This window comes from Neopsephotus bourkii, unplaced genomic scaffold (assembly GCF_033783945.1).
Source record: "Neopsephotus bourkii isolate Nb327-2 ecotype Australia unplaced genomic scaffold, CSIRO-AGI_Nbou_v1 NB_780, whole genome shotgun sequence".
Taxonomy (NCBI): domain Eukaryota; kingdom Metazoa; phylum Chordata; class Aves; order Psittaciformes; family Psittacidae; genus Neopsephotus; species Neopsephotus bourkii.
In genome coordinates this window covers 3309346-3381434 of record NW_026901276.1, presented here as the reverse complement: position 1 = coordinate 3381434, position 72089 = coordinate 3309346, and the positions used below count along the sequence as shown (strand labels likewise).

Below are 72089 nucleotides of genomic sequence, written 5' to 3'. Positions count from 1 at the left end.
TGTTTTGGGTAAAGAAAGCAGCATGGCAAAACTGTCAGGAGAGGTAACTTTCTGCTGTTTGAAGATTCCAAAATTCATAAATCATCTGACAGGAATAAAACAAAATGTTACATAGCAGTGCTTAAAAAACAGGGATAAAAACCACTTTACACTTATCACCTTGAAGCAGACAGGGGTCCCATTCTCCGATATGATTCTCACATTTAAGAGCTGACTTGAACTCAGTACACTCACTCACAAAATCCTCATTGACATCAGTCTTCAGCTGTGGGAATGAATAATTCCCCCTCTTTTCCTCAATTTCATGTGCCAACCAAAGGAGCTTATGAAAGAGAATAAATACATGAACATTCAAGCATACGAAAGAGAATAGAAGATTAATTATCACAGCCATAGCTTCATATGGCTCAGGCGGCAGAAGTCCTCAGATGAAACCCAGTGCGTCCGCTGCCAGATTCTTGTGTACGTTAAAGAGTTGCAGTGGGGTTTCCAGGCTCAGCCCAAGGGTGATCACCTAGCACACGTACCATTTCTTCCCATGCCTGCTTAAAGATGATACCCAGGCCTTTCAGCCTTCAAGGCCCAAATATGTGTGTCTCATCACTACAAAGAGAAACAAGCACAAACATATGAAAGATTCATGTAGGAAACCTGAACAGCTGGAGGGCATACTCCTTGGTATGTAAGTGACATTTCTGGTAATCCCACTGGCAGTGTTTTTTATTTCTGATATAAATGATATACCATCCACCCAGAATGTTTTGATGGAAGGAGGTGCAGTATCTCTATGTTTCCCTCAGGGGCATCACTTTATCACCATATAGAAAACAATTTTTCTTGTCTCAGGTCTGAGGCCATTTGCACCAAATTTAAGAAAAGCTTGGAGCGACAGAATTTGAGATATTAAAAATGTAAAATAGAGGACAACCTCTCACACAGAAGTGTGAGGAGCACATAGTAATGTCAGGGCCTCTGTAATGTCAGGGGATGTTGATTATATCTGTAATTGCTCCAGATCTGCTTATATCTGGTCAGCTTCATGGGTTTACTGTTCAGTGGGTTCTGCACAGCCTGTCATGTTAAGATATGGGATGAGTAGATCTCAGCTGTGGGGCAGGCATGCAGCTGTCTCATACAGGGTCTGGGCAAAACCTCTGCAGGCATAACAAATTACGAGCCAAAGCTCTTTTTTGTGACATCCTCCCTGCAGATTTCCCCTGTCCTTCTAACAGAGACAGTGAGACATGCTGCAGGGGGATGAAACCCCAGAGAATAGTCCTCAGGGTTGCAGTTTCCTCAAGAGCCACATAACGTAGTGGCCTCTGGAAATGAGTCCCCTTCCTCCAGTTTAACATGGAAATAGATCCATGGATCTCCCATCAGGGAAGGCACTCATTTCAGAAGGAGGCCCTGCAGAGGAGTTGGTTAATACAGCTCCTGGCATCTGTCAGAATTTATGAGCGTGGTGCTTTCTGTTGCAGCTGAACCAAAACTTTACCTGTAATTTACTTAGCTGTCCCAGAATGGCTGTTGATGGACAGCAAAGAAGATAGGCCTGGAGGCAGTTGAGATGGGCAGCAAAAAGGAAAGGATAATTCTAATAAATGTCTCCTGTTTTTAAACACATAACTCAGACCTGAAGCTTGTTTCCAGGTCTCCCGTAATTCAGACAAATCCCCAGACTGGAGCTTTAGAGCTAAGACAAGTCTCATGCACTTACATATTTTTAGTATACAAGGTAAAGGGTGCTCTACAGATAAAGCATTTCAGCTGAAAAACAGGGCATTCGAGAAGGCACAAATGCAACAGAAGTATCTGTAACCACCTTGCTAAAGCAAGAAAAGAACTACAGTCTAATTTCCATCCAATTTGTTTTAATTCAAAGACTCAATAAACCCCACTGGTTTATGGTTCATGTAGACTACTTGTTCTTCCTTAAATCACCCACTTTAGAGAGCAGTTTTATAAAAAAATCTAATCATTACAACTTTCTAAACCCTTGTAGCCTTTGATTTATTAGTAATCTTGGCTGTGCAATAGGAAGTATATTCTGTCTGTATTTAATGACCTTAGGTGTCTGCTGTGATCAAAACTACAGCCAAAAACACAGTGCCCCCCTTTCACCCCTAAAATTTGCACAAATCTCTTTTGCCTAAAAAGAAAATGCTCTTTTATTTTGTCTTATGTTTCTCTAACCTCTTCGGGAAATGGGGAGCATTGGTTGTTCTGGCAGCACCGATTAAATAAACAGGCTTGTGGAAAATTACACAGCATCCTATATTTTAATCCAGTTGTATGAAGCTATAGTCCTGTGGTGATTCCCAGCATGGTCTGCTGTGTTGTAAGAGAGGAAAGTGGCAGAGCTGATCTGCTACAGGCACTATATATGATAATTGTGTGCAGGTTAAGTGTTCTGCAAATTAGCAATGCTTCATCATCCACTTTCTTTTCTCCACCATTCAGGTTAGCATGCAGAGTGTGATGAAGGTGACTTGTCTAATCTGCAGCAGCTGTAACATCCTGTCATCCACAAAAAATCATTTTCTGTCATTTTCAAATGAAGCTTATGGAGACGTTTGTTATTCTGTCAGAAGTGACACAGCACCATGGATTTTGTCAAGTAGCAACTTAATTTCTGCTGATGTGCTTTTTATGTAATAAGACCCCAAGGAAGTCGTGTTTCCAAAGCAAAGTACATTTTTTCACCCATGGAAAACAGAACATGAAATTGCAAGGACAAAACAGCCAGATGTTATTCTGGTCCTCCCTGCACCCCATTTGGCTCTGGATTCACACAAGATCTGAGGTCTATTGAGAGCTAATACTGCCTTGTATGCCATTGGTTCAACTATTTGTAAGTGGACTCTAAATTCATGATGATATTTAGCCATGAGACTTCATGTAGGTTGTTTAGAAACAACTAAATACACCAGCATAGATAGGGGTGCACATCCATTTCAACAAGTACAACGACTTTGCACACCCAGTCCCTTGTTTCCTATTGACCAGCATTTGTTTTGTAAACATTTCTTACTCGTGGTACATCCCATCATGACAACATTCTAGTAAATTTATTCATTACTTACTCATCGAGTTCTATGGGGATTTTTTTTTTAATTATTTGTTTGTTTTCTCCACCTCAAAATTAAAATAGCGAGTCTTTCTATGCATGCTCACAATTTAATAACAGAGACTCCAGAGAGAACAGGACTGAAAAGTGTTGGGAGCATTCTCAGTATGCCATCTCTGAACTTCAGGATAAAGGATCCTGATGAAGGAAGTGCTGCTTGTTGATGTCAGTATGACGTCCACCCCCAGCTCTGTATCTGGTTTCTGTGGTAGAAACATGGCCACCTGAGCCAAAGGGGTCTTGCAGCATGAGCAGGCCTTAGGCTGGACAAGCAGAACTTACTGCTTACCTCTGGCCTACAATTCAGATATCACCTAAAAAGTGTAATTTTTCCAATAGGGATTTTACTTTTTCTTCCCATTTTTCTTACATCTGGATCTGATTTCATATTTTTACTTTCCATAATTATTTTTTAATTTTAGAAAATGCAAAATGAGAGGAAGAATTCTCCAGGAATACCTAAGAAAGCCTAACATTAATTCCTAACACAGAAATTAGCACCCAATTGTTTGAGTTCTATTGATCACAGGTGAAGTATTTTAGAGTACTTTAATTTTGATTTTACTTCTATTTATCTGTATATTACAGAAATTTCAAAAGTCTTTGGCACTTTTATGTGGGGTCAGAATCTGAAAATCACGTAGTGTGTCAGGTTACAAGAAAGTGCAGATGATCCAGTTCCCCACAGATTACCAAGGGATCAAACAGCTGTCAGAACAGTTGTTTCTTACAGCACTAGCTCTATGATATTGAATAATTTGCATTTTTAGCTAATTGGTTGCCCCCCATGGAAAGGAGTCACAGCAGTGATTTTGAAGGATGCTTCCTGTTGATGTACTCTTCTTATTAGCATCATAACTTTTCAGCTGACTGTCTCCCTCCCCATGTCTTTTGCCGTTGCAGAATCATGTGAAGATCAAGTCATAGCAAAGGTACATAGTGAAATTCAGGCTCTGATTCAAAGCAAGTGATAGGTATAAACTCAGGAACATGGGCTCAATGAGCTCTTGATTCTAGATGCCTTTAGAAAGCAAGGGAAAAGCTTTCCTGTACTTTTTTTCTGTGGTGTGATAAGAACGAAATGGCCACAGTGAGCTGGAAAATGTAATCTGATGAACTGAAACACAGAAACAGGCTTCATGGGTCTGTCTCTGTACCCCTTTCTTTCTTCCTTCCAGACGGCTACACTGATTTAGCAGAGAAATTCTACGCTAACAAAACTCCCCTCCACCAGCTGACTTTTAGCTATTCATAAGAAGGCATAGCACACATGGCAGGGCTGTACCCAAGCTAGTGCAGACACATCTAGCTTGGGTCCTGCCAACAGTCATGCTTTTTCAGCCAGACCCCTGGTCTGCTGGGGTTGCTGAAGAAGCACTGTAGCACTGCTGCAGCTTGCACCCTGCTGAGAGATATAAAATTGACATCGATGGCTGCACTGCACTGCATTGCACTGCACTGCACTGCACTGCGTATCATAAACACTTCTGGCCCTAGAAGCCATAACTTCTGTATAGCCTTGAAACACAGCCCAATACAAAGAATATTGTTGTCTGTGCTCCAGGGAAACATTAGAGCAGCTTTTAGTACCTAAAGGGGCTACAAGAAACCTGAAGACTGGCTTTGGACAAGGGCCTGTAAGGACTGGACAAGGGGAATGGCTTTAACCTGACAGAAGGAAGATTGACATGAGCTTTTAGCAAGAAGTTCTTCCCTGTGAGGATGGTGAGGTGCTGGCATAGGTTGCCCAGAGAAGCTGTGGCTGCCCTATCCCTGGCAGTGTTCAAAGCCAGGTTGGACGGGGCTTGGAGCAACCTGGTTTAGCAGAAGGTGTCCCTGCCCATGGCAAGGGGTTGGAACTGTGTGAGTTTTAAGTTCCCTTCCAACCCAAACCATTCCAGGATTCTGTGAATGTCTCAGCTCCCCAGCTCCCACTCCTCCATCAAACATAAGAGCTGAAAGCCCTTGGGAAGTTCACAGCAGAATGGCTGCCAGGGTGAGATATGCCAGTTCTGCAAACACATTCCCACCCCAAGAGACACAAGGGGAAGCCGTATCACCCAGTGAAGTACCAGCAACTTTTCAACTTAGCCCGAAAAATAGCCCTGAGGATCTGAAGCACTTAATGTGATTAATTCCCACTTCCAAAGGCACCTTCCCAGATGCTGCAGACGCTTCCCTTGTGCTCCTACTCACAAGGTGTCAGACTCCGTTCCATGTGTGGCAGGAGTAGGGAAAAGCCAGAGCAAATTTAGTTGAGTAAATGAGGACAGGGCCCAGGCTGAGTGACTTCACCGTGTCCAGGTAGTGGGAGAACTGCTGGGGCAGAACCAGCACAGCAAACTAAAGGGAATCATATAGTCATGATTTCTACCTGCAAACATTAACGTACCAGTCTTACTCAGGTGAACAGGTCACCTTATCTATCCCAAAAAAAGGAAACGTTTATAAATTATACGCATTTGATATAAAAGAATGAACCAAGATTCTATACAGGCGAGAGCTGTAACCAAAACTTATCCGAGATATTTGAATAATCATCTATTTAAGTCAAACAGACTTCCGCAGGTGAGCAAAATCTTATTTGTCTCAGCAGCCTTTTGGGGGGCTTTATGCGAATCAAGCACTGAAAGAGGACCTGGGCTGAGGAGCCACAGTCTGGGTTCTGAGAAGCACTTTGAAATGTTTCTCTCCTGACTTCTGAAATCAACCTCCATTCTTTCCCAGGTTTCTCTACTGTGCTGAGAATTGGCTCTACACACTGGTAAGAAAACCCGTACAGTGGTCCTTTTATCTAACATTTTCCTGAACCTTTAGAGTGTACTTCAGTAAGCCAGTGCAGGATATGTGCTCTCTGTAGGTGTCTGAGGTAACAGAAAGAGATTATGTTAAGTACTTAGTAAGAAGCATTTTCCATTTGCAACATTCAGCTTCATTTAGCTGTAATGCATGAAAGAATTGACCCACGTGGGTCTTAATCTAGCCATTTAATTGTACCCCTGAAGTGTCAATGTAATGAGCATCACAGATTTTGGCACTGTTGACATTTCTTTTAAGCAGATGACAGTTTGAAAGGATGGTAGAGTATCCTTTTATCATTGCATCAGATAAATACATTACTGAGTGATGGAAACAGCTTTGTACAGTGGCAAGTGATGGAAAAGAAAGTGGTGGGGAAAGGGCACAAAAGGCAAGACAATTAGAAATAAACAAAGAATCATAACGCATACAAGTATTTCTAAAGCCTCTCTGATGAATTCACACTGTGAATAACTGGTGCAGTTAACCAACAAGCATCAATGAGGAAATACAAACATCCTTAAAGCTTCCTCAGAGATGTCTTTAAAACAGTGTATCTTAGACATGTACAGCGGTAAAGCTGAAGGGAGACAAGGACCTTTGGTAAAGCACAAGAAGGATGGCTGTGACAGCACAGGCTCTGATATTCCAAATGAAGTCCTCTCCCACACCAATTGTTTTAATAAAGCAGTTTTATTTATTTTGTTGGCCTGAGATTCTGAGCCCTTTTGGCAACCCAGTGCAGTGCTTTCTGGGATAGCAAGGCCCAGGAATTTTCTGGAAATTTTCCTTTTCAATGGTCAGAAACAATGTTTTCCAAAAGTGGCCTGTGGAAGAAGAGGACAGGAATGGGTAAAGAAAAGCTGTAGATCAGGATCACAGGGCTGTAGAAAACATGAAACCTGTGATTTTTCAGAATCCTGGGTTGCTATGAGGAATTGCCAAATGAACATTCATCTGAATATCCTCTTAAGATTTTCAGCAACACATTGTGACCTTGACAATATGTTTTCTCATGCCCTAAAATTGTCTGAATAGCTAGCACCTAGTGAGAAACTCAGTCGAGGATGCAAGTCATGGAAGACACAGACACCTATTGAGTCAGCTGAAATCAGGCAGCTGAATTTCTATATTTATCAACCTAGATAACCAAAATATGCTGCCAGCTCAGGAAGATCTTTGTCCTGAGAGTCCCTTGTAGCATTTCATATCTCAGGCTCTGTAATTGCTCATTGCTTCCTCATTGTGTACTTTCAGGGTGCAGTTTAAACACAGATAGCACTAATTCAATCACATGTAGGCACCTATCTAGCATATATGTATTTAACTTAACACTGGCTACCAGCTAGCTGTCAGATAACTTGACAGAGTGAGAAAATCCATTACCAATGTAGCATTAGGCTTCCAAACAGCATTAAAATGGGACTCTAGAAACAGTTCATGTGAAAAACACTGTCTGTATCTGAGAGAGCTTTTGGTCTCTTCCTAGGAAATTGGTTTGAGAAAGTGATAAATCTAAGGACACACTGAAAAAACAAAACCATTTCCTCACCCAATTTGTGAATATTCTATTTCTCCTACCCCACCAAAAAGACCCAAATACTCATTTCGGAGAGAAACAGGAATACAAACATTGATCGATCAGACACTTAATGGGAGTGGATCTTTCTCCTCTCTTGACACAAAGGATGAGTCATAGAAGTTTTAGGGAACCTAATTATGTCACTAAGGAAACACTGAGATGATGATACAAATGTTTTCTTCAAGCTAACACGATTTTTGTGAGAGCATTCTTTCATTTAAAAGCACTGCAGAACTCAACTCTGGTCTATTTTTAAAATGATAGATTAAACAGAAAAAATGTAATTAAATATTATTGTGGTTGCTTTGCCACAAAGAGACAAAAGGCCCAATGTCAATTTGAAATTAAACTCGGATAGAAGATGAGCAAACAATAAAGGGATGTATCACTAAGTAAATTATAGCAGTTTGAGATATCCTGATTATCTTTTGCTTATTGTTATTAAACCACAAGGCAAATGCAACACTCAGTCATACTGTGTTTCATTATAATGCATTTGAAGAACCTGAGTCAATAAAAGCATGTAAGTTTATGCTCAGTATGTACCCATGAAGACTTAATGGCTGCTTAATACAGCTTTAAAACAGCTGCAAACAGGACCACAACATTGTGATATTCATTGCTGAAAAGCCTTAAACTTACAGTACTCCAGATCAGGAGCTGGTGATGCTCAGTCAGTGTATGCTTACTGAATACTTTAATGCTTGCAGTTAAGAAGCTTCTCATGGGATCCACAACACCTAGCTTATCAAGCAAGGAGATGTTTACACCAGTCCAAAGAGAAAACTAAGAGGAGGGTACTGCCAACAACTGAGAGACTGATTTTTAAATGTGGGAACTGTCTTGAGTACTGTCTCATGCTAATATAAGCAAACAGGTTCAGGACCACCACCACAACAGGAGGACATACTCCTGCCTGCCAAATACAGGTGCTTCTGACAGGCTGGGACCAAAGGCCAGAAATTCCTAAGCATATAAGACCACACCTGCTCTGTTTTCTTGGTCCTCTGCTGCATAGCTTTCATCCTTTTCACATGAGAAAGAGAGAGTGGCCCTTTCTTTCCACCATAGGAGCGTATCCATACCTGCAGCAAATTAGATGCCACACATGTAGGTTTCAATTCTTTTCAGAGCCAGGATAAATGAGATTTTTTTACCACCTACTTTCTAAGAAAGTGTCTTTGCGGCAAACCTAGTACAAAATTAGTATCTACTTGCCTCTGCTGTCTCTCCTCCTTCCTCTGAGTGAATGGAGGGCTGTTGGTGCTATTTAGGTGTTATTTGAGCATGCCAAACAGGCCAGGTTCTTCAGGAAACTGTGGTGGAAGCACCTGCCAAATAGGTAGGTGCGGTATGATTTCAGTGCACCTAAGATGGTGATACTTGTAGGCGTAGGTCATAGTAAACCTCCAGTTAAATGAGCTTGTTACGGAAAATTAGGAGACTACCATCTCTTAAATGCCTTAACAAGAGCGAACAGGGTTTTAATTTGGATCATGCTGTTGGAGTTAGGTGTTTTACCTCTAAGTCACACTTGATGTCATGATAGCTATTTTGGATCTCACCCTAAAAGTTTTGCTGTAGCAAGAAGACCTATACTGAAGAACGTCTGTAGTTGGTAAGGTCTGAATCTTCTTCAAACAGGAACAAAACCCCTTTGCCAATTACTATGACCTCCGTTTTTGTGTTAGGAGCTAAGCCATGGGCAGAATACATAGGGACATACACTTTTGCATGAAATTTAGGAGCAATAAGGAAAAAGATTTGAAGTTCATGTTGAAATAAAGTCTTGAGTACTCATGGGGTTTAATTTGCTCTCTCTTTTTTAATCAATTTTTGTGTTCTGTTAAAAGCCCTAAAGTGGAGATACAATTCTCTGAACAGTGTGTTTAAGCCTGTTAATGCCATGTGTGATTCTCTCTGTTTCCTTCCAGAGATATATAGTTCTCCGTCTCCCAGGGCTCAACAGACCACCAGTACCAACCCTTCCAAGAAGATCCCTTTAGCCTTTCTCTTCAATTTTTCCAGATTCTTTTAGCCACAGACGCATTGTTTCCTGTAGTTTTTGTGGCAGATACATTCAGATGCATTTTTCATTTTCTTTTAAATGGAACTATAGTCTAAGACCCCAAGGGCTTCTAAGAAAAATGCAAAAATAGCATGAATAAGAAGCTTCCAGACAATTTTCTCCAGTCTGGGTAGAAGCAACAAGATTTTCAGCTTGCCCTTCTGCTCTTTCAAAGTCATATTTTTTTTGTCAGGAGTGTTGTAGGAACAGAATCTGGATTTTCAAATTGATTTTTCACTCGTGCCTTTGAGCATATAGTGTCCATCACTGGGTTCAGGTGTAAAGAGTGGACTTTATTTGAGGGTGAGGGGAACAAAAAACTTCTGAAGTTTTGATGTAATTAATGCCTGCTCCACTGCCTGCTGGTGGGGCAGAGAACTGGACCCATGGCCCAACTTCGTCCATGGTCTCAACTCCTCCCTGCTAATTACAGACACTGACTTCACTGCCTCCATTTCTCCTCATCGCTTCTACAGGTTTCTTGATATTGCAAGGGCCAGGGCTCGCCTTTAACACCTTTCTATCAGATACTGCATTGTCCAGTTTAATCCTTCCTTACTATTTATTCTGGCATCTTTTTTACCAAATACTCAAACCCTCCTAACTTCAGGTTTTGTCTCCCTGGGTCTCCTACCCTTAGCCACCCTGAACACCTTCCCAGAACACCTTGCTAGCATACAAAGAACTTTCAGGCTTGAATTAATCCTTTTCTCTGGTTGGGGTTGCACTGCACACTCTCCTCACATTGTGCCTTAGGAAGCTTTTTATTTCTGCCTTGATTCACTACTGGGAGATGTAATGTTTAGAGAGGAAGAAGGAGGCCTGTAAAAAAGTACCAGTGATCTAAATATGTTTTTAAGCATGGGTCAAAGCATTTAATGAAGGCAAATCGTGAGAGACAGAAAGAGCAGGAATCATTAGTCAAACAAACTGAAAAAGCTAAAGAAAGTATTTTGTAAAGGCATACATATCTGCCTTTCTCTTTAAGCCCTTTCTTCTACATAGAACAGATGGCCCAATCTCAAAAATAAACAAAAAAGAAAAAAAGAGAATTGGAAGAGCTGTGAAGACAAATCCCCTTCTTTACAAATGCATAAAGAGCTGGAGGTCGGAGAGGGTGAGGCAAAAGGAGCTCTGGGGGCAGCACAGCACAATGGGGTCCTTGCTTGATTCCAAAACGATTCCCCTGCTACAGTGTTTGCGAGGGATTGTGACGCAAATGTGCCTGAAACAGTTGTTTACTGCAGACAGAAAACAAAACATTCATGAATGCATTGGAAATACCTGAACATCACCTGAACAACCTCTTCTGGAGGGGACTGGGGAGGTTAAACAGAAACTGCTCCCGTGCTGAATTTCCTTCAGCAACTCAAACTCTGACAGAGACTGTGATAGCAGTGTGGTTTCTACGTGCTTTGCACACACACAGAAAGCATGCAAGGGTTTGTGCTCCAACTTGAACACAGGGAAAACCAAGTCATTTTTCATTCTTATAATACCACTACAAGTATTGCTATTACTAATAAAATAATTATCAAACAGGTAAATTCCACTCTCATGATCACCAGATGTTTTTTGAAATGAGCCATTTTTAAACCAGATCAGTCTTATGCATATATAAGGGAATAAACCCACTCAATAATAAAAGATATGGGACAATCTCACTTACTATCTGCTGCTGAGAAAAGTGCAAATGTGATCATTACCTTGAATTCCAATCTGGAAAACTCCTAAAATGTTAAAAAAAGAAATGGGACTTTACCTAATATCTGAAAGTTTTATGAAAGTTTTGCTTCTTCCTCCAAGTAATGTGTCTGGCAGTATTAGTGTGATATGCTTCATATCCTTGGAAAAATATAACATTTCTGGTTTAGATACAATCTAAATGAGCTTGGAAATTAAAATAATTCTTCTTTGGCTTCAAGTTAGATAGATTGCCCATGTCTGAGCATTACTGCTGCTTAATTTAAGATGACATATCAGCCTGGCATTTTCATTTTTAATGTGGGAAGCTGCATTTATGAATAAGACCTTTCATCTCAGGGACAGCAGTTTCAATTTTTTGAAAAATAGTAAAGGTTTATTTAAATGGTGTCATGCACACTGCTCAGGCTGGGTACTCTGAGAACATGTAAATTCATCCTACTTATGATAAATGGACCCATGAATAGTAATACTTCCATTTTTTTTCCTTCCTGCAGCTCTTCATGGCAGGATACGTAATGAAGTATTTAAGATGAAGTATTTCTTGGATGTTTCAGTGACAGTGAAGAAGTTGTGCATTTGATTGAAATCTTTCTAAATAATTCTGGCCTGACATTTTAACCTCATAGCCTCTAAAGGAGGTACATCAGACAAAAGCATCCTACATTTTACACACTGGTGCAGAAGTTACGAGTACTACCTGAGAAAACAAAGTACCTTGATCCCAAACCCTTCCCAGGCTGAGGGTATCTCCCAGAGGATGCTCTGCACTACCAAGCTACAGGCCAAGCTGTGGTGAGGAGAGAGGCAATTTCTATTTTATTGAATGGTAGTTGAATCTAATGGAAAGAAACAACCCTAGGCCCATCTAGTCCTGGACAAGAGGACTTAACATTAGGGATAAAGCTGTACAAGGGATGCTACATGGGCTGCCATGTGCCCAAAGCCAGGCTGTGCTACAAGCTGCAAGCATGTGGAAGGCTTTGCTCATGAAGCAAAAGTGAACTTACTTATTTCGGGAGACTCTCACCAACACTGACTTCAGTAACATACCATTACCCAGCACCGATATAAGAAGCCAATTAATTGCTTTTTCCTGTGGCCTCCGAAGACCCCCCGTCCGCTTGAAACAGGTGCAGGAGTGATTGACCAACAATTCAAAAGTGCATTCAAAAAACACTACTGCCGTGTAGATACATTAGGAGAGTGGACTACAAAATAATCTTAGGCAGAAACCAATTATTCTTTTAGCTTGGTAAGCCCTTTCCTAGCAGCTGGTCAGCAGAGGTAAGCAGGCATTATATCGAAATCACAGCTGAAACAAATCCATCACCACACACTGGATATTGTCAGTGTTTGCTGGTGAGACTTTTGCTACTTGGGAACCTCCTTGTAAAAGGTAGTACTCCGATTATTTAACATGCTGGAAATACAACTGAATGGGAACACATGGAATGCAAGTACTTTGTTGCCGGGCTGTAAAACAGAAGATGACTGGTCAGAGGATATAATTTTATCCCTTATACTATGCCGTGTCAGAGCATACTGAAGGGCTTCTTTAGATCTGGAGTGAGTACTTCTTTGAAAATCTGAGAATCAACAGGCAGCTTTGTGACTGGGAAAAACTGACTGGAATGTCTGAAGTATGTTCTCTCCAAGGCTGAGGAAAACCTCTTGCAAGGAAGCAGTATCCAGGGTTATTCTTATTTTAGTGAGGACGACAATCTCCCATTTTTCTTCTGTGCTCATATCAGGCCGCTACATGTAAAATATTTAAGTGTGGCTCCACTGCAAAGTATCTGCAAAGTTGCTAGAGATTTTAGCCTCTTTCAGCGATGCCTGTAAAAGAAGCATACAAAGCTCAGCTAAAGCTGAGCTGCCATAAAACTTACAATAAAGACTTCTCTTTCTGTAATGCAGAAGAAGTAGTGATGAGATACTAGTCCAAGGGACTCTATATCAAGTTAGGGCTGTGCTGAGAAATGAAATTGCTGTTGTCAGTTATTTGCAGTTAAAGCAAAAGTGCAGCAGGGGGAAATATCAAACACTTTTATAGTGCTTTAATGACCGTGATTCAAGGGCATTATTTATGTTTGGCAAAAAACCCAACGTGTAAATCTAGTGAAGTAAAGCACAGCTACTGACACCAGACACCTCAGGTTTCCACCAGCTGACCTGATTGCCATTCAGGAGGCCTGAAAGCGAAGCTCAGAACATAATGGTCTTCATGCCTGTGAGCAAACCCAAGCTCCCCTATTAAGCTCTCTACTGCGCTGGTGCCTTTTCATTTCAGCTGTACCAGCATTGAGCCACCATCGGCTGGTCCTCTCCTGTCTCCTTCCTAAGTGGCACTACTTTGTCACTGCCTGGCCAGGTGGAGGGTGTAGGGAAGGAAACCTGTGGGTAAGCTCGCCTTCAAGTCTTGCCTGACATAGAGAATAGGCTCCTTTGCAGACAGTCCTATGGAAGCATTTGCACATGTAACACTGAAAAAGGCATGGAAACCTCTACTACCATCTCTTAGATAAATACTGTCATAGTCCTGTGCATTGTAAGATTGTACTATTTATTAGAAAGTGTTATAAGCCTCTAAAAGAAGCTAAATAAGCTTTTTCACCATCAAGATACAGACTTTGCCTCTCTTTCAATGACTGGTTTATTATAACCTCATGTATTTAGTTGCCAGTAGCTGCAAGTGCTCCAGCAGAAAATGGAAAATGGATGTAAAAAACTAAACCAAACAATTTTACATTATTTTTAGTTTCCACAGACAGGAAGTGACTATATTAGACTGTTAGATTTTGCCTCTAGCAGCTAAACAATGTCATAATGGGTGGAGAACTATTGAAATGTACTTTGGTTACTGAACTGGTATATTATTTCATTTTCCCATACATTCAAAACCTATATAACCATTAGGAGTTCTTAAAGAGATTTGGAAGACTGCTGATGCATTTAAGAATGTCTATTCTCCTAGTCTTCTGTTGCTTGTTCAGTTTGATTATTTTTTTTTTCCTTTCTAATATGGATGAAGATTCCTTTTTACCTTCTGAATTGTAAATTTGTATGTCTATAGATCATGCTAATTTGAATTCTAATAATTTAGATAGAGCTCATTTAATTCTGCAGTTAATGTCTGCAATTTATGAGTTACATTCACAGTGTACAGGAAGATGGCAATTTTCTTTAATTTTTTTCAGTATCCTAAAATGTGGAAGAATTATAAGAATCCACCAGGCTTGGACAGGGGATAAGAATCCCTTCAGGCTTGATATTCAGATTCGCCTTCTACCAATGTTACATTCATAATGTAGAGTTTTGTTATTATACTCAATGAGATATTCAGAAGATTTTAACTTTTATGGAGCTGCTAAAACTGCAGTTACAGTTAATTAGCAGTACAATAATCAACTAGTCCTTATGTCTGGGTCAGAGTGCTCTTATAAAAATGTAGTCCTGCATAATCCATATGTGAACTGTCTTCATAGCTACTAGGAGGAGAGAAGGTGATTAATCTGCCCTCAGATAGACTCCGAAGCTAGGAACTCCCTGGCTAGGCAGAGAGCGGAGCAATCTGATTTAGTCAAGGTGCCTCAACTTGAGGTACCTGAAGTTAGGTCAGAGGACTTACACCTCCATCTCTTTGAACCAATGTAGCCATTTTGCAGGGTACAGGCTATTCTCTACATTTTCCTCATTTCTAGACATGCTAAGACTCATGAGAATGATACGTACATAGCCAAACTTTCAGATAAGAGCATCGATCACATGACACAAATTTAATTCAGGAGACTTCAAAGTAAAGCACACAATTCTGATTTATGCTTTTTACATTTTCTTGCACTATGCTTTATTTCCTTGTGGAAGACTGCTTAAAGATATTGCTTTTACAGATTACACACCTGTAATGACATGAATATGCACATTAGTAGGGGTACCATTCCTAGTGATAACACATCCCATCTAAACTCTTCATTGAGAAAGGGTATCCTAAACTGGTGCTATAACTTTTTTCAAGGTTCATGTCATACAGTTAAAGTGTATTTGAAGAGATTCATAAATGACATACATTCCCAGTATGTGCATGGTATATCATTCCGTTGGATTCTTAGTTTACTTGTCTTTATTAGACGTGATATCTTGGTAATTCTGTAATCCAAATTTTTGATTCACAAACGGTGATATATTAGAAGTACCTATCACTTCTTGAGGCTACAAAATAGTGACACCCAAAAAAGGAGTCAGGACTAGGTTCTATACAGAAAGTTAATTTAATCACAGTGCTTTCTAAGTATTTCAAATGGTTATGTCAAATAAATGTTTCAGGGAGACATTTTGAGTGTAGGATCCCATGAGGCCTGTAGCAGTAAGACCATTAAGTATCTGTGTACAATTTGTGAAAAGATCAAAGGGTAAGATGAAAAGAGTAAAAGTATGGCCGTGTTTGGTGCTTATGCAGTCTGGCAAATATTACAAATTGAAACTGAGGATTGATCTGAAATATAATGCTTGAGGAGTACCAACAATGATTGTAGAGCCCTGTGAGTGATGGCAAGGGACTCTGAAGCACAGCTAGTTTTCATCAGTTCTACGAGTCGAAGAGAAGGGGTTTGAAAAGGCCAGTCAATTCTGGCAAATCAACCAATGATTGCAGGACTGGTGCCAGGGTTACTTAGATCATGGGACTCACTTTGAGAAACCTGGTGTATTGGTGGCTGATGAGGTCCACCTGTCAGAGAAGGGGAAGAGAATCTTCGGTCACAGATTTGCCAAGCTGGTAAAGAGAGCTTTAAACTAAAGTTGCTTGGGGAGGGGAACCTTAATCCATCCCTCTACTACAAGTTTGATGCCAGCAGCAGCAATAGATGCTCTGAGCCTAGAGAAGAATGACAGATTAGGAGGACAGCACCTGAAGAGCAGCACAAAGGAATTCTTGCCACTCCAGCCAGTAAATTGGCTTAATTGAGGGCCCAACTTAAACACCTCTAGGCAAATGCACATAGCATGGGGAATAAACAAGATGAGGTAGAGATGTGCAAGCATTTGTAGAGCTGTGATCTTAGTGGCATCACAGAAACCCAGTGGGATGGCTCCTATGACTGGAGTGTTGGAATAGAAAGACTCTTGGCAGGAGAAGGGGTGTCACCCTCTATGTCAGTGACCGGCACATGGAGCTCCAGCTGGGGATAGATGAGGAGCCAACAAAATGCTTAGGGATCAGGATTAAAGCGAGGGGAAGGACAGGTGACATTGTAGTGTGGGTCTGCTACAGGCCACCCATTCAGGTAAACCAAGCGGATGAGGCCCTCTATAGACAGGAGCAGCCTCATATTCATATACCCTGGTCCTTAGTGGGGACTTCACTCACCCCTGTATCTATTGGAGGGACCACACAGGAGGGCATAAGGAATCCAGGAGCTGCCTGGAAAGTGGTGATGATCACTTTCTTCTCTAAATGATAAAGGAGCCAATGAGGAGAGGTGCATAGTTTCCTGATTCTGTAATTCTATGATTCCTACACATTAGAAAGAATCTACCTTTTGATTAATTAGATATGCAGTTTCATGGTATTTTATGTTCACTGCTAGTTTTCCTTTGATTTCAAGACACTTAGGACATGTTCTTCATGTCTAAGTAATCAAAAAAATAGGAATTATTTTTTACTTCAAACAACCACCTACTATACAACTGCAGACCTATTATTCAGTTTCTCATTTCTGTTCTGTAGCAGAATCATTTTGCCTTATCTTTAAACACAGCTCTATTCAGAGGATATAGACTAGGAAAATTGTGCCTTATTTGTGAAAATGTTGTTATTATCTAATCAATTAAGATCTTAATGTGTAGGCTTTTTAGCTGGTGTTGATAGAAAAAAAAAACATTTAGAATTCATACTGTGGTTTTGGTAACTGTAGCATCAACTGTGAAATTAAAATCAGGGTCTTTTTAATAATTCAGTTGGTTTTTTTATGAATGAAAGAAATTGTAGTCCTAAAAAGTCAAGGCATGTAATCAGAACTTGTAAAATATTCCATTCTGTTTTATGACATCTCAACTCCAATCAAACAAACAGAGCCAGAAAAAACTGGAGACTTGATTGACTGTTTAAAGGAAAAGCTGTCAGTTTGATTACAGGCAAGTGAACAGACACATTACTAAATGTAAACTGCATTTAATTTTATTATGCAAGCTGCTTTAATAACAAGTCACAAATAAGTTATGCAAACAGAAATATTGGGTGAGAGTGCATACAGATTTCTGACATTGAGTGGGGGCTGTGGGTCACAGCTGTTTTCAGTTGAAGTTTTCTAAATATATTAGGAAGCAAAAGGTAATTGAAATGAGAGAACATCCAAGAAAAAAAAAAAAAACAACACCCCACAGTACATCATTTGAAAGAAAAATGCTAGAGCCTTCAAGTGAGTTGGTAACAGTGGATTCTTGCAGTGCTCAGAAGAGATGCCCTTACAGTGCTTCTACTAGAATATTTTCAGCATTTTTCTGCTACTTGTTTGCTTGTTTCCTTTCCCATATCTAGATTTTTTTAGATGTTTTTGAAATTTAAAAAGGCTCATTAAATATGGTGGATGTTTAATGCTAACATTGTGCAAGTTTCTTGGAGCTGTACTCAAAGGAGAAAAAACCCATGTATTGTTTCTTCTGACCTTGCTGCCCAGGGCAGATATTTCAAACCAGACTCAGTTGAAGGTTTAAGCTTGGTATTATGCCACCCCAGAAAATGCCAGGGTGTCCAACCAGTCCAATGATGGACTTTGCAACAGTGGCAGTAGTTTTGCATTGCTATGTTTTGAATGGTGGTCAGACTTGAGCTGTGTCCTCCCAAGCCCTGTGCAACGTTGGTCTGCTAAGCTGGAGACCCCATCTTTCACTGCCTATTTCTGCCTCCCAACTAGCAATGCAGATAGTTATAGATGTGGAGCTGTCTAGTACAGCATAACTGAGAGAAATGCAAAATTATAACACCTGATGCATGTCAGATGAAAGGCAGGAGGGAAACAAAGCTCACAGAATCATAGAATTACACATTGGTTTGGGTTGGAAGGGGCCTTAAAATCGCATACTTCTAACCTCCCTGCCATAGGCAGGCACACCTTCCACTAGACGTGGTTGCTCAAAGTCCCATCAAACCTGGCCTTAAATACTGTCAACAGCAGCCACATCTTCTCTGGGCAAACTGTGCCAGTTGCCAACCCTCTAACCACCCTCATAGGAAAGAATTTTTTACTTATCTCTAATCTAAATTTACCGTCTGTCAGTTTAAAGCCATTCCCCCTTGTCCTGTCACTACCTGCCCTTGTAAAAAGTTCCTCCAGATATCCTGTAAGCCTCCTTTAGATATGGGGAAGCTGCTATAAGGTTTCTCCAAGTCCTCCTCCTCAGGGCTGCTCTCAATCCTCTGGGAGTCTGGCAGTTTCTGCCTAGCCTATATTTGTGCTTAAAATTGCCCCAGCACAGGTTCAGGGCCTTGCACTTGGCCTTGTTGAACTTCATGAGGTTCATACAGGCCCACTCTCTAGCCTGTCAAGGTCCCTCTGGATGGCATCTCTTCCCTCCAGTGTGTGTTGACTGCACCACACAGCTGAGTCAAACTTGCTGAGGGTGTACTCAGTCCTACTGTCCATGTCACTGACAAAGATGTTATGGGGAAGATGGCCAGGGGTGGCTGCTACACGACATGGAATTAATCAAGGAGGAGAGCAGTATGGTTGTCTTTCTGAGCACTTTTCCCCAGTGCAGAGAAGAAGAAAACAATGTTGGAGGGATTGTATGTTTCAGCAAGGGAGTCTGTAGTAGAACAACCACAATCCCAAATCAGTAGATGGTACATTCTCACAGCAATGATACTGTGTCCAACACAAAGCAATTCTGTTGCAGGCTTTGTTGTGTTGGCTTTAAAAAAAAATTAGGTGCTGGATGGAAAGCTGGCAAAGCCTGAAGATTAGCAATCACAATGTGATTACATCCAGTGTAGAAAAACACAGAATAAGGGTTAGTTTTCTCAAGCTGAGGGAAATTGTGAGAAGAAGTGATTATTTTCTGCCTGGTAGTCTCATTTTTCTGGCTTCTCAGAGGATTTTGAAGAAACTTATATTAGATTATTAAAAAAACATGGATGTACAGTTGAAAAGATGCCATGTTTTGCAAAAAGCTCATTTTAGTTCAGTAGCAAAATGAAGACGAAGATGGTAAGTTAAGCAACCAGTGTTGCAAAAAGGAAAGAGAGGAATAGACAGCAGTCAGTGCAAACCCAGTGTAAGTTTTTGGAGCTTCAAAAAATGAGCATGGAAGTCAAAAGGGAAGGGCTTTGGGAAAAAAATATGATTGGGTGGGTCTGTGAATGGTGATATATAATTGAAACAACTATATTAGGAGCAAAAAAATAATCTTAGTGATATTAAATATACCTGTTATAAAACAGAAAAGTGATAGCACAGCTAGTAATGGAGGAAAATAGTAGAGTTTAAATAAATAATGATTTTTTTGTTTGGAAGGAAGCAGTATAGCTCACTAATTCATGAAGACAGGAGAAGATGTGTTTATTATTCTAAAGGGATTAAAAGAAAAGTTATTTTCATCTGCCAGTTATTTTTAAACTAGTTGTCCTAAGTAACCATAAGCATAAAAGAGCTAGGTAAGGAGACCTCTGACTGATGTACATGCATTCATTACTGTTAACTCACAGTGCTTAACAAAATCCCCATATAAGTATTCAGACCTGACCAGCAGCCTGTTGCAGGCAGCTATAGACCACAGTTATTCTGACTCCAATCCAAGTCAAATATATAAATTAATTAATAACAGTCAGACCAATCAAAGTCACCTGACATAATTTGATTACAGTTTGCTGTACTATATATACAATAGATGTAATGGATGTATTTTTGATTATTTATCACCACACACACCCTTGACTGAGAAATTTGTACTATAACAATATCAATGACCTTACACAAAACTGTTTTAAGATCTCAAAGGGTAATCCATTAGGGCATCTCTTAAGTGGTTTTCACCAAAATTAGCTCTAAATGATGCTCTTCATCATTTCTATTTGTGTTCTAGAAGCAAATATAAAATCATTCCTAATACAATTTGACTGGTTTAAGCCCATCTACAGGAATTCATCTAATGATGTCTACTGTGAATAAGGGCAAGGCACCAAGAGAGAATGCTCTTGACAGACTGTAAGTTCAGTCCAAACCATTTTAACAGAGCCAAAAGAAAAGCTGTATGTGTGGGAACATGGAGTGCAGGCCACGTAGAAAGACTGAGACCCTCTGTCCTTGCACAAGGAACTTTGAAAAGGATTTAAGTGTCTTAAATGAGAAACTGAATTTTAGTACAGAAGTGTTCTGGTGAAGTACACCTTAAAGAGCAAGTCAAATTATTTGGGATCACAAAAATTATTAAAATTATTGAAAATTATTAGGTTAAATTAAATCAAATTAAATGTCATTAAAATGGCTACAGTTTCTCACTGTGAAAAACTGAGAGTCTCTTTATCTTGTCAAAGAGAGGACTGAGACATGACGAGTTGAGTGCCTTTCTGGGGAAAGATGCAATACTTTCTTTTAGCAAATGTCAGCACATCAAGGGTTAACAGCTGGTACTGAGGCAAACCACAGCCAGTTGAAACACTTCTAACAGTGAGAGGCCTCAACCACTGGAGCAAGACATTAGAGGAATAAAGTTGATAACAAGCTCAGATTAAGTGGCTTTCTGGTATCTGTGCCTCAGTTACCCAGGTGTAACTGCTCTCAAGGCAGGAATAATGGGTCTAATGTCAAGCCTTTGTGTGCAGACAGTCAAACTACTTCTTCAAAGGTTCCCTTTTAATCTTAAACACTGAAGCCTGGCAAGACAAATAAGTGTCAGAAGGATAAAAGCTGAAAGTAAGTATCAGGGGATGCTAAAGCATGTAAATTACAGGAACAATATTGGGAATTACCCCATCTTGGGTACATACCAGTATAATTTTGATTCTGCAAAAATCTTAAGCATGTTTTTTACTTTATGTGGGTGTTTTGGTCCTCCATGTTTTAATAGAACTGAAGCATCTGTTTAAACTAAAGTCAGTATTAGCTGGAAGTTTGACCTGAATAACTAAGGGTGTGAAATTTCCTTTTTGAATATTGGAGTGCACCTTCTGCCTAATTTATCACTTGACACTGATCATGACAGATTTTTCACTGTCTTTAAGGAATGGAGAACCAGACTGAATCCCATGATTACAGCAATTTATACCTCTTTGTAGCAAAGAAATTATTAAAACAGGGATTTGGCAAAGCAGATGGATGACTATAATGGCAAGGGGTAGATGTGGAAAAGAGGTTTTATGAACTTACTTGAAACTCCATGGCATGAAAGAGCATGAAAAAAACCTGAAAAGTCATACTTAAGTTCATGCTATTTCAATATGTCTCACAATATATCCTATGTATATTTCAGCAGAGCCACAGATACTATCTTTCTGCCTGTGTCAAGAACATTTTGTTTCTGATAAAACTAGAATTGCAGCTTTTCCAGATTCTTCCATCCTCAGTTCTTTTCTATATCTTGAAGTGGATCTTTACTGGAATATCCTAGTTGATGCAGTGGAGAGCACTGGTTTATACTTCATTGCGGCTCTATCCTTTTCTTGCAGAAATACACGGTAAGGATTTCACAAATTTCCCATTTTGGCCTCCAGAGGTCATCAAGACCTTTACCTTGAAATCAGAAAGAAAGCAAGGGAGAGAAAGCATGCTAACCAATCAATTACAGTTCTTTAAATCTGTGACAAAGATTTTTCAGTCATTTTATTTCCAAACTGGTCCCCAAATGTGTGTAGGAAATGCTATTCAGTAGCCTGGCACAACCCAAAGTAGTCTTTGACCATGCAGGAATCAAACAGATCTCAAGCAGCCAAGCAGAAAAGTCAGATGTTTGGTAGAACATTATTTTACTCATTTGAAGACAGAATGCCATGATGTGCAAGTCAGATAATGTTAGAGTTAGCTCTGTGCTGGAGGGAAAGACTTGAGCACACCTATACCTGCATCACCTTGTAGGTGGCCACATGGCTCACACTACCTCCTCCCTGTCCAAGCTGACACATGGAATCTGGGTTGCGCTGGAGAACCTGTGGGATGCTCTAGCCTCTCCCTTGCAGTGGGAAGGACAGATTTGGCTATGAATTGTAAGTAGCAGTCTGGAATCAATAATTACTAGACCAAATAAATTCTTTAACTATATTAGCTCTTTGAGAAGTTAATATGTGTCTAAAGTACTGATTTGCCTCTGAGACTACCCCAACCTCTTTGGAAAACTGGCAGAATACAGTCAGAAAATAAATTACTTTTGTTCTTAATTAAGAAATTCCAATAAAATATTTAACCTGGGATCTTAAAATACAATGTGAAAGTAGTCAATGAAAATGAAAATCCAGTCTGAATTTGTAGAGAAGACAGTAAAGCTTTTATATAAAAGGATCCAGTGGAATACATCTTTATGGTACTGAAATCATTGAGGGACTATACAATGCAAAATGAAATCCAGGCTATTAGACTACTTCTAAACACAGTATCTTTGTTTTAGTTTTCCTCACAATGTCTTTCCTAGTTTTGTTACTTAAATTCTTCCTGCATGATTTCTAGTTATCATCCATAAACTGCCTCACTCTTCAACCCTACTAACAATGTCATTTAAAGGATGTCACTAGACCGCATTTCCTCTTAATCCAGACACATTTCTCAATTTAACAAAATGAAAGGACTGCTGAAAAAAGCCCCCAGATTTGTATGATACTGTATAACAAGGTTAATTGCTGGAAATGGAAAGACTTGTGGAGAACTAGAGTATCCTGGAGAAAGTACCTTAATTTTTTTATAAGTTTGCTGTACTTCTACTGACCTTTGGCTTCTACTGCTTCCTAGTCACATTGCCTAAGATTTTGAAAGGTTTTGAAAAATAATGGGCATGATTTCTAGAATAACAGTATCTATTAAGGGGTTGCAGGATGTAAAATAGAGTGATATTACCTTGAGTTTATTACGTATCTCTCTTTCAATGTATTTGTCAGCTTCAATTTTTCTTTTCTTTTGAAATTTCTGCCTTGTAATTATCAAAGTCTGTCGCAGAATGTAGAAAACCCCAGGTTTATGCTAACCAATGGATTTCTTTTACACATGAGAGCTAAAAGTCAGGGCTGTTTAGACAAAAAGAAATCCAACAGCCTAGAAACAACAAGGAAATGTTATACTTCTATGACGGTGCATTTATTCTTGTCAACTCTGTGAGAACACATTAGCATATCATCAATTTAGATGACAACCTTTCTTGGTTGCTTTTACAGACAATTTAATCTTCTCTCATGTTTCAAATTTTTTTATATATCTTGCATTGAGGTCTTGTGATCCACCTTCCTACATTGATTTCTGTCCTTCTGGGGAAGCTGCATTGCTTCAAAACCCTGGGAATGCTTTCCAAGGCAGGCCTTGCTGAGTTGAAAGGCAGACCAAACTCCCAACCACACTGTGCTAAGGATGTCCTAAAAATGCCATATTAACATTGAAGTCATCCACTGAAACACTTTTTATAACTGTGTTTCTAGGGGTTTTCCAGACTACCCTGATTCTTTCTGGTCTTTGGTTTTTGGACACTTGGCAACCATGTTTTCTAAGGTTTACATGAGAGTCTAAACATGCAAAAATTATTAGCTTTCAAGATTTTGTAGCTAGGATGGTGACACAATTTTAAGAATAGAGAACAGATTTTCACTCACTTTTATTATACTGACATGGAAACCCACTAAAGGAGTCTGGAGACAGCAGGAGCCTAACTCTTCCCTTTGGATTTCCCGTATGACTGCTAGAGAGAGGTACAGAGTGCACTTTGATAGGCCTACATAGTCAGTGACTAGCAAGAATACAATATAAAATGAATAATGGGTAACTGCAGTAAGAAGTAATATTACTTACTAAGACGAAAGGTGTATTTATAGCTTCATCTAGTCTTCATTAGTTCTTTAGCATTTGAAGTGGCTGAATTTGATGCAGTAGAATAGGCACAAGAACTTGTTTCTTTTTCCTCGATTGCAAGAGCTTTATCTGTTTTAATGCTATCACCACTATGAATCTCAACTAGCTGTCAAATTGTTGGAAAGCTAGAAAACTGACTGCTGTGAGGATGCGCTTAAAGCAATATGAAGTGGATACAAATCTAGCATGCTTGAGAATTAAAAACAAGCTGGATAATGTGTCTGTGCTGCCTACTGTTGCAGGATTGTTTTCAGTGATTAGCTCACTTGGTTAATTGCCAAAAAGAACTCTTGTCCTGCAAGTACTGCACTTAACTCTCCTGTGAAATTGGAAATTGGCAATACAGAGAAGTTCTTCTTCTCACCTAAAATATATATTCCAAATCACATACTTGATATCAGCAGATAAAGATTTCAAAAGTAACTTTGAATTTTGGATAGCTACTTTTCTTTTGGAAACTGAGGACCATAATCTGAGTCAATTGAGCAACTTGAAATAAGCTAAATAGGCTTCATGTTCAGAATTATGGCTCTTTGGACTCTCAGGCAGAGAAGAGTCCTTGCACTTTTAGTAATTTATTTTAATTTATCCTCATTTAACAAAAATAATTAGATCTGGATGATGGCTTAGGCTCGTTTTCAAAATAAAGCACAATACTATAGAGAATGTAATGATAATGTAATTATTATTTTCTTCTCTTCAAATAAACTTTGATACTCTGATGTCTGACCTTATTTTTAATATTTTTGAGTAGAACTGCACAAACTATCAAATAAAGAAAGTACACATAAACACAGCCTACCTTTAGAGAGCTGCCAGTTCTAAGATCTCTGAGAGAAATATTCTATGAATGTGTCATTTACTCAATGAAATGAATGGGAAGAGGCATATAATGGCATCTTAGTATCTGCTAATTAAATTGATCTCTTTGCTTTTTCGTGAAGGATTCAGATTTGAATTAGGGACAGGATTATCAACCTTGTTACTTGAATAACAAAATACAGAACAAGAGGAAATGGCCTCAGGGTTGCACCACGGGAGGTTTAAGTTGTATATTAGGAAAAATTTCTTCACCCAAAGGGCTGTCAAGCATTGAACAGGCTGCCCAGGGATGTGGCTGCGTCACCATCCCTGGAGGTATTTAATAGACATGTAGATGTGACACTTAGGAACATGGTTTAGTGGTGGACATGGCGGTGTTGGGTTAATGGTTAGACTCAATGATCTTAAAGGTCCTTTCCAATTGAAATGAATCTATGATCAGCAATATCAATAAGCAAATCCTGTCTACCTATGTTTTGTTTTGCTTGTGTGATATTCAACAACAAAAAGAAAAGTGAAAATAAATACATGACACTGTATGTTCTCTTTATAAAGGGCCACATATGTTTTAGCTGTTCCTTTCCTATTTTTCAGTCTTTGGGATATTTTACTTGCTGAAAAAGTAAAAGCTTTCTCTTAAATCACATGAGAAACCACTTCCAGATAAATGGCTTACAGTATCTACTCCTTTTTGGAAAACCATAAACCAGAGATGGAACACTTAAAGTTCACCTTCTTAACAACTCCAAGCACAATAATGGCACACAAGCTGTGTGTCCTAGGTGACAGTACATAAAAGCAGCAAGGCAGAACCACTAAAATATTTGAGAAGTGGAATTTGATTTTCTAATATGTCATTGAAATGGTTGCATTCTTTTCTATAAATCAGTAACAAAATTGAAACTAACTGCTCCAGGTATACAGGCAGTGATGATGCAGTTTGTTAAGCAGTGCCTGTATCCAGTATACGTTATCTGATATGAAACTGAAGATTCTTATTTGCATGTTGTTACATTTTTGCAACAGGCCTGAGTGTTCGGTAGACACAGAAAATGAAACTAATGCCTCTCTGGATGTGGAATATGTAACCACTTTAACAATATAGGAAATCGTCAGAACTATGGTATTAATTTATGCTGGAAAAGGTGGCTCCACCAGAATTCAGATTAGTCATTTTCTTGGGAGAACACAAAGAAACTTTCTGTGAAGGTTTCATTCTTCACATTCAATTTAATCTGTGGTCAGAGTATGTGGAATAAATTGCCTTTGGTGTTCTGAGCTATGGCTTACAGTACCTGCTACCAAGCTTCACTTGGGAAGAAGGGTTTAGAAGCTCAGCCATTGCAGCTATCAGAGCGCCAGTCTTGTTTTGTCATCCCTAAAATGCATTTGTGCAACACAAGATATGTTGCTCCTGATATGTAAGATTTCTGTAATGTTCAAGTTGTTGCAATTTATTCACTGAATATAACCTCTCAATGACTTAAGAAGGTGACCCTCACAGAGTGCTTTGTGTAGTTCTATCATTAAGAGTCTGGTATTTCTCAAAAGTGTTAAAAGAAAATAAAAAAGTAACTAACATTGTTAAAGGGAGTACTATGCATAAATGATATCCCTCTGGAACAGACAGATGTAAAACATCCCGAGGAATCTTGTATTTCTTCATTTGAAATCTTCGTATATTTTCTTGGAGAGAGTACTGACAAGCACAGAAAATACACACACATCAGAATTGAAAAGGTGTATTTCGTTAAAATACTCTGACAGGTTAAATAAGTGGTAACGGTGACATTATAGCTCTGATGGCCCAAGAATGCAAGTGACAAAAATGTGCAGGGAGCAGCACATGCATTATCATAGCTGTTGGAAAAAGCAGTATAATTTCTCACCCCAGAGGAAAGTCCTCCCTGGGCAGAAGTCTCTTTTCACTGTGAGGTGGGGTCCCCAAAGTTCTGCAAAGAGCAGTCACTGCAGCATTGGTGGGCCCTGTTCTTGCACTGCTTTTTGTTGACTTGCAACTGACAGCTGATTTGTGGATGTAATTGTATTTAATATAGGATTTCAGTAATTGCTAGGCTATTATTGCTTATTTTCATTGCAGTGTCTAGAAGGCTCATGCTGGTAGAAGAAGAAAGAGTTGTGATTAATGACTTTATGTTGAAGTAAATGAGTGAATCCAGACTTTTGGTCCTGATGATCAGGAGGTCACCTATATGCACCAGGAATCCAGCAGTTACTAATTAATTGAACAATATAATTAAGTTAAACTTAGAACAAATACTTTCCACCCTACCTAGTTGAAGGATTTCTGCTTCCATTTCAGACTGAAAGGAAATAATTTGTGCTAGAAAGCCTGACCAATATCACTTCTGTTTACAATGCTTTTTTGCCTATTTTATAGCTGTTAGAAGAATTCTTTTAGGTATGTTTGTGTATTTGGCTTGTTTTCCTACTACCCATGTTTCTTCCACACTCACAGAACTATGTACTTCAAACCACAGAAAATAACAGACACGATGAAAACTTTCTTTATCATGTCAAGGAAGTATGTAGTTAAGACCTCTTTAGGTAAGACATTTATACAGCAGTTCAGCAGGTACAAAACGATGACTCCGTCACTGTGATCAAAGGGCGAAGTCTGTTCTCATGAAACCAGTGCACAGGTGAATACAAAGCTGGAAAATAAGAACCCATTACTTGGAAAAAAAAACACTTTTAAAAAGAGAAATTCATCATGTGTGTACTTGTAAGTGAATTATGCCTGTCTTTTTGGGTGCTTTATAGAGCCTTCGTTTCTACAAGGGCTGATGTAATTAATGTAAACCTGTGACCAAAACCTGAAAAGGTACTTTTGGATGCAAAGATAAAACAATCATCTGCAATGTACAATATATTGAACTGGATAACAGCATTTGCTTCAAAACTCAAGGAACATCTATAATTAGAAGCACTCTCAAAAGGCAGAGATAGATTATTTCAACTGAGGTGGGTGACACTTCTTTTAAAACATCCCCAACTTGAAAGTCTGAATTCTTTTAACCCTTTAAGGAAAGCAAATGAAAGACAAATAAAGCCAGTTCTGCTTTTTATTTCACCATCTCAAAGAAGATACACATCAGTGAAATGTTAAATGATGCAGCTGATAATTGTACTTGCCTTTTTAAGCTGTAAAGTTGAACTCTAGTGCTGACTGAAGAGATTTCCAATCTTCATTTATTGAGACATCTGAGATTTTACAATTTTTTTGGAATTATTTCGTTTCTTCTTGAGTGTGCTAATAAAAATTTTCTTTTCCTTTTTTCCAAACTGAAACACAACTCCCTCACATCATAAAACTGATGGACTATAACAGGGACTAATCCTGACCTTTGGCAGAGGTGGTTTACAGAAGGAACACCCATGTATTTAGAGGAGGGCCCAAGCCCTCTTCTAAAAAAGACAGAAGAGACACTCTGTCTAAGGGGGACACAGCCTCCCTTCTAAATCCTAAAGGTGAGCAGTGGACATCAAGGTTGGAATCCTGTGCATTACAAGCAATATCAGAATCGCATATATTTTTCATTTTTCCTAAAATATTGTAACTTTTTCTGCCTCTGGATAGTTGGGATTCCCAAGGCAATACCTCCCTGTATGATTCAGTATCTCTGAGCTTATAATGGGAACAGCATCTTCATGCAATAAAATGAAATATCACAGCTTCAAAAAGCTCATGTTTCTTATTATTGAAGTATTTTCTCAGTGTTACCTGCAGTACCACCACAGTGGTACAAGAAATAAATTTATCGACTCTAAAGGGCATGTTATGCTAGCAGGAGAATCTGAACCAAGTTCTTGCAAAAACACAGTGAAATCCCGCCTTACTTTCTGGAAACAGATTTGAAAGCATAAAATAGATAGACCTGATTTAATATTAAACTATTGCTATGCCTTTAAAAATTAAACTGATGCTATGAACTTAATATAATGTGTGTTGACTCTACATATTAGTCCTTTCTGAAGTTTGTATGCTATGCTGCAGCATGCAGGCAGTTTTGGCTAGCATCCAGGAGACCGCAATCCTCAAAAATGTTTTTCTCAATATGAATTGTTATAAAGCCAATTTTGCCTAGGATGGTAGAGACTCTAGAATAGCAGTGTTGTAGTTCTAATGGTCTGATAGGGTATGTGAAGCAAGGCTTCTGGGGAAGAAGGAAAACTAGTCCTTGGGAAAAGCAGGCAGGCTTTTGGCACAACAGCTTCTTTTGGGACCACTGGCTCCTCTTCAGGTCTGAAATAGAAGCAACAATCCAGTTGCTGTGTAAAGGTTGGGAGCAATTTCTCTGAGTTTAGTTTAATTCCATCAATCAGTTATATAAATCTGAAAGGAAATGCAATTGGTTTCTGGGGAACACAGCAGGATTTTAGTGAGGAAGGAAGTGATAAGGTCATTGTCTCCCGTGGGACAGAGAAAGAAAAGACCACTGATTATCACCTGTGGAACACGCAGATACAGATTGAAATAAATTAAATTCTAGCAATTATCAGAGCATGCTTATATTAAACTGTACCAAATAGAAATCATTCAAATTGGCATATGATTAGCAGACAAACTATTTTATCTGTGCAATGCAAGAAGCTCGTGAAAAATAAAATGTTTGATGGACATATTAAATATTGATGACATAATTAAGGTTAATTGTGAAGTGAACTAGTATTTCTAAAGTTTTTTTCCAGGAAGAGTGAGAAATCACTCAGTGTGGGACACTACATTGGGGTCTCCACACTCTAGGGGGTTTGCTAAATCTAAATTCTTTTCCAACCAGGTGAAGGGACAATTAGATTAGCTTTCAGTATCAAAGGTATTAAAAATAGCTCTTTTCCTCTACACCCATGTTATAAGGACATTTAATTAGCCCCATCAACCAGAAGCCCAGCTGGATTTCAACTGCAGCAGTCCAAATGTCTGCCCAGGTGTTAGAGTGATGCAAAGAGGTGCTGGCTAGTGTTTGCTTTCTGCAGCTCAGCGTCAGAGGGTGAATAGGGAGCACTCAGTCAGATCACCCAGATGTACGGGATTACATGTGGCACTTCCTGATACTGTGCTCAAAGTTGCAAATGATGGTCTGCAGGTGAGGTGCAGAAATTATGTTCCCTTTTAAGCCCCTAAAATAAGGATTGACTCTGTCACAGAGTGGACATGGGTTGGTAACATACTAATAGCTGGAGAAAAATTCATCAGAGCTTGTCTCTTGGACTTCAGCTTGCACCAGCTTAAGGTACTTTTTGAACATAGACCTCCTGCATTAAGTTGAGATTCACAACAACAACAATATAAAGCCTGGATGTTATTATAAAGAGGTTTAAAATTATCTAATGGCAATTAAAGGGGTAGAAAAAATGGTAACAATAAAAAATGAGGGTTTTTTGTTCCAGGGAAGCAAAAGCAAGGCAGCAATAAAACCACTGCTCAGTTTTGTGCACAGGCCTTCTTTTCACTCACAGAAAAGAAAATTATTTAGAGAAGAAAATAAGAATAATAAAGTGAAAAACACCCTAGGACAGTTTTTAAAGTTAGTTTTAATTGCAGAAATATTTTTTAATTGTAGAAATATTGTGAACTCTGAGGACTGGTAATATGATCTGCCTTGTTCTAAGTAATCAGGTAAATTAAAAAAGAGAGGTGATTAAAGATGTGTATTAGTGAGTAAACTCTCTAAGAACATCCCTTGCCTGTGTTGTGAAGGAACAAAGCATTCATATGGAAGCGAATTAACACGAAGTCCCAAGATGTCACATGAAGAGGAGCTTTAACTGACAGTTAGGATGAGTCCTCGTCCAACAAGACAAACTGGTCACGGTGGACAAACTGCTAGACAGAAGAAACTGTTCATGCCTTGCCAGTGATTTACACAGCTATTTGCTAGCAGACTGAGTTCATGAAGGTTTTTTCTGCATGCTGGAAAGGTTATAAACAAGTCCAGTGCAAACACAGTGCTGACAAATTTATTCTGAAAGCCAATGGGCTGAACAGGGTAACAGTGGCATTAGGTCATATCCCTAACCATGCCAGACTTGACTGTCTGCAGCCTCTTCCATTATCCATCTGTCATAAACGTAGGAGTCCTCGCTTGCTTGAGAGACAGACACAAAACTGCTAGTTTCACTAGAGGTAGCAACAGGCAGTAGAATGACTTTTTTCTAGGCCATTCCTGAGCACTGCTTTACTTTGCCTTAACGCTGTTATCAGTCCCACATGACAGTTCAGCTTTGTGCAGCCTGCAGAAAGAGCCAAGACACAGAAGAACATATTTGTTTAAAGATGGTTTAGAGAAGCGTTAAAAACTGGACCTGAACAAGTTTTTTCAAAGACTGATCATTTAGCTAGATCTTGACCCACCACAGAGTACCTACTGGCTATTTTAACAGTCAGAGCAGAGGGACATACAATGCCTCCACCATTATAATCCTGGGACTTCATTTAAGGAGTGGTCCACAGGCAGAAGCAGAGGCTAGGAGGCTCTAACCTCAAACTTCTGTGTCATCTGGGCAGGCTGTGTGCCAAGCAGGAGGAAAGAGAGGTCAAAACCAGCTTCTTGCTGCTGAGTCGTCTTGCCAGGAACATCATGTGAATACGCAGCAGCAGCTTTGAAGAAGGATGCCAACAAATGGGTCTGAATACCAATGATTTCTGGGGCTAGTGACTCACCTCAAGTGGTAGGCATTCTGACGTGAAGATCTGTGGCACTAACCATTAGAAGCTGGTGACTGCCTGTGGGACTGAATGCTCAGTTTGTGTTTATGCGGCAGCTGAAGTCACTGTGCTGGGGATAACCATGACATTTGTTTTGGTTGACTTGTTAAAGCAATCTTCTGTTACTAACCACACTCCTGGTGTTTGCAGGAACTCAGTGCTGCCATGTGGTACCTTGGCCACGAAGACATGCTGGGGACTCTCCTCGATACATTCCAGACGGATGAAGGTCCCCACTGTCCTGCCACTGTAAATGGGTTAGGAACGGAAGGTCACCCCGGTCTCCCACCTCTTCTGACAGCCCTTCTCTGCCTCTGAATTTCCAGTGACAGCTGGGTCCACACCCTCTGTCCATTTGGTCCTAACAAACTGCACCCCCATCCTCACCCAGCCCTACAGATGCTGATGTGGCCTCCAGAGAGACAGATGTGTGACAGTGCACTCTCCTGACAAAGGGTAACGAGTAGCATTTCTCCAGAGGCAGCACAGCTCAGTTAGCCCAAGAGAATGCAGAACACAGTTAAACATTGCTTATTCTTTCTAAATTAATTCATGGAAACAGCAGAGGAATTATTGTTGAAATATTTCAAACCCCCCTACTTAAGGCAGAGGCAGGCATGGCAGCTCTCAGCTGGAGCAATCCTGTGTAGCGATAAACCAATGAAAATAGGGCGAATGGCAAACATTAAATAAACTTAGCCATAGGCAGATTTACTAGCTCTAGCAGTAATATATGGTGGTTTTTCCATAAATGCCGCATTGAAGTGCTGTATCTCTCACTCCGCTTTTTTTCACCTAGCAGCAAAATCCAAAGCAAACTTTTCTGTATGCACAACCCTAATTGAAAGCAAAGTAAATTAAATGACTTCTAAGCAGTGTCAATAATAGCTACTAGTTATTTTGCAGTAAAAATACAGATATTTTATCAGTTTTTAGTGGCTATGTTTTCCTGCTGTTTGCAATTTCAAGAAACTTTTTCCAGCAACAGCACAGTATTTCCTACATAATTATTCAGCAGGCCCCAAATGAGCAATATATAAAAACATGCTAAACAAAATTACTGAAATGTAACTGTGCTGCAGAGAAACAGATATAAAGGAGGGGCTGTTTCAATTTCCCTTTGGTGATTTTGCCTTAATCCTTAATCTCACTTTCAGTGAAACTCTTTTGCAAGAATTTCGATTCAATAATTTTCACCATCATTGTCAAATGGAAAAAAAGATATAGTGGTGGGCACCATCAAATAATTTCTAGGGAATATGTTACATTCATTTAGCCTCTTATATTTATAAGTTATAAAAATATTTGTAATTTTTTTCGTCTATTCACTACCTGAAAAAATATTTAAACCATTTATACAAACCCCCTGCATCTCTGGATGTAAATATCCTGAATTTCCAACTAGGCTTTTTAAGTAAGTTATGATCAGATAGTAAATTTATCTAGAATAGTTCTATTCAAAGCTAAAGTTTTACACAAAAATGAAAGGCTGACTCTTTAGCTGGCCTATGTTCTCACTCCAGTGTCTGGATTAACACACATATGCCCTTAAATGTTTTATGAGATTTGTCAATTAAAAATCACAAGAGTCAACAATGGTTCCCTCATGCAGCTATCCAGGAACAGAATTCCTAGGTTTCATTTGCAAAAAAAGCAAAGAAATCATTGTCCTTGTTGAGCCTGCACTGATGTGTTCCCAACTGGGGCCGATGAGCTGCTCACTCAGAGCTCTCCCTTGCAGAAGACCAGAAAGACCCATAGCGTAGGAGATTCTTTTAGTGAATGGCCTGTTTGGGGAAGGGGTATTTCTTCTTCAGTAATTTGGGAGTTTTTACTATCAGAATCACAGTCCTAGGGGATATTAAAATCTGTCTTTTTCTTTAACCTTGTAGTGAAAAGAGTTTCTTTGGTTGTTGCTGAACAGAAGAAAAAAAAATCAGCTATTTAAAGGGTTTGTGTTGACAAAGTGTTTCCCAAGTTAAAAACAAAATAATATTAATAAAAAATTCATTTGGTTTATTGAATATTCCTCAAACACTAATTAAATGCCAGTTCAGCCCCAAACTCTATCTCTCATTCATGGTACTCTGTTTTTTTCAGAAGCCAAGTGATCTTATTTTCTTTCCTGGTAAGCCCATACCATGTGAGAGAATGGAGACTTATGCAACTCACATGCAGTAACACGCTGATGGAGAAACAGCTTTTTATACCAAAATAATTCTTACAGAACTTGCCTATCCAATTCTAATTAGAAGTAAGAAAATTTTAGTGAAACAAAACCATGAATATTTTAAAGGCAATAGCCTGCTGGTAAAGTATTTCAGTTCAGCTCTCTGCTTCTCATTTTTTGCCTGCCCTCCAGCTTTTGCCAGTGTCTCTCTTAAGGGACTCAGACATGCACAATTTGTAGTGTCCCCTCCAAGTAGTGGCTATGATTTTCTCTTAGCCAGTTGCAGTGAAAAGACTTGCTGGAGAGAAAAGCTCTTTCTTGCCCAACAGTATTTGTGAGGTTTTGTCAGAACAACCAGACTTATCCCTCATCGCTCTGTATTCACTGGCACAGATTTCAAGTGAGTCATTGCTGTTGATATAATCCTAAATGGTGTCTTACATCTACAGCTATACAAGGTATTTTCACTTTAGCTACAGTACCATAGTTTTGCCCCTAATTTGATCCATCAATTCCATGGTAAATACTATGTATGGCTAGAATATGGCATGATGTTGTTTTCATAGTTGATATTAATACTTAAGGTTGAAGCTATAAGAACACAGGCATGTTTGATATATCAAGGCACAGAGAACAGCTAGGGAGATTTATTGACTTGGTTCAATACGGTAGGTGACTATATACCACAGAAATACCACAAGTTATTTACTTAGCCTAATTGGCTGTTGTGGTACACACTCCTCAATGTGTACCTACATTGGCAAGTTTCTAGATATCTTTAAAACTGCTTCATTAAAGCATAAATATCCATACAACCACTCGAACTTTGTTTATGGTGCGACTACCTCTTGAAGGATATGTTCTCCATTCACCCTTTGAAAGCCATGTGAAACCATATATATCTCATTCTGTAGCCTTCAGAGGCTGAGCTCTTGTGCATGAATCGGATTAGAAATTGGAACCTTTTTATTAGGCTATATCTGGATTTTTTTCAGTTAAAGAAAGCAGACCACAAAAAAAACTCTAATATTCTGGCATACTAGCAGAAAATTAGCTGGAATGTATAAAAATATAAATGAAAGTCAATGAAGTAAGAAGATTCTACTAAACACCAAAGTGGTCCTGAGCGGTAACAATTACTTGCCTTAGGCTCTTTCTACCACATTTTCCTGTTCTAGTTTCCATCCATTAATTTAAAACAAGTGTGCATTTTCTCCACTTGAGTTTTTTTAGCTGTATTGGTTGTCATGGTTATCACAAGCACAATTTAAATGTAAGGAATGCACAAAATTGATTTTTAGTGGTTCATTCCAGAATATACTTTAAACTCTCCAAAACTGTGGACAACAGATCTAGTTAAACAAAGCTCTCTGTTCAGTCATGCTTCACAGGTTTGTTCATCTGGACAGTTAAGAGTCTTAGGTTAGGGGTAGTTAGGGCACATTCCTGTCAGATAGAAACCTGCATCTGGCCCTTAAACTGCCTATGTGTTTTATGCCAGAGTCACCATGGGTTGCAACCCAGAAAACAAAAGAGCTAAAAGCCTGGGAACAAACATGAGAGCTTAGGACTCTTCCCTCCTTAGTTAGTACTTGTATTACACACTTTCTTACAGAAGGGAGAAGTTATTACTTCTGCCTCATTCATCTGTTCCTATTTTCCACTCAGTGCAGCTTAAAGCTTGAAGAGTTATAGATCCAGCTTGGGGAGGAACCAAGCACTTAATTCAGATGCCTAAAGTACAGGCAGCCAGGATTTCTCTGGCTTTCAAAGAAAGCCCAGCTGCCTCTCTGCTTAAACTTGAGAAACAGAACATTTACTTTAGCAGTACCACTTCACAAGACACTTACTTACATCTCTTTCAAGATTTGCCCTTAGCTGGTGATCCTGGCTACCCCTCTGTAGACCCTGGTAGAAGTGCCTTCCTCTTCTCCTCCTTCTCTGCCTGCCTTCAGCTCCGCCCCACAGCCCTCCATGCCTGTGCTCATGGGCAGCACAGGCAGCAACAGGATTTCCAGAGGTCTTCCATTGCTATGGGGAGCAAGCCAACTCAGGTCATCCCCACCATGGGTATCGCCTGTCAGACTACTTGCAGCTCTCTAACCTGATTTTTTTCTGCTTTTATTTTTTGTTAACAAAACCCATTAAGCTGGGGATTCTGAAATCCCCACTGAGCCTCTCGCTTTTCCAGAACTGCCATATACAGCCTGGCACAGCTGTAATGAGAGTTTCAGAAACACAAAATGAAGCCAATGTAGTAAATTCCCATTGGAAATTATCACTGGCATCTACAAAATTTAACATTATCCTCTGCCCAATATGAAATCTCTTGGCAGAAATCATGCAAATTTGTCTTCACTAAATGTATTAGCAGAGATGGGGAATAACCCTTGCTAATAAATAGACTGTAAATACTCTATAGTCTGCTATCTGAAAAGAACAAAGAAAATGGAAAACTAAAGGAAAAAAAAAACAAAGGAAAAGAAAGACAAAGGAAAAAAAGTGTTTTCTTATTCCATTCAGGATGTTTTTCTCTCTCTGAAGATGTTAGTAGAGACTGTACAACTGAAAAAAACATTTCCCCTGCATCTCCCTGGAGATGGTACCAGATGAATTCCAACTTTTAGATCAATATAAGGGCTTGTATGATCTTCAATATGTGTGGCTCAACATTTGCATTATTGGCTTCTACATGATCTTGGCCAAGTCATTTCGTGTTTCAGCCTCGTTTGTGTTCTGGCAGTGCTACTACAGCCAATTGCCTTTTGGAACTATGCTTATTCATAGCATAATCTGAAGATACCTCAGTAATTATTATTTTGCTTGTTGTTTCACTTTTAGGGAAGGTAGAGATAAGGGAGAATTTTCCACTTAAAAAAAAAAAATCAACATACAGACTCAGACCAAGTTGACATTAACCAATCTGCTATTAAAGCTTCAGCTCAATTTACAGGAACAGTAGTCAGACAGGACTCCCATGGGTCCTGTTTGGAATTAGATAGTCTTTAAGGTCCCTTCTAACCCAAACCATTCTGCGATTCTGTGATTCTGATTTTGTTTACCCAGGAGAGGAGACACTGTGTGTGTGCCACAGTATGAGGAGTTTTGTGATTCACAGCAATGACTGGAGCACAGGCAGAGGCTACAGGGCACTGCAGGAGGTGTCACTGGATCTGATAAAGGAATTCAAATGATCATTTCCATTGCAGGTGTAAAGATGAAGCCTTCCAAACTCACATAACTTACATGTCTTTGGAAATTTTCATGCTGATTTTACTTTCTAGCCCAAACAAGAAGTAAACATCTGATTCTCTACAAAAAAAAAAAATTCTTCTTTTTCTTAGTGTTTTTTCTCCTATCACTTGTTTCCTCTTTCCCTGTCCTACACCTGCAAAACTTTGTGCTAACTTACCTGCTTTCTAAGGGATGCCTTAATCCTGCATGTTACAGAATAGTAATGCTTTCCTCTTGGCTGGAGCTTAGATAAGTTGTGCCAAAATAAAAGGAAAAAGAAATTAAAAATTAAAAATAAAAAAAAAGAAAGAAATTTGAAATTATCCAAGAAAATTTTCAAACCAGTCTTGAAAGGAAGAACGAGATATATTAACCTTAACAAAACCCCAGGTGTATGGAACAAGCATATACTGCCTTGATTGAAATGCAAAAACATCCTAATTGTTACAAAATGCTTATAGCAAAAGCACTGGTTCCTTAAGTGAACATTTTACTAAATTACAGGCATTTCGTTTCCTCTCATGCATTTCAATAGCATGCATTGCCTGAAAATAAAGCACTAAAAGAAATTTGAAGATTCTGTTTACCAAAAAAAAAAGATATGTTGTGATGGTTAGAGTCTTTTCAGAATGATATTTTAAAATATTGCGCATCAGCTAAGCACAGAGAAAGCACGTAATTTGGCACTAATTTGCCTCCAGCTTGAAACTGAGGGCACATTTCAGTAGAATGTCTTGAGTAACATTAGCAAGGGAATTTAAAGAAGCTCCTAGTATGACTAAGGGGATGGAAAGGTGTGTCACTTTGGAAATCCCAGGGACCCAATATCCATATATTTATAATCACAGCAACTTCATTAGTGCACTTTTGAAAGAACCGTAACTGATTAACTGATAATTAACCAGTGGAATTGATTTTTATTTCAGACCATCAGCCCACACATTCTTACAGCCATTTGACTTAGGGGCAGATAACTTGTTTGCAATTTGGAAAAGCAGAATTGTGAATCAGAATAAGATGTTTTGCCTAGAATGAGTGTGGAAGGTTTAGGTTAGTCCTCTATGTGCGATATGTCTTTTATGAACTAGAAACCTTTTTGATTTCATTTTATTCTTCTGACTGTGTGATTGCAATATCCGTGTCTTTCTGCTAAAACACTGGACTGGCCCTCAAGGTAAACTCAGTTCCCAGCCTGCCTATGAATTTCCTCTGGACAAATCTTACTTGCTAAAGGACAACCTCATTTGTTATCTTCCTTCCCTAATGAAAAAGATGTGGTAATAACCCTCCCCCATACAGCCATTGAGCCTTGAGGGCTGTTCAGACACTGTAATGACAAGACACCACCATTTCATTAAGGCTAAGCATTAAGTATTCAGCTATCAGGACTTTTCAAGGAGTTCAGTACAGATGAGGATTGGCATTCAGTTTGCTAACCAGTCTTCCATCTTGTCTATCCACAGAGTCTTAAAGATTGAGCTGGCACTGCTTTATTAAGAAAATGGAGTTATTAATGTATGGGGAAATGTATGCCCTGAGAATACCAGTACATACAACATGAACACAGACAGCTTAAAGGGACAAGCTTTTGGGCAGGCAATCAAGTCTGTATTTAAGCTGAAACTGCAGGTCCTCAGAAATGAATGACCAAATTCCCAAATAACTTCAAAAGAGTATCTTTTTCATTTCAGAGGCCAAATTCACTGCTTCAATTAATTTAGAAAATTCATAGACGATATACAAACTATTACACATTATTCCCCTATAAGTAGAAGTTCAGCTCTTAATATTTTTACAAACCTAATCCAAATAACAGTTTCAGTGGTGCTACACCAACATATGGAAGAGAGAACAAGGACAGTAGGCCCCTTGCTTTATCATAAAATGGACAATAAATATAGGCTTGTGAACTGCGTAAGCCAGCCTAATAAAAATGTTGCTGTGCAGAGACTGGTAAAACTAGCAAAAGCATAGGACAGATAAATGCGAAACGCTACAGACATCTCAGCTGCAAGTCTTATAGCAGTATAACTTATATTTCAGCAAGATAAAAGTATATTTAATCAAATATACAGAAAACTGCTTTATGAAGGACTGCTGTGTTGTGTTCTGTGTTCTTCAGCTGAGTACTTTTCTTCCACAGGTCACTTCCACACGTGAGACCATCTCTGTTGTTCAACCTTTACCCAAATTCTTTCCTCTCCATTCTAATAGGAAAAAATTTTGATTTCTGCCTTTTAGATTTACAGAAGTCTTTTGCATCTTTTGACTAGGAATTGATCTGATCAGTGATGGCAGGCTGCTTCAAGGACACTGACACGTGTGACATCCACAGAAATCATGCCCATTTCTTAGAAGCATGACATAATTTACTCAGTCCTCTTCATTCTTATTCTCCCATTTCCCCATCCTTTCTCACAAACGTGGGTATCTCAAGGATCTTGCTAAAGGACAAATCTTATAGATCTAAATTTATCTTAATTTTATATAAACAGTCATTCCCACCAGCTATGTTTGCTGCTCCACTGAGCTATGTCATCTTACAACAAACCCTGAAGTGCTTCAGCTCCTTTAGAAAGACTTCAGTCATGCAGAGGATTTAGGGATGAAATATTTGCTGAAGTCTCTCCTCCACAAAAAAAAACCCAAAAAACAAACAAAAAAAAAAAAAAAAAAAACCAAAAAAAACCCAACCAGACCAAGCCAAAACACCCTCCTACCCCCCCCCAGCAGTGACTGATAAACTGCTTGCACAGCCCTATCATCAGCCATTTTAGGGCAGTATCATTCACCTAAGGCAACCTTTCAATCCCAGACCTGCTGGGCAAATTTGGCTACTCAAACATTTCTCTACATGGTTCTGAATAATATGTTCATGTTATAAGTAAAAATCTTTTAATACTGACCTTTATATATTGACTTCTGTTCACCTGAAGCTCAAAACTACTGCTTGTTTCCGGTAGAGAATGGTTTTTCACAGAACACCCTGAGGCACATTGAAGTAAGAAGGAAATTCAACTAGACATTCTCGTCTGCACATCATGCTTGCCAACAGAAGTCAACAAAACGTTGCTGCAGAGGGGCCAGCTGAGAGGAATCACCTGTAGCAATGCCCAGAATTTAGGATAGTGCTGGCACCTATGTGCTTCTATATCTTTCTAAAAGCGCACAAAGTTTTTCTATGGTTATTTGAAGGCTGTAGGTCTATTTGGCATTCTCGGAGCATCGTGGTTGCTGTTTTCTCCATGGCTGACCCACCCCAGCAAGATGCCCAGACTTTAAAAGCATCAAGGTACCAGGCTCATATAATGGGCTAAGCAGAAATAATTTTGTTGACCTATCCTGACAGACAGTGTTATGAACTCACCTGGTAAATTGTTTTATGATGCATGGTCCACAAAGATATAACAGATGAGAATTTTTCTAAAAGATCAATTTCCTCCAAAGAATACAGGCACTTTGCTCTTTGTAATTATGGGGCCAAGAAGTGATGAAAGTTAAATCACAGAAGATTTATTAATTCCATTCTTCCTAAAACAAAACAAACTAACTAACAAAACCACAGAAAACCAGAAAAAAAAATCAGGAAAATTAATTTTTTACACAAATAATTTCATAAATATAACAGATTTTGTATGTGCTTAGCTAACACCCAAATACTATGGAGTACATATGAATCCTATCTGTGCTTAGGGTCCAGAGAGTATCTAGGAACTGTGCACTGCTGACAAAAGGATGAAAGAATCTGAGAATAAAATGCACACATCTAAAGTGGAAAATGAGATTTATGTATGAAAATCAAAACGACAGTCTTGCCCTTTTAAGCACACTGCATTTGTGGAAAAAAAATAGATCTCAGTACTTAGTTCACACAGAATTCAGAAGGTTTCTGCACATATACATGGGGATCTGCTTACATAAAATCCAGTGGAGAATATGAACACAGAATAATAGTAATAATTTATTTCTATTTTTAGTACCGAATCAGTAATATTGAAGGAAATCAGTACACTGCAATTTCTTTTTCATATACAATTCAGAGGTGTCAACAAACACTATCCAAACTTAACATGAATTTGTTTGCCTAAGGCTACATGGAGGAGGACAACATCTATTTTTAGTCCATGTACAATTCTTAAAAACACCACCGTAATTAAATGATTCAGAACTACTTGATCTTGGAGCAATTATTTTTCCCAGTGCTTCAGAATGTTTCAAAATCCCAACAGAAAGCCTCCATAAAAATCTAGAGGTCCCATTGTATACGGCATTAGTAAAAGTCTATTGTCTACAGCCTCCAACAGAAGCTATGTGGGTTTCTTTGCCCTACAAGTTGTCTCTACTTCCAGCTCTCCAGCACAGGCATGTCAATAGGTAGATTCTCCTCCTCTGGCACATGGTGCCCAGGAAACATTACCAGAGGAGGTACCAGCAAACATACTTCCACTGTTTTCCCAGTGTCTGTTTAGCCCACCAACACCATGCAATCAAACATTCAAGCTTCTTACTGTTTTTCCGGCTTTTTCTGTCCCTCCTGCTGGGATTTGTCACAACAATGTACATCTGTAGATCCTTGACTTCCCCAGGGAACTGCCACTTGGGAACTTCCAGCGCCCAAGGTGATTTCACAAAGATCCCCACATCTCTTGGGGAAGTCCAGCTAGTGCTAAGAAAGCAAGCAGATGACTTCCTTTGACAGCTTTTGAAGGTATCAGACTTTATTACTGGCTTTCTCTCCCTTTCTGCCCCCCCCCCCCCATCAACTTCACCTTCTAATTAGATCTCATAAAGATGAATCTCCTCATTTTACTTAAAAGACTCATTGACCCTCTAGCATACTGTTATAACCCAGTCACCTATGAGTACAGTAATTAGGGCATTATAAAACATAGAATTGATTGTACCCATTTCACATTTAGAGGAGGAGACATGCTGAGTTGCAAAGAGAACTGGCTGAGGCAAGACAAGCCCAAAGTGAAGCACAAATTAATATTTTAAGAAAGAAGGTGTATATTATTCATGGAAAGAAGAGATTGATTGGAGCAACAAACTTCAAGGAGAGATGAAAAGGATGGCATCGAATTTGCTTCACGAAAGCTCCAGGAGTAGGAAGTAATAAAAAGCAAACAAAACACAGAGGGAAGGGCAACAATCACTCATTGACTCTTGTAACACATTCCTAGCACATCATTAACAGAACACATGATAAGAAACTAGTCAAGAATCAGCTCTTATTTACGTGCTGCTCCTAGAGTGACCTGTGACATGAAGATGGATCAAAATTGTCTTATCTATGTTCATACATTCGTAGAACTCCTCAAGGGTATTCATTCAAATTCAATAGGCATAACTTAGCTATCAAGCAAATTACAGCACCTTTCCTGAAGTATTTTTCTTGTGAAGAGAACTGGCTCATTTTATTCTTATTTACTATTACATTGTCTTTCAGGCAATTAAAAAAGTAGAATGTGTCAAAATGTCTGACAACACCAAACATCAACAGAAAGATGGAGCTGCAGAAACAAGTTAGAGCTATACATCACTGAGAGTACAAAGACAGATTTCAGACACTTTGCTTCAGACATCCCTAAAAGTAATGGTTTATGAACCACATCCCTGGCCTTTTAATCAACACAGATATACTGCCTTCAACAGGAGTACACTGCACAACACTTAAATATATGGCTCTTGGCCCCCATGGCAGCGGGGTTGGAACTAGATGATCTTAAGGTCCTTTCCAACCATAACTATTCTATGATTCTATTCTATGATTCTATATCATTCTTAGATCTACGCCAAAGTAGAAAAAGTATTGTGTGTACATGGAACTGTACCTAATTGTACCAATGGACAATGTAGCTCATTAAATTGCTAGATTTAATGACAAGATTGTTAACAGTACAGAGACATCTTCAAAATCCTCTGGATCATCCTGGATTATCTCTTCAGCTTTTCCTCTTACATAATTTTCAATTTCCTTGGTAGTTAATCCTGTTATAGAGGAGGTTTTGAGCAAACACTGTAATTTTTGATTTTATAAAGTGGTACACAGCGTGAATTGATTTCCATGATATCCTTTTTCCCTTGTGCCCTTTTGCTGATTAACTCTGCAATAATATTATGTAATGGAGCCCACACATCACCCTTCCCTCTTTTATAAAACAGTCACATCACACCACGTACTTTTACAGGCACTTCAGAAAAATGCCTTGCTGGTTATAAAACCCACGCACCATTCTTTTTTTTTATTCTTTTTATTTTCTTCTCCATGAAGATCCTGATTTGCTTCTTCAACACCAACAATTTATCCCTGTAGCAGTCTGAAAAAATAGGCAACATTAGTCTGTCTTGTAAATCCTGAGTAAGTGATGTCAATGATTACATTTTACAAAACCATTACTGCATGAGACACCTAAAAGTTCATCAATGAAATAACGTGCTCCTTAAAGTCTAGTGGTTATTTCTATTGGTCAAAGCTTTTTCACTTTGTAGAAACAGGCACACTTTGTGAGCATGTGTGTCTGGGTAACTTGGTTTGTTGTAATTCTGGAAACATCTGTCTCCCATGAAGAACCATGCAGTCAAAGGGAATCAATCAGGTATGACATGACCTGCAGCAAAAAATTAGGATCCAGTCCACTGACTTAGGTGCACACTTTGTGCCTCACCAGTAGGGTGCCTGTGAAGCTGGTCCCTTAAAGCAAAGCCTTTCATGTTTGGTGGTTAGAAAGAGAAAAGGTCATGGTGATGCATAGACAAACTTTGAAGACGTATAAAAAAAATTCATTCTCATTTCAATTTTTTTACTTATTCTTCATTATATTAGAAGAGGTGGTATCACTCCATTCCATCCAAAGCACCTCATGGTTTGAAAGGAAAGGGTTTCTGGAACAGACAGCTATTGCAGTTTTACTAGGTGTCTAACTAGTGACCATATTCTTTCTGTCAAATATAATCTCTATCAACCATGCTTTGTTTTCACATATGGTAGGAAAAGCTTTTTCTCTAGATGGTAATCATGAGATCTAAGTGTGAGATTATAATTTTGGCACTTTTTTTGTTTCAAGTGCAGTTCATGCCAACAACAAACCTCAAAAGACACATTCCAGGCAAAGGTGAAGTTTGTGTGGATCTCAGGACACCATCGCTCTCCAACAGGCTTCTAACCAGCATTTCCACAATCAACATAAGAACTCACATATGTTTTAATTTTGTTTCCATATTTTCCTTTTTGCAAAGCAAAAAGTTTCACAGGAAGCTTTAGAAAAACCTTCCTAAAAAAAAATTACATAATGCAAGACATTTTCTCTGCTTGTCCAGATCTGACACCAAACACTAAAATCTTGCAAATAATGGGAACTATAGCAGCCAACTCTTGTCTAAGCTGTCAGAAAAGACTGGGAAGCACCTGCAAAGGAGTGAGGGCATTTGGAAGCATGTCAGAGGTATTAAGTAAGGAATAAGAGAATTGTGTGGGTCTTTGAAGGAGGTAGCACAGAAGAGAAAAAACGGAGAGAAGACAGCAGAATAAATAATGTCTCAAAGCTGGAAGTGTCACAGTCAGGTCAAAAGGGAAAAAAAGTCTTTAGCAATTTTTGTGTGTATAACTTGAAGGAAGATCAGAGAGTCTGCTGTTATCATAGACAAGGTAGGATGTAAAGGGGTCTGGAGAAGGAGATTTAGAGTTATTTCAGTCTGTGTTTTCTCACACATTCAGAGCTTTGGTGTTCTAGCCTTACTTCAGGACTTCATCGTAAAACTATAAGTAGCATTCACAATCATTTCTGCTCCACCTTTTTTTTCCAAACCCATATTTCATAATTTAAAAAGTCATTTTTAGTGGATGGAAGGACTACAGTTGTATTTATAACAGTGAGTTGTTGGTCCATCTAAACAGCAGGCACAACAAAAAAGCTGTCCTTGAGTTTCTATTCTCAATTAGCCTTGCCAAAAAACAATGTGTATCAGTTTAGGAAAACACCCCATTTTATCTGGTGATGGGGAGAGAAGGAGCAAGAAGCAACAACCCTGTATCTCTCTTAGTTCAGGATTTGTGCCAGCTGCATAGTTTGTACATAGGCTTAGCTTTCTGGCATTTTCCCCTTAATCATATATGCCTATTAACACACACACACTCACACAGTATGAGACAAACACAAGGTTAAGTTTACAAAGTCAGCTACTCAAATGCACTGGAACACCAAAATTCAGGTTGTCTTCAAAAATTAGTATCAGTGGGCATAGAACTGAAGCAACATCTTTCAAATCCATCCTGGTATGTAATCGCCCTGGCTAAGAAGTAGCTAGTCTCTTTATTCTATATGGGCCAGCTGCTGCCAGGGGCAAGAAATGTGGTCAGCTAGCAGGCTTTGAAAGTATTTGCTGGCAAAAGCAAATGTACACTCTTGTCCTCCATTCCTCTGCATGTTCCATTCCTCTGTGTGCTCAATATCCTTGTGTCTCTGCCATTCACCCTCTCACTGCTTTTCAGGTTACTCGTTTTCTCTTCTTCCTTGTACACCTGCACTAGCACCTGATCTCTCCCTCCTCCTGCAATACCCAGCCTGTTACGGCTTGTGCTTTTGTGGTCATCCTATCCCACTGGTGTGCTGATGGTTCATCTCCTCGGTCTCCCCCTGCTCCTCCCCTGGTATCACTATCCTGTGTTGTGCCCTTTCTTTTCACTTTCTGAGCACTAAGACTTGCACGCAAAAATCCTGCTGGCCAATATAGGAAACATCAGTCTCTGAGAGCTCCCCACTTCTGAACTACATTTCTGACCATGTCCCTATTCTCTCCTGCCTTGTTCCCGGCAGTGATGGACACTTTTTTGATACTATACTTTCAGGACAAACAAAATATTTTTTCCTTAATTTTATTAGAGTAAAGTCTGGAAAGGAAAAGGCTGCTTTTAGGGTCATTTGTTTTTGCACTGATGGCCTGCCTAGAAGATCTAATACAGTCCAATGTTGCTCGGAAAATCCTGATACTGCTTAACTTAGATCACCAGGGGAAAAAAAAAAAAGAAAAAGAAAAAAGAAAAAAAGAAAATAAAAGAAATTCAGCTGGACCACACTAGTAATTGAAATTCACCCTGCAGCAAATGTTCTTGAGTGTACTCTTTCATAGCCCTTGTGGTCAACAGTAAACCATGTTTATGGACTCTGACCATAGATGAATTTCATGATAGGTGATTTTTTTTAAGAAAGGAAACATGAAGTTCTGTTTGTTCAGCATGTCTACAGTCCCAATTGTGGGAGCCAGCATAGTCATACCAATATATCACTGTCACTGCTTGAAAAACAGCCCCAAATTTATGGCAGGCACAGAGTCCTAAAATAAACATATACCGAAGAGTTCTGGGAACAGCAGAAGCAGCAAAGTGTGATTTATTACAGATGAATTATGGTTGAATTTGCTAACAAAGCCCTGACCAATACTTTTCCCTCTGTTGAAACTCAGAACACCTATTTCACAACTGGAGATGAACTTGTCAGTCTGTCTCTTACTGGTCCCCATTTTACCCAGTCACTTATCAACTTCAAACCTGTTAAAAAATGGTGTATCTAATTCCTCTATCTCCACGTCAAATTCTGCAAACCAGCTTGAGAGTTATTGGAGGAATTATATATATATATATATGTATATTCTCTTCACACAGAGAATGGTGGGAGCAATAAATCTTACAGCTATGCAGGAAACTGGAGAATTTTTCATCATTTTCCAAGTATTGACACTATTTTTCTTTCCTAAACATCTCTATAATACCCACTGATTCTGTAGATCATTCCTGAGCTGTTTTAAGGTACTAGAAATGTAAAATTCAAGTTATAACATGAGGGAATTTCGAATACCCTAGTGAGAAATAACTGTTTATAGAGGAATATGTCAAAGCCAGCCTTTAATGCCAACAACTGCTAGCACACATTTATGCAGCAGAAGCACACAAATTCTGCTGAGGGGCACTTTTATTGGAAGCTTCTGGATCAAGCAACTAAAGATCTTTCAACTTGATTTTCATTTTGTTTCTTAAATGTCCTAGTGAGAATATCCAATATAAAGAAACCTGGTGTATTTGATATGATTTCTTCATATTGCAGGAGGTATGTGCAAAATGATGGCACATTTCCATAAGTACAGTTTACAATGCAGGGAACAAATGATTCCAAAAGTCAATGACAGTGAAGACAAGGACCTCCTAAAGTGAAGTACCAGAGGTGAAAATTACTGGGGAAATAAGAAAAGGGGGGGGGGGGGGGAAAGAACTGGTAAAACAGATGGAATAACCCCATATTGCTGAATAACCTATAGCAATTTTCACACCCCTGAGAAATGAAACCCCTTTGAAGAAACATGGTCATGTAGTATACCTATTGCTATTCTACCAGCTGATGTGAGTACAGATTACAGCCCTATGAAAACTGTGTTCTTTCAGGGCACTCAGCAACATATTTGAATACCTGTCCTCTTTGTCCTGTCCTGCCCTGTCCTCTCCTCTCCTATCCTATCCCTCTTACATCATACTTATCGTCACACGTCATCAAAATCTTTCAGCTGAATGTTACATAACATGAGTCAAAACTGTTAAATAATTTTTACAAATTTTCAACAATTATTTTATTCTCCAGAGAATGCACTCCTGAAAATATAAACACACAATTTCATGTTACACTGATTTGTGTTTTTAAAAGTCAGTATAATATTTTAAAATGCAGAGTGAGTTCTTACATTCCTGAAACTATAAGGAGACTCATTTAGACAGAGGGTATCTTTCAGAGTTGGAGCTGGTCTCCAGAGTTAGTACCCTCACAGCCATTCCCATGGCCAGAAAATCACAACTGGTAGGTTTTGGTGATTTTTTTTAGGTCACACACTACCAACAAATTTTGAATCTGACTGCCCTTATAAAACTAACCACTGGGTCTTATTTGAGTGTCTATTATCTTCTTGATTTCAAGGGGAAGTTCTGGGTGTAAACTGGTGTTATGGATTAAGCCCAGCCAGCAACCCAGAACCATGCAGCCACTTGCCCACTCCCCCGCCTTTCTTCCTCCGCCTGCTCCCGGAGGGATGGGGAGTAGAATGGAAAAAATGTAACTCCCATGGGTTGAGATAAGAACAGTCCAGTAACTAAGGTATAACACAAAATCACTACTGCTACCACCAATAATAATAATGATAAGGGAAATAACAAGGGAAGAGAATACAACCGCTCATCACCTGCCGACCAATACCCAGCCCGACCAGAGCAGTGATCTAGCCCTTCCAGGTAACTGCCCCCAGTTCTACATCCTGGGGATGACGTGCTGTGGTATGGAATACTTCTTTAGCTAGTTTGGGTCAGGTGTCCTGTCTCTGCTTCCTCCTGGCTTCCCCTCCTCCCTGGCAGAGCATGAGACTCACAAAGTCCTTGGAAAGAGGAAACATTATCATGCAACAACTAAAAACATTGGTGTTATCAGTGCTGTTCCCAGGCTGAAAGTGAAAAAACACAGCACTGCAGCAGCTACTAAGAAGCACAAAAATGACTGCTAGTGCTGAACCCAGAACAACTGAACATGTAGAAGTGTCTATGGATCTGAACTCCAGTGACTGGAGGTTATAAATTTGAATTGCAGGTTTTGTGAAAGGTATTTGAAAGCTGCTCCCTCCAGAATTAAAATGACATTGTGTGCTTTGTCTGTGAAGTGACTGCTAGGGAGGAACTTCATCCACTTAAACTTCAATATTTGCTGGTTTAGAGTTTCACTTCTGTGTAATTCCTGATCCAAACATATTTGAACTGCAAGTCCTAATGATGCATAGCACAAAGTGGTATGACCTTTTAGAGTAGACCTCAGGGTCCTGGTGTTACAACAATAACACAAAAAGATACTAACAAAACTAAAGAGCTCAAAGTTAAAATTTCTCTTTTAAGATCAATGAGAAGATTTTTATTTGAAGAAGTTACCCATTTCTGTGAATAATGAGGCTGCTGCCAGACAGCCTAAGAGATATGTCCCCCCAGGCAGTGGTATATAACTTAAACCAAGTGAAAGAGACTACAATATATTAATTAATCAGTGGACTTCCAGCTTCTCATTAAAAGTCTCCACTGAAGTTTCAGTAACTCCTAAGCATTCAATAACAAAATAGAACCCACGTCAGGCATCCAACCAGCAATGGATTAATTCAGCAAACTTCTTCACCTAGTGTGGGTATTGAGTTTTAATCCTAAATCTAAGGAGGATTAAATAAGAAAATGCCATAAACACAGAAAGGCCAAGACAAAAATGAAAAACAATCAAAACCCTACAAAACAAATACCTGTAAGGCAAGACAAGACAAATTTTTTCCCATATGGTTCGGAAAAAACTACAGGAGTTGAACTGCCTGATGCTATTAAGAGTTTTCCCAAAGGAATAAGGATGTTACCATCTACAAATTACAGACTTTATTGTTGAAAATATCTGAAAGGTTTGTTTGTTCTTAAAAATTTGCTTAATACATATAAAATAAAGGGTTGGTTAGTGGGGCATAGAATCATAGAAGAGTTAGGGTTGGAAAGAACCTCAAGATCATCAAGTTCTAACCACCGCTGCCATGGGCAGGGGTACCTCACACTAAACCATACCACCCAAGGCCTTGTCCAACCTGGCCTTGAACACTGCCAGGGATGGAGCATTCACAACCTCCCTGGGCAACCCATTCCAGTGCCTCACCACCCTAACAGGAAAGAATTTCCTCCTTATATCCAATCTAAACTTCTCCTGTTTAAGTTTTAACCCATTACCCCTTGTCCTATCACCTCACAAGCATGTCAAGGTCCCTCTGGATGGCATTCCTTCCCTGTAGTGTATCAACCGAACCACACAGCTTGGTGTCATCGGCAAACTTGCTGAGGGCGCACTCAATCCCACAGTCCATGTGAGCGACAAAGATGTTGAACAAGACCGGTCCCAACACTGATCCCTGAGGGACACCACTCGTTACTGGTCTCCAGCTGGACATTGAGCCATTGACCACAACTCTTTGCATGCGTTCTTTATCCACTGAGTGGTCCATCCGTCAAATTGATGTCTCTCCAATTTAGAGACAAGGATATTGTGTGGGACAGTGTTGAACGCTTTGCACAAATCCAGGTAGATGACATCAACTGCTCTACCCCTGCCCATGAGTTCTGTAGCCCCATCATAAAAGGCCACCAAATTGGTGAGGCAGGATTTCCTCTTAGTGAAGCCATGCTGGCTGTCACCAAGCACCTTGTTGTTTTTCATGTGCCTTAGCATGCCTTCCAGGAGAATCTGCTCAAAGGCAGAGGTGAGACTGACTGGTCTGTAGTTCCCTGGTTCATCCATTTTCCCCTTCTTGAAAATGGGGGTTATATTTCCCTTTCTCCAGTCATCGGGAGCTTCACCTGACTGCCATGATTTTTCAAATATGACGGCCAGTGGCTTAGCAACTTCATTCGCCAGCTCCTTCAGGACCCGCGGATGGATTTCATCAGGACCCATGGACTTGTGCACGTTCAGATTTTTAAGATGGTCTCAAACCAGATCCTCTCCTACACTGGGCCCAAGGTCTTCATTCTCACAGTCCCTGAGTCTGCCTTGGGTGGTGCGGTCAGAGCCTTTGCTAGAGAAGACCAAGGCAAAGAAGTCATTCAGAACCTCAGCCTTCTCCAAATCCTGTGTAGCTAGTTCTCCTGAGAGCTTCCTGAGGGGGCCTACATTCTCCCTAGTCTGTTTTTTATTTGCTATGTACCTGTAGAATCCCTTCCTGTTACCCTTAATATCCTTAGGCAAATTTAACTCTAACTGGGCCTTAGCTTTCCTAACCTGGTCCCTAGTTTCCTGGACAACATCCCTGTACTCTTCCCAGGCTGCCTGTCCTTGCTTCCACTTTTTATAAGCCTCTTTTTTCATTTGAATTTTCCTCAGCAGCTCCTTATCTATCTAAGGAAGTCTCCTGGCCCTCCTGCTGCACTTCCTTCTAGTTGGGAGCATCAGGAGCATTAAATTTGCTGAGACACTTTGAAGACCTCATGTCTCCAGTCAGATGCCAGAAACTCTGAGTTTCGATTACTTTATATCTTGTGGTGGAAAAATATCTCAGTCGTGTTATGTCACAGCTGAAGTGTGAGCTTATTAGACTTACAATCCCTTATTAGACACAAGATCAACAAGTGGAGGAGGGGATAGGCAGAGGACGAGAAAAAAAGGACGAGACATGCATTGGAGTTCCTGACCACTCTTTCCTCACATTTTCCAGCTTTGGTAGACCTCTGAAGTTCTCCCCATCAAAACAGGTCTCTCCAATGTGTACCTTCAGGATGTTTGCCAGAATTGATCTTTGTGAATATTCTGCTGCTCAGCCAGATGTCACTGAGTGATTGGAGGCTTCAAAGTTACTAAGGATGGGCAGGACGCATGTGCATATGAACCACTATGGCATAAAACTTTTCCTTCAGGAAACCAGGCTAAGACCAAACCAACCTTTGACATGTATGTTCTCTGCCATATAGTCACAAGGAAGTGTTACAGGACAAGAAGGCATCAAGAAGAAATCATCTTTGGGAACCACATAAATACAGTATTCTAGGAAATTTTATGGCATATTCAACTATTGTATGTTTTCTTAAAATGTCCTGTGTTTTTTGAAAAAAAAAAAAAACAGAAAAATTCTTTTGCTTTCCTAAGAGCTCCACTTTTCATCTCTTGCATGGTTTTACAAGTTCATGAGGATAAAAAAAAAAAAAAGAAAAGATAGGAAGGCAAGAAAAGACTAAGTCCATGCAGCTTATTCTAAAAAACAATGCTAGAGTTTCAGTCAGCTATTGGACTAAATGGTCTTCCACTTTGAGTTTTAGTGTGACTTTAAAATTAGGTTTGTGGAAAATTAAAGGGCTATAGAAAAATGTATTTCAGGGAATGCTGAGTTTCTCCTTACCAAGAGACACAGCCATATTTTTGATAACTTAAGTCAGGACAACCCTAGAAGGGCTTGTCATCAGTTATTCTACTGACAAAACGCTATATATGCAAGGCAGTGAAGACTTAAGGAAGTTACAAAGGTCTTAAAGAATCATAAAGAAATATGGAGACTGCACTAGAGTGGCCCTCTCAGCTGCACAATGTAAGTTTATGCATTATTTTTCTGTATCTTAACCTCAATGCCAGGGATGTATTCAGTGCATGGAAGTATGAAGATGAATAATGTTCTTTCTCACCTTTACAGAAAGCAGTTCTACAACTGCATTGAGCAGATATTCTGCACAATGCAATGACAGTGAGAGAGGCTTGAGTTTTAAGCTCAATTATCCTGTGCCAAAGGAGCTCCAAAACTTTCTACAGAAAGTGAGGAATTTCTCAGTATGGGAGAATTGGTGGTTTATTTCAGTTTAGACTCAGTATCTACTTCTATTTTTCCCATATTTTAGAATATTATGTTAATGACTCTGCTTCAAGATACAAAGAGTGTAGAAATATCTAATAGATTATCTGGGTTACATACCTAAATTGGAGCATATTTGAACTATTTGTGTTTCTCTTCAAAGAGGTAGTGTTTTAAATGAAAATTAATGTTTAAATCTGCGGAGCAAAATGTAGAAAATATGGTTGATTAATAAATGTTCTTGACTGAGTAATTCAACAGAACAAGACATAGAAAGGGAAAAGATCTAAGTATTATGTTAATAAGCTTGCAAAAAAGGCAGTGAGGGTAACACCTGTGAGCCATATATATAGTAGGGGGCAGAGGAATAACAAGACAGCCACTGTCAGAGATAGAAAGACTCACCTAAAGAATAAGTTATTCCAACAATCTCAAGCTCAGCGATCTACAGATCTCCCATGGTCTTTGACTTTTCTCAGTTTATCATCTTCCATTTCTTCTGTGAGTTGTAGCACCATGAGCATACTATATCTCATTTGTAATGAGGATAATTTGATTTTTTGTTAAATTTTTGTGTCAAATGAAAACCCAAATTGTATTATGTGTTCATGTATACAATGAATAGCATTTTTTAAACATTTGAATGACATTTTGCTAATTATGAAAAGATCAGTAGGGCAGCAAGGTGAAACCTATCATTGGCCCAGACTGGGAATAAAAAGAAAACATTATTTTCAGAAACACGTGCTGCTCTTGGACCTCTCCCACTTTCCTCAATACAGATGACGAACTACAAGCACATGTGATTTACAAGCACAAGCACAAATTTATCTGACACCATTACATTGATGAAAAATGTTTAGAAGTTCAAGCTAATTAGAAATGGAAATGCAAATAAGAATTTGTAGTTAAGCTTGGAACACTGATAGACTAATTTAACCTGTACTCAGAACACTAATTCGTAGGTATTTTATATTAAGAGCAGGTAATCCAGAGTTTTTATTTATCTCTTTCTCGTAAAATTGCTTTGAAAATCCAGAAGATTCCACCCACAGTGACTTTGAAGTGTAATTATGCTGACCTTTAAAAATCAACAGCACTTTGTAGGCTTGTTCATATCTTGCCTTTCAGTGACAACTATGATAAAATCAATGGCAGACTGTCAATATCTTAGACCACAGACTTTTCTGTGAATCGCCAACTCTTCAGATCCCTTGTTATTCATGGACCAATTTTTTCCTCAAGCCAGAGATCACTGGTGTGGGAAGTAAAAGATGTCAATTGTGACTCTGGCTCACCTATATTATACAGCTATACTCCAGCTCAGTGACTCTCAGTGTAATTGTATTTGTTATATTCTTGAAACACCAGTGGTATTGGGGAGCTTAGCTCCTGGGCTGCTTTTGCAGAAGCTGCTTGATAAACTCTGGCTGGATGTAAACCCACCCTAAGCTGTGTGACTCACGTGGCTGCCTCCACCATGCCTATTCTTCCTCAAAACTCTGTGGTGCTGCTTCTGATTCATGTGAGCTTGTAGGGGTTGTCTAATCTCAGAGTTCAGGGGGCCCTCTTCAGTGGTGTGGACCTCACCCTTTATGAACTGCAGTCTCAATATATCACCAGCACTGGCAAAGTCTCCAAACAGTTATTTTATCAATGGCAGCTAGCAAACGTGAGATGGCAACCCTAGAGCAGGGTGGGAGAAAAAATGGATAGAAAAGCTTTAACTTGGAGTTAACTCTCTTGCATTGATATAACTGCAGTTACCATTCTTTCAAGATTATTAAGTACAATATTTTCCTTTGAGTGTTTCATCCAAAGAGGCTCTTTCCCTTGCTTCTCTAGCAAATTTGAGAATACTTATGTTTCTATTAATCTTTTATTAAGACATTTTTCATCTTCTGTTTTATGATCTCACATTGGTTTTCCTTTGATGGAACACCTCTTTTGTTAAGGATCTTCTCTGTCATATTTGGATATAAGAGTCTTTGAAAGAAATTAGTCCTTGATTAGTCCCTGCCCATTTCTCTCTTTTTGCCTTTTCTTAAACTTTTCCCCAAATTTCTGTGAAATCACAGATTTCAACTTAAAACTTGAATTCCTGAGATTAAAACATATGGAATGAGATCTGAAGATATCCCCTTTTCTCTCAGTCACTATGTGTATGTTTTTCTGCTTCTGTTCTGTACATTAAAAAAGAGGATGAAATGGATTTTCTGCCTCTCTGGTGTCATTTCTTTCTCCCATTGTTTCTGTGAAAGGATCGCAGACATCTACTGAGATAGCAGGAAAAGTTTTAAAATGTGTTTTTCCCTCCAGTTTCCTGCTGCTCTGCCTGAGACTCTTTCCTTTTGCCATTTACAGCACTGGTAGCTTTATTAACAAGAGGTTACAGCTACCATACCTGCCCTGATTCTCCAAGGAGTGTCCTCTCTCCCTGTATTTGACTACCTGTTTTGCTACTGCTGCACTTTCAAACCAGGCCCTTTTCCAGATAATTTGACCTGTTCAGAAAAACAACAAAAGCAGCCCTGAAGGAATTCTGAAGGAATCCCTACTGGATTCATACCTCGTAACCTGGCACAGAGCCTCCTGCATACCTCATAGAGCAGTGGGAACATGGATACAGACCAGGAAAAGGGGGGCAGCTGAGGCTCCTGTTGCCTTAGCCATTTGTGACTCGTTCTTAATCATCTGTTGGAACTGTCTCATGCACCTTAGCCAGAACTGGTCTCCATGCTAGTCAAGTTTAAGCAGAAGAAACAAATAGGTAAGAGTTCAGAGCATGTGCAACCTACTCCTCCTCACCACCCAGGGACTAAAAATTATGTCACTGCTAACAGGCTAGGCTCGGATTAGCATATCACACTTACTTCAAGGAGCTGTAAATGCCTGCCTTTTCTGCATAAGAAAACAATTTGGATGCACTCCCAAAACAGTGAAGGGAAACAGGCAAAGGTAAGTCAACTTAGCATAGAAACCATAAGAACAATCATTCTGAGCCAGTGAAAGAATATTTTTCAGCGGCCTCTAGAAGTTAGAAAATCAGTAGCAAAGAATACTCAGCCACCACAGCATGTAGCTCACCAGTGAATTTTTTATTAAATCAAGATGATGCTGAAAATAGAAGTACATCCCAAGAGCTTGTTTTGCACCAAGGAGGTGTCAATTCTGTTGGGATCTGAATAAGAAAGGCTTAAGTACCTTATTGTATAAAGAATAGAAGTACTATAAAAGGTGATAGCAATAATAGAGAAGGTGACAGCACTTCTGATGCTAAGAGGTCTAATAAAAAAGGAAATGTCAATGTTCTCCACCTGCTGATGCTGGAAACCCCAAGTATCCCAGCACTGGAAGAGCCCTTCACATGGACCATGGCACAGTGTACATATCCTGTCTGTGGCCAGGTTAATTGTCATTGTGGTGTAGGGATTTCACAGGATTTTCTTACAAGTAAACAATTCTATTTATGAATAGAATTTACTGCCAGGTAAAGGAATACTTATGAAGATATGCTGCTTCATCTTAAGATAAGACAAAGAATGTAGATGCAGTTGTCCACATGTACTGTGTGGGACCCACACACAGACATCTCTATTTATCACTTAAGTTGGTCCAGGAGTCACCAAGTTGGCTGAGTGGCATACTCCTACATATCTCCACAGGAACAAGATAAGGATAGTCATGAGATGGGCTCAGGTTATTTATCATGCAGTTACCCCGTCTTCTGCAGGGGCCCACTACACAGATCAAGTGAATCACAGGAAATTTGCTCTAACCCAGTACTTCACTCTCCTTGCATACAGCAAAGAAAATGTCATATTCTGTGAAAATCATTTAGTTACTGGAAGATTGGTTAGTTGAGTCAGAAAAGGAGTGGAAATAAAGCTACAATCTACAGTCTTGGTACGTTTAAATGTTTCCTTGATTTTTTAAACAAGGTTGAATTGACAGGTAAAATAGCAATGTCCATTCTGTCTGCCTTTGAAAACAGCTGTCAAGGAGGATCAAATCCAACATTATTTACAGTCTAAAAGTAAGCTCTGAAAAGCACTGTACTGCATGTATTTCTCAGTCATGCTTTGTTCCTTTTGTACTGCTCTGGCACAAATGGGCTCTCAAACCAGCTGATAATGCTGGTTACCTTGGAGGGACAGACAAAAGGAGTTTCTCATGAGAAGACAGAACATTTCTCACTTCTAGGTCTCACGTGCCTTGCCACTGGGGAAAGAGCTTCCCTCTCTGGACACTGATTTCTGTACCAAGGAACATGTGTGTGGCTCTGCTGCACTCACAAGATGGTCCACCTTGGGCAGAAAGTGAAAGCAAGCTCAGCATCCCCATCTTTGAAGATAAATTGCAGCAGTTCCTAAGTTCTAACATTTTCTTGTTAGCATCTGGAATTGACCAGTCACACCAGTTCTGTTTAACAAGCTGACTCTTGACTAAAATATCACACCTCTAGAATGATACTATGCTTTACCCATACTGACACCCTGATTTGCAAAAGGCAGATGAAATTGTGAGTTTGATTCCCTCTATTTTTGTGCAGAGTGTGTAACAGACATGTAGAAAACTTAGTCTACCATCAAAACTTTCTTCATAGGCAGCTAGCTGGCAGATAAATCTGTCATATGGCTATTCAGACAGACTCAGAAATAATGAAACCATTTGGCCAGAATCTGGACAGTCAAATCTTTGCTTTTTGTACTGTCTAAAGCCCCAGTTGAAGTGGGAATTATACCCACCAGAAACCTTTCTTTATGTTTTTTCATAACATTTTTCACAGGAAAAGTTTTATGAATCATACCTTGTTTTGCTCCAGAGATCACTACTAATTCACCTTCAAAAAAATCAGTGCTCTTCTCATGTGCATCTCTGAAATACCTTCTGAGCACAGTGCTGGTTATTTGCAGCATTTTATAGCAATTTACAATACCACTGGATGCCAGATTCTTGTTAGACACAAGAAAAACCTCAAACTTTCTGAAGCCCAGGACTGCTGTGCTGATTTAGGTGTTAAGTCCTCCTTGAAACACATGGTAGTCTGTCACGGTTTAAACCCAGCCGGTAACTCAGAACCATGCAGCCGCTCGCTCACTCCCCCACCTTTCTTCCTTCGCTTGCTCCCAGAGGGATGGGGAGGAGAATGGAAAAAATGTAACTCCCACGGGTTGAGATAAGAACAGTCCAGTAACTAAGGTATAACACAAATCACTACGGCTACCACCAATAATAGTAATGATAAGGGAAATAAGAAGGGAAGAGAATACAATCGCTCACCACCTGCCGACCAATACCCAGCCCGACCAGAGCAGTGATCTAGCCCTTACGAGTAACTGCCCCCAGTTCTACATCCTGGGGATGATGTGCTGTGGTATGGAATACCTCTTTGGTCAGTTTGGGTCAGGTGTCCTGTCTCTGCTTCCTCCTGGCTTCTCCTCCTCCCTGGCAGAGCATGAGGCTCACAAAGTCCTTGGTCAGACTAAACATTACTGAGCAGTAACTAAAAACATTGGTGTTATCAGCGCTGCTCCCAGGCTGAAAGTGAAAAAACATAGCACTGCACCAGCCACTAAGAAGGAGAAAAATGACTGCTGCTGCTGAACCCAGGACATAGTCAGACCCCTAACGAGCTGCCTTAGTGGGGCTGACCCTGAGCTGGTAAGTGAGGGTCTCCTACAACTTAGTGACTGTGCCGGAGGACATCTTGAGGATGAGGCTTTTGCTTCATGTCAGCCAGGTGGACAAGCACTACATCTTCCTTACTACTTGGGCTTGGCAACAGCAGTACCATTGCTTTTCATGGCCTCAGAAGGTGAATGTTGGTGTATTCAGACCTTCCCAAACCTATTTTAATTTTACTTGTGACATTTCTATTGAGGCCATATTCGGACAACTGTGGAGACCAGTGAGTTGATAATTCTGCTGTGGTGGCTGTCCCCCAGTGCTGATACAAACCCTTTTAACCCACGCTGCTCAGAACATGTGAAAAGGATGTGTAGTCTTCCAGAAAGCTTTTCATATGCTATTCACTTCCAGCAGAATGAAAGGCTTTCTCAGCTTTCCATTTTAAACATTGAATGAAACTGAGTCTGCTGACTATTGTTTCCTCATGCAAAATGAATGAATATTAAATTGTCCAGGGAGTTTTCTGTGTAGTTCCCATCCCTGAGGAATTTTAAAGCTTATGGAGTACTCAAGATTCATGAACACAGGAAGTGCAGTCTCTGCATGAATATTTACAATTATTCCACACCATATTCTGCCAATAATCTCACTGTTGTTGAAACATGCATCCAAAACTAACACTTTATGGCACATGTGACGATGATATGTTTCAAATAATGCACAATATAGAATCATAGAATCAGAATCAACTAGGTTGGAAAAGACCTTTAAGGTCATTTTTAGAGAGCTCTTCATTTTAGCTCGCGTCTTTAGAGAGCTCATCTTATGAGGATTTTCAGGAATCAGCAAAAAAGTACTCTCAGCAAGTCCCACTGCAATGAAACATTTTGGAAGGCAGCCGCAGGGACTGTGAGAATGATGACACTAGGCCTGCTGTAGGAGAGGAACTGGCTCGAGACCATCTTAAAAATCTGAACATGCACAAGTCCATGGGACCTGATGAAATCCATCTGCGGGTCCTGAAGGAGCTGGCAAATGAAGTTGATAAGCCGCTGGCCATCATATTTAAAAAATCATGGCAGTCAGGTGAAGGGAAATATAACCCCCATTTTCAAGAAGGGTAAAATGGATCACCCAAGGAACTACAGACCAGTCAATCTCACCTCTGTGCCTGGCAAAATCTTGGGGTGTTTGGAACTAGATGAGCTTAAGGTCCCTTCCAACCCTAACTATTCTGTGCTTCTATGATTCTATGAAACATAAACCACATGGGTTGGGAGTTTTTTCTGACAGCTGCGTTAGAGGAGGGCTATGAAAAGCACAACTTGTCATTCTAGTTCTGACAGGTACTTTTAATAAACTGTGAGCTTTCACAGGCGGTTTTGGCAGCAGAAGGGGTGACACACAGGTTTCAGGCAGCCCACTACAACTTATTTCCTTGCCTTTTGTCCCTAATTGATGGCTGTCAGCGTAACCTCTTCCTAAGGTAATGTGGCCACTTTCCTTGCAGCAAAGGGACATGGGGCACTGTCAGAAGTGCCCACAGCCACAATGAAGTCCTAGGAGCTGCTCCCCGAGCTACTGGACATCTGGCATTCTTTCCCAGCCCTCATGACTGGCCACTGCAGCTAACGTGATAGGAAAGACTTCACCACGCTGCACTCCGCTGGGACTTGAGGGGCTGACCCTGACTCAGGCCCACAGGAAAGCCCACCCTGAGACCCAGGCCAGCAGGAAACAGAGCAGGACACCCCAGCCCAGGCCAGAGGGGCTGTGCAGATCCCTCTGAAGGGTGCAGCACCAGAGCGGTTACCAGGAGACCCACAGGGAACAGGCACAGGAGTGTGATCACCTGTAATCCAGTGGAATAACTTGCGATGATACACACCCAACATGTGTTACAGTAGCTGTAAAAGAGTCATTAGGGTGGGATGCAAGTATTTTAAATGAACGATGTACGAAATTTGGCAAGTGCTAATAGAACCATTAAAACACAGCTGAATAAAAATTTCTGTCTTTTCAAATCAATGGAAGTGCTTAAAAGTATTCAGGGCCTGAAAATTAAGCACTACTGTTCAGGAAACAGCAGTGTTACACCCCTGGCACTGCAACCCAGTCTCTCAATCACATTGCTGCCAAAGCTCTCCCTCATTGGTACTCCTTGTCCAGCTGCCCCATCAGCATGCTTTTTCCCCTGCCCTGTCAGCTTATAATGGGTATACCTTGGTGCAGACCCAGTCTAAACCCAAGAAAAACAAAAGATAGGATTAGTTTAAGGTTATCCAAGATCTCTCAATCTCCCTCTTCTTTCCTGCAGATTCCCCACCATTTTCCAGCACAGATATCTTTATAAAAACCTTCAGTCTGGAAAAATGTAGTTTAAATATGGAAAACCTTTTCTGACTTGTGGGTATCCTTGCTCTAGTATTAAAGGGCATCCCCTTTTTATCTCAAAAGTGCATGCCCATACTGGATTTATTCCTGTTCTGACAGAAAATATGTAGTGATAACACTTACGTAGAGGTATAAAATTGTTTCAGTGGCTTTTGCAAGCTAAATAAAATCAAATTCCCAGAACATCCTGGGTGTTTCTTCCTGGCTGTAAATGCTATAATGGGAATTTTTGCAGTTGATGACTAAACTTCAAGAAGGCTTGAAGATGCTGTCAATGAAGACTAAAATGTTTGGAATCTTTCACAGCAATCAGTTCCCAGATGGAACAAAACTCATCCATAAATCTCATGAGCACTGTCATTGCAAGGTCAGTAATTCAAGCCTATGATGCCACAAAGACAGTTCATGATATTTTGAGGGGTTCCTCCTGACAGTATCACAGTATGCTAGAGATTGGAAGGGACCTCAAAAGATCATCTAGTCCAATCCCCCTGCCGGAGCAGGAACACCTAGATAAGGTTACACAGGAACGTGTCTAGGTGGGTCTTGAATGTCTCCAGAGAAGGAGATTCCACAACCTCCCTGGGCAGCCTGTTCCAGTGTTCCGTCACCCTCACTGAGAAGTTTATTCTCAAGTTTAAGTGGAACCTCTTGTGTTCCAGTTTGTACCCATTACCCCTTGTCCTATCATTGTTTGCCACTGAGAAGAGCCTGGCTCCATCCTCGTGACACTCCCCCGTTATATATTTATATACACTAATAAGGTCACCCCTCAGTCTCCTCTTCTCCAAACTATAGAGACCCAGCTCCCTCAGTCTTTCCTCATAAGGGAGAAATATAAAAAAGTAGAAAATTAAGATGGATATAAAAGAAAAAAAAGCATCTTTAGTGTTGAGCCAAAATTAAATTTCTCCATCTTTTATGTAAGCAGTGGTCAGCCAAAGCAGAGAGATCTAAATCTCCTACCTGAGGGGAAAAATCTTCAGTCTGCATTCATATTTTTAAAGATAACAGAGAAACCAGGGAAGAAACTTGGTAGAAGTGCCAGAGATAGGAGAAACTTTTGGACATTTTTTTTTTTTTTTTACATTCTCAAAGATAATCAATGGGAACAGACAATAATTCACAAAAATCTGACATTCATGGTGAATATGCTGAACCTGCTGGAATTTACTTGGCTCTGACTTTCAGAACTGCTCCATTTTGACTTTGAGATGCAAGCTTGGATAGGTCATCAAGTACCCAGGCTGATTATATTTGTTTTCCTTCTTTCTTAACACATTTTTCATGAAATACATTAAGGGTACACACTGTATGTAAGGAATCAAAATGCCAGATACAACTGCATGCATCTGCAGAAATACAGAATTAACATCTCCATGGATATGTTGGAAAAAGGGAACAGATCTTGGCTGAGTTTCTTCAGAAGCAAAATTGCAAAATGTATTTGCATCCGCCAGGAACTGCTTTGCTTTCAAGAGTGTGGGTGCTTCAGCTGCTGTCTTTGGGGAGCCTAGTCAAAAGGATAGTTTAGCCTGGAGACTAAGTCACCACCTTAGGTAGTTCCCTTACTAAGGCAGGTGTCATATTCTCTTGTGGAGTTTATGTATTTTGTCAACAGGAATTTGTTCTATACAGTTCACTTATGCCTGGGAAGAGAAGCCTCACTGTTTTTGTGATCATTTCCAGAAACAGTGTCCCTGAAGATGGCAGATTTGGAAATGGCATTATTCATATTGCTGCATAGCAGCAATTGGCACACTTGTCTATCAAAGATGCTGCTTGAGCAGTATAAAATATTAGCCAATACCCACAAGGAGAAGAAAAAAATTATTTCCTATCCCAAAATATATCTCTGCAGAGTACCTGTTTCACTGCATTTAATCTAATTTACTATAGAGAAGACGAACAACCCTCCCAGCAACCATGTTATTTTTTAAAAGACATTGGTGATTCAGCTGAATGGTGACTAAGCCACTGTCAAATTTTCCTTGTTAGCTTGTATGTATAAAAAGATGCTTTGCTGGAATGTATCATCTGCAGATAACACTGTCTTGTTGGAGTGAATAGGGGTTTTCCAGTCACACTACATTACTTTTTTTTTTTTATAATTTTAAAAATATATGCATATGAAGTTTTTAATACATTTCAAGGCAGTATCAGGTCATACACTTGAGCTGTATTGGTTTTGCATGGCAAGGTTTTGGTAGCAGAGGGGCTACAGGGGTGGCTTCTGTGAGAAAGTGCTAAAAGCTTCCCCTATGTCAAATAGAGCCAATGTCAGCCACCAAGCCCATCAGCAATGGTGGTAGTGCCTTTCTGACAACATATTTAAGGGGAAAATGTTACTGTACAGCAGCAATTGCAGCCAAAGAGAGAAGCGAGAATATGTGAGAAACAACTCTGCAGACACCGGGGCCAGTGCAGAAGTAGGGGAGGAGATGCTCCAGGCACTGGAGCAACCTACTGTGCAGCCCATGGTGAAGCAGGCTGTCCCCATGTGCAGCGGAGGCCCACAGTGGAGCAAATTTCCACCTGCAGCCCATGGAGGACTCAATGCCAGAGCAGGGGGATACCTGAATGAGTTTTGTGACCCCATTGCAAACCTGCTCTTGAGCAGGCTCGTGGCAGGACCTGTGGCACCATGGAAAGAGTCTGTGCTGGAGCAGGTTTGCTGGAGGACTTGTGACCCCATGGAAGGGACCCACACTGGAGCAGTCTGTTCCTGAAAGACTGCACCCCATGGAAGGTACTGACACTGGAGCAGTCTGTTCCTGAAGGACTGCACCCCATGGAAGGGACCCATAGTGGAGCAGTTAATGAAGAACTGCAGCCTGTAGGAAGGACTCATGTTGGAGAAGTTAGTGGAGGACTGTTTTCCATGGAAGGGACCCCAAGCCCTATCAGGGAAAGAGTGAGAAGTCCTCCCATGAGGAGGAAGGAGCGGCAGAGACAATGTGTGATGAACTGACCCCAACTCCCATTCCATGTGCCCCTGCACCACTGGGGGTGAGGAGGTACAGAATTCAGGAACAAAGTTGAGCCCAGAAAGAATGGAAGGGTGAAGGGAAGATGTTTTCAGATAAGTTTTTATTTGCCACTACCTTACTTTGATTTGATTGGCAATAAATTAAACTAAGTTCCCCATTCAATTCTGTTTTGCTTGTGATAGTAATTGGTGAATCTCTCCCTGTCCTTATCAAGACCCATGAGCCTTATTTTCCTCTCCCTTGTCCAGCTGAAAAGTGAAGTGATAGAGTGGCTTTGGTGGGTAGCTGGTGTCCATCCAGGTTCATTCCACCATGTGACCAGCAACAGAAAGAATGCAAAACAGGTATTGTATGTGACCATCGTCAGAAACCGTTGGTCTAAGTTATTTTATATGAACTGAATGTATCTTCTAAAAGGATAAACAGATACATTCCAACGAACAGAAAAGCAGAATCATCACACATCCTGGATGTCAGTCTGCATTTCAAAAGATGAAGGTTCAGTGGCTTGCTCTCTACGGACTGTTGCCTTTGGCAAGTACAGTACTACGTCTATGACCTAAAGATAACATTGACTACTTCTACAAACATTCCTGCCTGCAAGCTGCCAGCTAGTATAATAGAATAGGGAGGGGAGAAGGTGTTCTTAATTTATATCAGCAGGCAGAAAGAAATTAAATAGGTGAAGTAAGTTAAACTGGAAATGAAGTTAGGGAACAACTATTACAGTTTATTGAGTAGGGCACTTAATTCTTCCATAGTTCCTTTGGAAAATTCCTTCTAGGGACTGTAGCAGAATATCCTGCTCATGACATTCATCTGATGTAAGTCTGGAAAAAATAATAATTGTGGTAGTGCACTAGTGGATTTGTATGGTCTGGAAAAATCTACCTGTAGTTCTATCTAGTTTCTCTGATCATTTACAAGACTAGATATCCAATATTTCTTGCCGTGGTGAGAATGAGTCTTATAAGGCACAGACTAGTGCTTCAGACTAATGCTTGTCCTTCTTTTCACCTTGATTTTAAAATCTCCCAGCTTGTGCCTGTGAAAGTTGTTGCACGTTTAATTAGCTATTTTGGTTGATGCAGAGTTAAAGACAGTTCAGTAAATATTCCATCTATTATTTCCATCCTCATAAGTCAATAATGAAACGATGTCACTCACCGAACAGCATATGCAAATAAATGTGTATGTGATAGACTGTAACTGAATTTGCTGGCATCTAATAAGTGTTTAATTGCTTTAGAGTGCTACTAAAAAGAGCAATATTATTAGGACTTTTTTTCTTGAAAATTGGTTTTAGGAGCATACAGTCAGTGTTGTATAATCATAGCCTTATAATTAAAACTAAATAGGTTAGAAATTGCAAGGTAGAAAAGATCAACAGCATGTATATTTATGGCTAAACATAGATTAGTGTGTTGTGGTGGGTGCTTGTGTGTAGGTCTTAACATTGTGCTCAAGTAACATGCCTGCTGGGAATTACCATTATGGCTTAGGAAGAGCTGTGGTTATCTAAGGAGGCCTCAGGGAAATGAATTCTTAGCAGGGGCTGGCATGAGTATAAATTAACCAATTAAGACACCTGTATCAATATAAGCATCCTGACTGATTGTTTTAATAGGATAATTGGAATTCTGTAGAGGAAATAAGGTTGATTACAAGGATCAAACAGAAGGAAAGCTAAGCATTTGTCTCTTGCTCATCACAAACTGTAGTTTAGGGGCCAATGAATTTGTTATGAGGCTGCTGATGTGGAACAAACAGCAGTATAGGGAGTGAAAGATCAGATCGTTACCTCTTAATGCTTACAACAAAATTGTGTATATACTTACCTATGAATAAATGGACAAAGCTCTGCATGTTTAAGAATAAACATGAAGTTTATATTCCAACTTTTTGCATATATTTTAATTCCCAAAATATCCTAGTTCTACTTGATGAGTTGTTCTTGATATAACACAATTTAGCAGATGATTTTTCCTATCACTTTACATACATCTATAAAACAGTTTGCAATGCTACTACAATACTAAGTGCTTCCAGTCCTTGGCTTTGATGGATAGATTTGCCCATCAAAGCAAATGATGAACAGCTAATGGAGAAGAAAAAGTTAAAAGGGCCAAGGAGCTAGTGGGTTCTTCCGTTCAAGGAGGTATGATGGTGGATGATTTACTCTCTATAAACAGAAGACAAACTGATCTCCGCAGAATGGGAAGAATTGAAAGAAAATTCACCATATTTCCAGGAAGACATCTTTCACAAAAGGTCAGCAGGCCTTTCACCAGATTATATTTGAAAAAGAAAACGAAATGGCATTTGTGGTTTCTTGTGTCTAAACGTATGCTTTCCTTTGAAGAATTCAAAATACTTTTGGGAAACTGAGGCCTACTTAGTTTCCTTTTCATGTTTCTGAAGAGTAAAAAATTATTTGGGAGAAAAAAAAAGAAAAGAAAACTGAATAAAACAAAAGACCTGGTGTTATCTGTTCTTCATGTGCCAGATGAATGTTTTGGGTGTACCAGACATGACATATTTTATCTAGAATATCCACTGAGAAACAATAAAGAACATGTAACTCTCTCTTCATTTAGTCCCATTCTCCTGCTTTTCCTCCCACTCTTTCCCTTGCCACCTTAAATCTGACAACCACCATTGGAGGCAGAGTTAAACTGAAACCAGTTCCTAAAAAAAAAACCCCAAACCAGCAAAGGTACAGTGTCCAAAAGTTATACAGTTTGCAGAGTCCAAATACGTTTAGACTCCATGATCTTAAAGGTCTTTCCCAACCTAAATGTTTCTCTGATTCAATGAATTTTGTATGTACTCTTCTGAAACTGCTGGCTGTGCTCAGAGATAGCATTAGACCCAGGAGGTTCCTCAAGAAAGGGTAAGCCTCAAGCCTTATCTCTCATCCTGCACAAAATAAGTTGTAGTGCTACTTGATCTAGCCTGTGGAAAACCTGGACAACGACCCTGCCTGCCTGCAAACCCAGCTCTGCACTTTAGACAATCTGTCATGGAATGATTTAATTAGTATTTAGTCATCATGTTTTTCTGTAGTGGGCCACTGCAACGCAGTGTGTTTCTCCCTAAAATCTGTACTAAACTATTGCTGTTCATGCTCAGAAAACATACTTATGGAATGAAAGACAGTACACCCACTTTAACCTTCCTATTGTGGTATTCTCCAAAATAAGGGGAAAACTGTGATTCCCTTAAGTTTTTATCTATAATGGAGTAATTAATATATAGCATATAGCATATAGCATTCCTCATACCTAGAAATAGAGTAGTGGCTAGTAGAAAAACTCAACTGAAGTGAAAATTAAAATGTATTTTACACTATATTTTCCTGTATAAATGCAGAACCATAGAATAGTTAGAGTTGGAAAGGACCTTAAGATCATCCAGTTCCAAGCCCCTGCTATGAGGAGGGACACCTTTCACTAAACCATGCTACCTACCCAAGACTCCATCCAACCTGGCCTGGAACACTGCCAGGGATGGAGCATTCACAGCTTCCTTGGGCAACCCATTCCAGTGCCTTGTTTACTTTTTCATTCCAGCCCATACTTTTTGCAGGGCAGGTATTTCTAAAGGACCCCAACTATAATACACTGTATCTCTTAGGATGTATTTCTTCTATGTGGTACACTATGAGAATGCTGTAGCTCAATTTGGGAACTGTAGTAGCAGTTGGGAACCGTGAAATCAAGTAAGGACCAGGACTATAACTCTCTTCAGGTTACAGGAATTTGCAAAGACTCTTCCATTCCAAGATTATAAAAATATTTTCTTCTGATTGAAAATGTCCAACAGTGTTCCAATTTAATGGAACACTGACATTTCAGCACTTTGCCTGATTTTACGTCAAACCCAAATATGAAAAGGGATGGAAACTCTCAATTTCATAATAAATGACATTGTCTAGGACACAAAGCACACCATAGTGTTATCAAAACTTAAGAGTAAAATAAATAAAAGTACACTGTAAGCTCTGGAACACATGCTGAAATATTTACTACTATTCTATAATAGGAGTCTATCAATCTTATCAAACTTCTCTGATAAACTTTGCCTCTTCTGGACCTGGTGATTTTTGCAGACTGTACAAATGAAACTAACAATTCTTTCCTAACATCATACACGCAGAAATAAAGCACATGCTGATGGAAACTGAGGACATGCAGAAATTCTTTAAATGCAACCACATTGAACATGCATTAGTATTCCTCCATAGAAGAAAATCAGACAAGCAACAACATTAGGAGAAAAGAATAAAAAAATATGCACTTTCTACAGGCACACAATGGAGTTAGTGTCTCAGCAGATACCAGATTCTGCTTTGAAATTTGTTTTATTGACCTGAAACTTAAGCAAGTGGAATGACTCAAGGGTAGTTGACAGGAGACAGAGAAAGAGCTGAGATGTTGTATATGCCTGAAGCTGTTTTCGCACTACAAACCCCTCCAATACATGTATATCTTGGAATTAAATGCTATAGATAAATCCTTGCTGAATACAACAACCATGGCTTTCAGATATGCCTATTCTGGAAAACCTCACAAATAAAAAAAAAAAAAATAAAATAAAATTACACAATGAAAATAATGTGGTTTTCTCTTGGCATTTCATATAGCATAAGGTAAAGTACACCTTATGTTGCCAACAACAGCAACACATGATTAGGATGCTGAAATCTCTACCTTTTATCTGAAATGCTCTGTGAAATCAAATTCAGACAGAAAAGGGGAAGCAAGCACATTCACTCTGCAACAGCAATTAATCAAGAGCTCTTCTTGAGGAACATTAAGTGAATCACCAGATTCTTCAAATAATATGATGACTGAAACACAAGTGTTGAATATCCAGTTATCTGCAGATCTGCCTTCTCCCAGAGAATAAAAAGGGCACAGAAGAGTTAGCCTATGGTGAATGACACTGGGGGGGAGGGGAACAGCCTGTCTGTAATGGGAGGGAAAATCTATCTCAACTTAAAAATTTGGCATCAGCTATGTTGAACAGCCAGTCTTTTCAAATACATGAAAAATGACACTGCTGTTCATTCGGTAGGCATCACACAGATTGCCACACTAAATTGTTACCAATACTTCCCCAGGGATCAAGAGATGTTACGCATTCAGCTGCAGAACATCACAGACCAAAGGTGTGTTCAAGTGGAAATTACAGCTAATCAGTAAGAATTATCAGAGAGTTATGTGTAACTAACCTCTACAGTTTGTTCCCCCCAAAAATGAGCATCGAGGCTTTTAGCATCTCTCTTTACCCTTATGCTGCATTTCAGGAACTGAGAAACGTTTCATTTCTGGCTACAAGGCAGTAGTAATGTTTTGTTTTGACATCAGGTCTGGGGAACAGATTCATCCAAATCAGTCATTGATTTGCACAGCTACAAAGAAAGAGTGCACTTTCAGCCCGTTTGTAGCCCCTACTGCCTTTTAAGTATATTTTAAGAAGGGCACAGGTTCATAAGCCTATCAGCTCAATAATGCTGTATGCAGGAAAAATATGTGGATAATTCTCATCTGGCTTCTTCATGCAGTTTCATGGGGAATCTTGGCTGCAGGCCAAACAACTGTGAAAGCAAAGCTTTTTCCCCTCAGAATGTTAGTGACGTGCACATAATACATCTTTAAGTAAATTAGTGTTGTAACAGGTTTCAACAGCTTCATCTTAGGAAGTCAAATGCAAACCAAAAATAGATGCTGTTTTCAATTTCCTGAGCAGAGAAGTGATTTGAAATCCTCCCTTGCCACAGGAAACAAACAAATAGAAAAAAACAAATTTGGTAATTATTCAGTAAATATATATGCTTATTTATTATTTAAATTCAGGACCCAGGAAATTATTTATTAGAGAGAGAGTCAATCAACTAGCAATGGCAGGAAACAAGTGTGACCCTCCAAGAAAACTCCTTCCTCTGTATTTATATGCTTTGTGGTATTTACAACAGAAAACTCAACTTGGAGTGTGCAATGGTTGTTAAAGTTATCTCTGCAGAGCAGTGCAGAACATCTAAATAGTCATGTACTGTAAGTATACCTATGTTTTAAGGGACAGGCAAACTATAGGCGAAGCTATGAGCAGACACTGCTTATAGAAATAAACAGTAAAATGCAGTCTAAACAATGTAGCTTTTAACATCAACTTGAATTATGAAAAGGAAAAACAAAAAGCCCAACTTGGAAAATTCCTACAGAATGGCATAGTCATCAAATTAGTAGTAAATACAGCAAGCATTTTAAAGCAGAAGAGCCCTTACCTTTCTTGCCTTTAGGTCTGATAGGATTATATGCAATTTCACAGGTAACTACTACTGGAGTTGTCTGAAGTAATTGCATTTTCAAAAATGGAAATGAGATGGTCTCACTTGAAGATTTAGTACTTCCTTAAAATATTTATGTAACAGAAGTGGTCTCTGGCAAGGAAATATAGATGTGTTGAATGAGAGGACAAAAAAATAACAACAAAAAAGCAGCAGCTAAGCATTAAGCTCCATTTTTAGTATGTACTTTTCCCAAAAGCGTAAAAACACAGTGTATGATTTCATAAACACAGTTGAGATAAAATCCCTGAAAAAAGATTTGTTTCACTGAATGTGCTTGACTAGTATAAACCAGACTGTCCCGAAGTTTGCTGACATGCAAGTTAAATTATTTTTGTTGTCTGTTAGCAAGTAGCTAAAGATTGGCAGCAAGTAACTAAAATTAATTACTTTTTGTATCATTGTTGCTAATGAGAGTGTGATGTTCTCCTGTTTGCTTTTCTGAAGGTCATGTCTATGACACCCATCATTAGTGGAAGTTTCTCTACATGTAAAAAGGCAGCATGGTTATCGTGACATCAAACTAGTTGTAATTAGCTTGAAGAAACCAAGCAAAAGATCCCTTTGTCTCCAAGCTCTGTAGGACAATAAGAGTGAGAACAAGGGAAATGTTTATAACATTTTATATAAGAAATGCTTGATTTTATTCTGGTTATGTGGGATCACATCTGAAGAAAGCGAAAGCAGAAAAAGGGGAAGTATTTCATAGGTCCTTAGAAAAATAACAAATGGGTTGTTAACTAGCAAGTACTTAAATGGCTGGTTCTAATCAGGGTAAATGGACTTGTTTTTCCAACACTGGGTCTCACATCAAAACAACAAGAAACAATTGAAAAATCTCTGCTGAAGAAAGCCAGAGGAAGTGGGTTGTCACCAGCTGTTCAAAGACAAGATCCTGCCACGAATGTGTAGCAGCAGATGCCATGTGAAGCATGGGGAATGTAAATGCATATGAGTCATCACATAAGGTTGGAGGGGGGACAAGCTGCAGGCCAGATCCTGGGGAAAAAAGATATTTTGGCTTTAACAGTTTATCCACTTCCTTTGTACTTTGTTCAAGTACACAGTGTATGTATTTTTCTTTTTCTTTTGGAAGAAGGTGTCCTTAAGCCCTGCTAAAGAACCACAAGCATGAGGAGCATATCTTACAGAGCTATTATGCAATGAGCCTATCACATAAAAAAGATGGTCCAGTATCATTTTCTGTCCAGCAGGGAAAGTAGTTTTAAACACTCCTCCCTCTCCCCTGTTTTATGTTAATGATAATAACAAAAATTTCTAAAAGAATATTTTTTTATAATTTGCAACATTTCCTTGATTTGTTTTCCACATCATGTTCATAAGTAGCTCAACTGGCACACTGGGAAAAAAAAATAGAAAATTGGTGTAATAGCAGAAATAGAATAGCTAACCCCCCTGTGTCTGACACTGATAATCCCAAGTGTCCCACCCAGCAACACCAAGCTCTCATGTAGAGAGGAGAAAAAAGGCATTAGCAGATGACTTTGCATAGAGGTTGATGTTTTTTGTGTCATGCTACCACATGACAAATCCTGAGAATTACTTCCTGCCAGCTACCCCGAGGCAGCCATTCCCGATATCTCCACTGAATTCAAACTATTTAACAAATCACAAACAGGAAGAAGCTTTAAGATTGGTAAGATCTGGGGAACAAATTAATTAGAAAAGGAATGAAATCAACTTCTACTGCCCTTCATTCCTTTTTTGTCAGACATGTTGTTGAAAGAAGCTGCTAGTGGCATTATATACAATTCAACTCAGATTCTTCTCCCATGATGCAGTCACTTCTCTGGTCATGTTTACCATCGCTGGTGGTTGGGTTGCGAACATCGGAAGGGATGGGACAGCATGGGAAATCCTGACAGCACCCATGATTGTTCCTCATACCTCAAAGTGATTCAGAGAAAACTCCAGGAACAAACTTGCCAAGAAAGTTTTCAAGCTGCCAAGCAGGTATTCTTTATTGCGGCACTGGAAGACACGGGGGATAGCTCCTGCTAACGTGTGCCCCCCAGATGCCACACAAGCCATCCTTATATAGTCCCTGGGCATA

The 72089-nt window shown here is 39.5% G+C and overlaps 1 long non-coding RNA gene across 1 annotated transcript; it reads right to left on the bottom strand.

The window, feature by feature from the left end:
• Window positions 1-26870: 26870 nt before the first annotated feature.
• Window positions 26871-42001, bottom strand: LOC133213113 (uncharacterized). Its single transcript, XR_009725695.1, has 2 exons — window positions 40644-42001; window positions 26871-27260 (listed from the first exon to the last, which is right to left on the bottom strand). It is a non-coding gene; the product is annotated as an uncharacterized LOC133213113 (long non-coding RNA).
• Between the last annotated feature and the right edge of the window lie 30088 nt (window positions 42002-72089).